General features: G+C 45.0%; 1 protein-coding gene across 1 annotated transcript; it reads left to right on the forward strand.

The window, feature by feature from the left end:
- The first annotated feature begins 16,493 nt into the window (after positions 1-16,493).
- Positions 16,494-30,612, forward strand: LOC143995776 (uncharacterized). The gene is made up of 3 exons (XM_077490489.1): positions 16,494-24,402; positions 27,266-27,342; positions 28,246-30,612. The coding sequence occupies exons 1-3, from the start codon at positions 17,094-17,096 to the stop codon at positions 28,351-28,353; spliced, it is 7,494 nt and encodes a 2,497-aa protein (XP_077346615.1). The 5' UTR covers positions 16,494-17,093; the 3' UTR covers positions 28,354-30,612.
- Positions 30,613-51,928: the final 21,316 nt, after the last annotated feature.

Consider the following 51,928-nt stretch of genomic DNA (forward strand, 5'->3'; position numbering starts at 1 on the left):
GCTGAAAGTGGTTAAAGCATGGAAGTGCTCGTCCACCACAGGAGAGAGGTAGCTGCAAGGTCGCTTTAGCCACCCTGGGGGTCAAGCCAGCCCAGATGAAGGCGTTCATGAGCTGATCTAGTTTTTGGAAAAAGGAATTAGGAATGGGGACCGGGGTGTTTCTAAATACATACAGAAATTTGGGGAGAAATGTCATTTTGAGGAGGTTGGTCCTCCCCACCGGTGTCAAGGGTAGGGTTTTCCAAGCCAGACATCTACGTGTGAGTTATTGAAGGATCGGATACACGTTATCTGTCAGATAGGAGGAGAGATCTGTCTGTATTTCAATGCCTAGTTATCTAAATTTTGTAACAGATGTTAGGGGTATGTGAGGTGGGGGTAGAAGAGGCGGTAGGGATAGCGGGAAAAGTATGTATTTGGTCCAGTTAATATGGACCCCTGAGAAGGACCCGTACAGGTCAATCACCCGCAGGGCCGCCTCAAGGGAGGTTGAGGCGTCAAGGAGATAGCGGACATCATCATCCGCATTTATAAGAGATCTTCTCCATCAGCGAGCCCACCGATATCCCCTTTGCCGCCGCAGAGGGCCTAATGAGGAGGGCTAGTGGTTTGATGGCCAGAGCAAATAGTCCCGGGGACAGCGGGCAGCCCTGTCTAGTGCCTCTGTGTAGATAGAAGGGGGAGAGAGGGGACCATTTGTTCTGACTCTAGCTGGCGGGTTTTTGTACATCAACTTTATCCATGAAATAAATTTAGGACCAAAGCTAAACTTCTCTAGGACTTGCCAAAGAAACTCCCACTCAACCAAGTCTAAAGCCTTTTCGGCATCTAAAGAGGCCACAACCTCCCCTCGAGACCCCGTGGCTACCGCATGGGATATGTTTGTGTACAGCCGACGTAAATTTATGTCCGTGCCTTTGCCTGGCATGACGCCCGTTTGGTCTCCATGAACCAGGGAAAGGATGACCGAGTTAAGACGGTTTGCCAAAATCTTGGTAATTATCTTGGCATCAACATTAAGCCCTTGTACACACGGTCGGACATTCCGATGGACAATGTCCGATACGACCGTGTTGTCGGATAATCCGACTGTGTGTGGGCTCCATCGGACTGTTTCCGTCGGAATATCCGACGGACCAAGTTTTCCAGCTGGGCTATAAAATTTTCCGACAACATGATCCGATCGGACTTTGTCCGATCATGTGTAGAGAATTCCGATCGGACAAAGTGCCACGCATGCTCAGATCAAATTCCTAGACCAAAGCTATTGGCTACTAGCGTGAACGTAGTCCCGTCCTAACGAAATAACGTCATCACGTTAAGTGCGATCGGATTTTCTGACAACTTTGTCCGTGGTTGTCGGAATGTCCGACCGTGTGTACAAGGGCTTAGAAGTGAGATTGGATGGTAAGCAACACAGAGCTCAGGGTCTTTGTTCGGCTTGGGGATCACCACTATCACCGCCTCTGACATGGATGGTGGGAGGCAATGCTCCTCTAGCAGAGGCAGTAGGAGTTCATTGAGTTCACTATTGGCCTTATAGAATTCTGCCGGTCTCCCGTCTGGGCCCGGGGTCTTTGCAGGTTGGAGTGAAGCAATTGCTAGCTGTACCTCTTTAAGGGTGATTGGGTCATCTAATCTAGTACGCTCCTCATCCGAGAGGGTAGGGAACTCGATCTGGGCCAGGAAGTCCTGCAAAGAAGGCTGGTGTAAAGTCCGCTCTGGACGTGTAGAGTTGTTCATAGTAGTGTTCAAATCTGATTAATATTGGGTCAGATTGTATGTGTCCCTGGTCACCCTTAATATTAGTAATGTGAGCTATGGTGGAGCGTTCCCTAGCCAGCCACGCCAATAGTCTGCCTGATCTTTCCCCTTGTTCAAATATCCTCCGTGACTGTGACAACAGGAGCTTCCGTGTTGCGGTAGCTCTGGGCATTGAAATTTCTTTATGTAGTGTTTGCATGGCTGCGTATGTCCCTGCATCTTTAGTGGTCACATAACTAGCTTCCAGAGCTTGGGCCTGTCTCTCAGCCTCCTCCAATGCAAGCCTTTTGTTCTTCCTAACCTTACTAATAATTGTGCGGTATTGTCCGCGTGTGTAGGCCTTATAGGCATCCCATACCATCGGTGGGGGGGGGGGGGGGGTACCCCTGTTGTGGGACCAGTAGGTACCCATCTCCCTCACAATCTCAGGGGAAACACGCTCATCAGCATAGCTCCCAACTGTCCCTGATTTTGAGGGACTGTCCCTGATTTGGAGCAATGTCCCTCTGTCCCTCTTTCCTCCTTATTTGTCCCTCATTTTGGTCTGATCTATATAGAAGTATATAAAATGTACTTTTTATCCATCAAAAAGTGTTTTCCAGCGCTAAACCTCTCATCTGATTTCTAAATTGCTGCATTTGTAAATTCCAAAAGCCAATATAAAGGAATAGTAGCGGTAAAAAAAGCACTTGTGGGTTTAATCCATCTTGTATTTTTTGTACAATTCTCCTTTAAGGGGGCGTGGCGAGGGGTGTGTCCTATGCTTGCATACTTTTGCTGATAGGTGTCCCTCATTCCCATCTCAGAAAGTTGGGAGGTGTGTCATCAGTTATCCAGAAACCCGAGAGCCGCCATGGGCTAATGCCAGCTGGTGAGTCTGCGGTAAGTTGTAATAGCAGGAGGGCGTGATCCGAGATACCACGGGGCACAATTTTGACCTCCTGGGTGTGGGTGAGTAGGGGGCCACTGGCATAGAACAAATCTATCCTGGAGAAGGAGGCATATGTGGCCGATATGTGACAGGTATACTGCCTTTCCCTGGGGTACCGTCACCTCCACACATCGCTGAGGCCAAAGTCATCTGCCCATCGCAGTCATCTGCCCATCGGGACAGAGGGGAGTCAGAGGCCAAGTCAGGGTTAAGTTTATCTAAGCTAGGATTTGGGGGCATATTAAAGCCCCCCCCCCCCCAGTAGAATAGCAGCTGGATATTGAGCCAATATTGGGGTTAGTTTATGGAGGATATTAAGGGAGGGTGGGTTGTATCTCCCAACAATTCCAACAATAACCATATCAAGCCTGTCACACATTGCTTGGAGAGCAACATATCTCCTCTGGGTCTAAATGTAGATCAAGGAGAGTAAAAGGGGAGAGACTTGTGGATCAGGACACGACTCCTCTAGACTAGGTGGAATGTGTGGACTGGTAGCAGTGGCGTCGCTAGGGGGTGGCTTTTGGGGCTATAGCCTCGAATCTGGGGCCCATAGCCCCGAATCTGGGGCCCATAGCCCCGAATCTCTGCAGGGGTCCCCAAGGGGAGGGGAGGCTCTCTAGGGACCCTGATGTAAGTATGGGGGCTCTCTTGGGACCCTGATGCTAAGGGCGAGGCTCTCTGGGGACCCTGATTTTAAGGTGGAGGCTCTCTGGGGACCCTGATGCAAGGGGGAGGCTCTCTGGGGACCCTGATGCAAGGGGGAGGCTCTGGGGATCCTGATGTAAAGGGGGGCTCTCTGGGGACCCTCATGCAAGGGGGGCTCTCTGGGGACCCTGATTTTAAGGGAGACGCTCTCTGAGGACCCTGATTTTAAGGGGGATTCTCTCTGGGGACCCTGATACAAGGGGGAGGCTCTCTGGGGACCCTGATGCAAGGGGGAGGCTCTCTGGGGACCCTGATGTAAGGAGGAGACTCTGGAGACCCTCATGTAAGGGGCGCTCTCTGGGGACCCTGATGTAAGTGGGGGGCTGCCTGGGTATACACACACACACACACTCACGTATATTACTGTATATATAAATGTGTATGACCGCCCAAGCGTATGACTTTCTTTACTACACTGCTATGGGCTCTATCCCCAGATCTATTATTGTAGCCCTAGCAGCGCCCATGACTGGTAGTAAGAACCCACGTGTGGCTTTTTAATAACCAGCGACCTGCTCCCTGTTAAATGCATCTCCTGCAATATACAGATGCCGGGGCTTTATTTTTTTAATGTAGTCGAATACAAGGGATCGTTTTATCTCGGAGTTCAAACCACAAATGTTTCCAAGACCGAAGATCGAAAGTATAAATACCCACCATAGTATAGCAACAGACATAGCGCCGGTCGTTCTAACACATGCACAGTTATATGATTGACCCACTCCCTCTAGTGGAAGGAAATCAGCATTACACGCCTTAAGATCAGACAAAAAAAATCTGAAAAAAAGAGGAAACAAAAAAAAAAAACTGTAAAAAAACATGGAGTATGAACATTTACTCCAGTATTGTCCCCAACCCCCCCCCCCCATCTCACCCTGCACCACCCCCCAAACTGTGGGGTTCCTTCCTCCCAAAACACTTCGTGACAACTGCCCATGGGGCACGTGACCGGTGGAGCACCGGAGCGTCACAGTTTGTACTCAGAGAGTCCAGTTATAAAAAATTTAGGATAAACGATCCCTGCAGATCAATGGTTGGCCCGGAGTGTTCCGGGGGTAGTACCCTTAAACGTAAACTAGTTGCCAACTTGAAACTGCATCCCCTCCTGTCAGTAATGCTTGTAAGAGCGGGGAGATCACTCCAGCACAGGGCCGCACGCAGGACCCCAATCAACAACGTCTCATACTCACAGTAAAAGCTCCTATGAAAGGTCAGGGCCGGTGATGTTTAATCACTTGCCGACCATCGGCCGTAGTTTTTTACTGCAGCAGAATGGCACAGCTGGGCGAAACAACGTTATGTAACCTTGCTTCGCCCTGTGGCGCACCCACTGCTCGCCCCCTGGAGCCGATGCGAGTGCACGGCGGTCATGACCACCACCAGGCTCCAATGATTGCTGGTGACCAGTGGCGTTACTAGGGGGTGGCTATTGGGGCTATAGTCCAGAATCTGGGGCCCATAGCCCCCAGTCTCTGCAGGTGTCCCCAAGGAGAGGGGGGCCTCTAGGGACCCTGATGCAAGGAGGAAGCTCTCTGGGGACCCTGATTTTAAGGGGGAGGCTCTCTGGGGACCCTAATGTAAGGAGGGCTCTCTGGGGAACCTGGTGTAAGGGGGGCTCTCTGGGGACCCTGATGTAAGGGGGGGGGGCTCTCTGGGGACCCTGATTTTAAGGGGGAGGCTCTCTGGGGACCCTGATTTTAAGGGGGAGGCTCTCTGGGGACCCTAATGTAAGGGGGGCTCTCTGGGGACCCTGATGTAAGGAGGGGCTCTCTGGGGATATATACACACACATGTATATTACTGTATATACAGGTATATGCCCGCCCAAGCGTATGACTTTCTTTACTATGCTGCTATGGGCTCTAGGCCCAGATCTTTTATAGACCTAGCAACGCCCCTGCTGGTGACACACAGAGAATCGGGTTCTGTGCGTGTAAACACAGAGATCTCGGTTCTCTGACGGGAGAAGAGACAGATTGTCTGTTCCTACAAAGTATGAACAGCGATCTGTCATCTCCGCTACACAGTCCCCCCCCCCCCCCTTCAGTTGGAACACAGAGAGGGAACACAGATAACCGTACTATTGTAGACAGGGGCGAACTGACAACTCATGGGGCCCACGGGCAATAGGAGATTATGGGGCCCCCGGGCAATAGAAGATTATGGGGACCCTGGGCAATAGAAGATTATGGGGCCACACAGTATACACACACACACACATACAGTATACACACACAAACACATACTGTCCCTGGTTTTATTGAGGCTGGCCACCTAGTGGCATGGGGCCCTCGGGCAGTGCCCAAGTGCCCCAATGGTCAGTCCGCCCCTGATTGTAGAGTTATGTAATGTCTACTATTACTACTGTATGTAGCTTCTGTTTATTTACCCCTCAAAGTGCACCACCTTCCCATGAGGGGCATAACCTGTAGGATACCAACTTGTTACATAACATTATCTAGATATATTGCAACTATGTAAATTTATGACCTTGTACCTGTTTAAAACCAATAACAATTTTAAATGGGAAAAAAAACAAAAAACAAAGTAACAAAAATAAAAATAGTTTAACGGACAAAATAAATTGCATAAATCAGGGTAAGCTACAGATGGCTGTAAATGGATCAAAATTTGAAATTTCGATCGTTCTATGGGTAGGCTTGTTATACTGAAGTTGATTTTTTTGCTGCCTGTTCACTCCCGGTGGCTTTAGCTGCCGGAGGTGATCATTGTATTCTGCAGGTGGGAAAGCTCCCTGCGCTCCCCCGCTGGCAGAACACAATAGCGCTGTGGGAGGGATTTCCCCATCAACACCGACTGAAGCAAGCAATTTTCTTTGTTGAAGGAAAGAAGATTACATAACGTATGGTCTGTGTAATCATTAAAAAGGGACTTACTGTAAGTAGGAACGATTAAAAAAAAAAAAAAAAAGACTTTTTAACCACTTCAGCCTCGGAAGATTTGGCTGCTCAATGACCCACGACTGGACTGACGGGGGTCCCGACTGGCACACGAGCGCAGTGGCGGCGGCGTGCATGCGATGGCAGGGTGGCATATAGAAATGGACGTACCTGTACGCCAATATGCCTGCCCGTGCCATTCTGCTGACGTTCATCGGCGTGCGCCGGTCGGGAACTGGTTAATAATAATAAAAACTTTTTCTTCTTATTATTATTAATTCATTACGTTCCATTAGTTTAGATGCGGCATTCGTTATTTTGGATAATTTGTAACTTTTGATAAATTAGTATTCGTTCCGTTCACCAAAAGCCAAATTTTAAAGGAAATTGGCCCTCTGAACAGCGATTTTTTTGGCTGTCTGTGGCCAGTGGTCTGGACCTCACCTCCTAAATCGGAGTCAGAGGACGCACACCTGAAAAGGGAAGTCATTAGAACTATTTCTTCTCTCCTGCCCTTTTCTTCTCCCTTCCTTACCATTACCCTACTCTCCCTCCACTCCTATCCTCTTCTCACTCTTTTCTTTTTTCTTCATTGCTCACCACTACCTCATCACTCTTCTCCATCCACTTCTCTTCTCACTTTTTGCTCCTCTTTTTTTCTTTCCTGTTATCTTTTCTTTCCCCTGATGTCACCACTACCATACTCTACTCTACCCTCCTCTTCTCATTCTTCTTTCTCTCCTCTTTTTTTTTTCCTTCTCCCTTCCTCACCTCTACTCTACTCATCCTTTAACTCCTCTCCTCTTCTCTCTCACACATCTCTCCTCTTATTTTCATCTCCCTTTCTCATTAATACTCTTCTTTCCCCTCCACTTCTGTCCTCTTCTCATTTGTCTTTCTCCTTTCACACTCATTTATCATCTTCTTTCTCTCTTCTTATCTTTTTTTTTTTCTTTCCTCCTCCTCACTACAACCCTGCACTTTTCTTTTTCACTCTCTCGCCTCCCTTCTGTTTTGTTCTCTCCTCTACCTAAGCCCTTGTACACACGGTCGGACATTCTGACGGAAAATGTCTGATCGGACCGTGTTGTCGGATAATCTGACTGTGTGTGGGCTCCATCAGACTGTTTCCATCGGAATATCCGACCGACAAAGTTTTAGAGCTTGGGCTATAAAATTTTCCGACAACATGATCAAAGTCCGATCGTTTGTAGAGAATTCCGATCAGACAAAGTGCCACGCATGCTCAGATCAAATTCCTAGACCGAAGCTATTGGCTACTAGCCTGAACGTAGTCCCATCGTAACGAAATAACGTCATCACGTTCTGAAAGATCGGATTTTCTGTCAACTTTGTCCTACTGTGTGTATGCAACACAAGTTTCGGACAAAATCCGTCGGACAAAATCCGACGGATTTTGTTGTCGGAATGTCCGACCCGCGTGTACAAGGGCTTACTTTTACCTCCACTCCTCTTCTCGCTCTTCTCTCACCTCTTCCTCACTCTTATCTTTTTCTCTTCCTCTCCTCATCATACCCCTCCCCCCCCCCAACTCCCATCCTCACCACCTAACTATTCTTCTCTTTCTATGTGACTCTTCTTTCTCTTGTCCAATCTCTTTCTTCTCTCTTGCCACTATCCAAAATGTCTCTCCACTCCTCTACTTTTCTTTCAGTTTTTTTTCTCTCTCCTTGTTCTCGTCTTCTCTTTCTCTTGTCATCAACTACAAATGAATGGGGGGAGGGGCAACTACATGGCAAATGGGGTTCAGTGCAGAAAAATGTAAAATAATGCATTTGGGTGGTAAAAATCTGAATGCAATCTATAGACTGGGGGGGGGGGGGAGAACCTCTGGGGGGATCTAGGATGGAGAAGGACCTGGGGGTCCTAGTAGATGATGGGCTCAGCAATGCCAAGCTGCTGCTAACAAAGAAAACAGAATATTGGCATTAAAAAGAAGATCAACTCCAGAGATAAAACGATAATTCTCCCCTCTACAAGACTCTGGTCCGGCCGCACCTGGAGTATACTGTCCAGTTCTGGGCACCAGTCCTCAGGAAGGATGTACTGGAAATGGAGCGACTACAAAGAAGGGCAACAAAGCTGATAAAGGGTCTGGAGGATATTAGATATGAGGAAAGGTTGTGAGCTCTGAACTTATTCTCTCTGGAGAAGAGACGCCTGAGAGGGGATATGATTTCATTATATAAATACCGGACTGGTGACCCCACAATATATAAATACCGGACTGGTGACCCCACAATATATAATACCGCACTGGTGACCCCACAATAGGGATGAAACGTTTTCACGGAAGGGAGTTTAAGAAGACTCGTGGCCACTCATTAAAATTAGAAGAAAAGAGGTTTAACCTTAAACTATGTAGAGGGTTCTTCACTGTAAGAGCGGCAAGGATGTGGAATTCCCTTCCACAGACGGTGGTCTCAGCGGGGAGCTATTAAACTATTAGATAAGCACTTGAACGACCACAACATACAGGATATAAAATACTGACATATAATCACACACATGGTTTTGACTTGTTTCTTTTTTCAACTTCACCTATTATGTAACTCACACAATAAGTGTTATGGAAATGAAAAATTATTCTGGCTACCTCATGTTCTTTACACAGGGTTATACATTTTTTTCTTGTGAAAGCAGTAAAGTTGGTGCTGGATAATAATGTAGGAATTTGTGGTGGCATCTTTTCCATGCCAAAGTATTTGCACAGTTTTCTTGCGCATGTGCCTAAATGGATCTGAAATAAAATTGCCTCACTAGAAATGATTTGTTCAGGTATACAGTTCATACAGGGCAATGTGAAAGAACTTTGTTCGAAATCTATGCCAAAAATAAATAGAAATCCCATGTACATAAATATCACAGGCTCCTCCCATGTACATAAATATCACAGGCTCCTCCCATGTACATAAGTATCACAGGCTCCTCCCATGTACATAAGTACCACAGGCTCCTCCCATGTACATAAGTATCACAGGCTCCTCCCATGTACATAAGTATCACAGGTTCCTCCCATGTACATAAGTATCACAGGCTCCTCCCATGTACATAATTATCACAGGCTCCTTCCATGTACATAAGTATCACAGGCTCCTCCCATGTACATAATTATCACAGGCTCCTCCCATGTACATAAGTATCACAGGCTCCTCCCATGTACATAAGTATCACAGGCTCCTCCCACATACATAAGTATCACAGGCTCCTCCCATGTACATAAGTATCACAGGCTCCTCCCATGTACATAAGTATCACAGGCTCCTCCCACAGACATAAGTATCACAGGTTCCTCCCACATACATAAGTATCACAGACTCCTCCCATGTACATAAGTATCACAGGCCTCTCCCATGTACATAAGTATTACAGGCTCGTCCCATGTACATAAGTATCACAGGCTCCTCCCATGTACATAAGTATCACAGGCTCCTCCCACAGACATAAGTATCACAGGTTCCTCCCACATACATAAGTATCACAGACTCCTCCCATGTACATAAGTATCACAGGCCTCTCCCATGTACATAAGTATTACAGGCTCGTCCCATGTACATAAGTATCACAGGCTCCTCCCATGTACATAAGTATCACAGGTTCCTCCCATGTACATAAGTATCACAGGCCCCTCCCATGTACATAAGTATCACAGGCCCCTCCCATGTACATAAGTATCACAGGCTCCTCCCATGTACATAAGTATCACAGGCTCCTCCCATGGACATAAGTATCACAGGCTCCTCCCCTGTACAGAAGCATCACAGGCTCCTCCCATGTACATAAGTATCACAGGCTCCTCCCATGTACAGAAGCATCACAGGCTCCTCCCATGTACATAAGTATCACAGGCTCCTCCCATGTACATAAGTATCACAGGCTCCTCCCATGTACATAAGTATCACAGGCTCCTCCCATGTACAGAAGCATCACAGGCTCCTCCCATGGACATAAGTATCACAGGCTCCTCCCATGTACATAAGTATCACAGGCTCCTCCCATGTACATAAGTATCACAGGCTCCTCCCATGTACATAAGTATCACAGGCTCCTCCCATGTACAGAAGCATCACAGGCTCCTCCCATGGACATAAGTATCACAGGCTCCTCCCATGTACATAAGTATCACAGGCTCCTCCCATGTACATAAGTATCACAGGCTCCTCCCATGGACATAAGTATCACAGGCTCCTCCCATGTACATAAGTATCACAGGCTCCTCCCATGTACAGAAGCATCACAGGCTCCTCCCATGGACATAAGTATCACAGGCTCCTCCCATGTACATAAGTATCACAGGCTCCTCCCATGTACATAAGTATCACAGGCTCCTCCCATGTACATAAGTATCACAGGCTCCTCCCATGTACATAAGTATCACAGGCTCCTCCCATGTACAGAAGCATCACAGGCTCCTCCCATGGACATAAGTATCACAGGCTCCTCCCATGGACATAAGTATCACAGGCTCCTCCCATGTACAGAAGTATCACAGGCTCCTCCCATGGACATAATTATCACAGGCTCCTCCCATGGACATAATTATCACAGGCTCCTCCCATGTACAGAAGTATCACAGGCTCCTCTCATGTACAGAAGTATCACAGGCTCCTCCCATGTACAGAAGTATCACAGGCTCCTCCCATGTACAGAAGCATCACAGGCTCCTCCCATGGACATAAGTATCACAGGCTCCTCCCATGTACATAAGTATCACAGGCTCCTCCCATGTACAGAAGAATCACAGGCTCCTCCCATGTACAGAAGAATCACAGGCTCCTCCCATGTACAGAAGAATCACAGGCTCCTCCCATGTACAGAAGAATCACAGGCTCCTCCCATGTACATAAGTATCACAGGCTCCTCCCATGTACAGAAGTATCACAGGCTCCTCCCATGTACAGAAGAATCACAGGCTCCTCCCATGTACAGAAGAATCACAGGCTCCTCCCATGTACAGAAGAATCACAGGCTCCTCCCATGTACAGAAGAATCACAGGCTCCTCCCATGTACATAAGTATCACAGGCTCCTCCCATGTACAGAAGAATCACAGGCTCCTCCCATGTACAGAAGAATCACAGGCTCCTCCCATGTACATAAGTATCACAGGCTCCTCCCATGTACAGAAGTATCACAGCCTTTGCTCAATACTTTGGTGAAGCTCCTTTGGCACCAATTACAGCCTCCAGTCTTTTTGGGTATGATGTGTAATATGGGGGACGTCTAGCCCATTGGTAGATGCGATTTTAGTGAGTTCACAGCCAACAGCAACTTCAGGTTTTAGGGTGTGGTAGGCCACTTTTATTAAAAGTAACAAAAATGAAAGTTTATACATGCATGGGTTGCCCACACAGGGGTTCTTCTCCAGAAAAAATGCAACAAAACAAAAATGCCAAGCCACCTGGCTCTCAAAGCTCACTCAGCCTTGGTCACAGTACAAAGCTGTGCAGGCCCACTCCTGGCCTCTAGGGAGGCGCTCTCCTAACACTCCAGGCTTTCACACTCCTCCAAGGTTCACAGTCCCCTCTGGTCCCCAGGACTCTCCCTCCCAGTTGTCTCAGCTATGGTCTCCTGGACTCTCTCAGTCCTCTGACCTGGCTGGAACCTCTCCCACATGGAGTACCATCTCAAGGATATTGCCGAGGTTCTGAAACGGTAGCACATGCTCAGATCTGCCTTTATAACGAGTGTGTGCACCGCGACACACACAACCCGCAGAATTTCTGGAAAACCTGGACACAGGACTGAAGACTCTACCCAACCCAATGCTCTTTGGAGTCTTGAAGTCTCCAACCCCGACCCAGGCTTACCAAACCCAGGAAAAATGTCAAATATCATTTTCTTTGCTCACAAAGCTTCTGCTGGAGCTTCTCAAACTCGCTCTTTGAGAGTCCTCCTGTGTCCATTTTACACTCATTTTCACAGAGACGGGGCCTCTCACTCACAGATGGTACAAGCTCGGCACACCTATTTGTGGGCAGTTTCTTCCATTCTTCTTTGCAGGACCTCTCAAGCTCCATCAGGTTGGATCGGGAGGGTCGGTGCCATTTTGCCATTTTCAGATCTCTCCAGAGATGTTCAATTGGGTTCTAGTCTGGGCTCTGGCTGGGCCACTCAAGGACATTCATTGTCCCGTAGCCAATCCTTTGTTATCTTGGCTGTGTGCTTAGGGTTGTTGTCCTATTGGAAGATGAACTGAAGTCCGAGGTCCAGAGCGCTCTAGGGCAGGTTTTCATCATTCATCATTGTCATCATTGTCTCAGTACATTGCTGTATTCATCTTTCCCTTGATCCTGACTAGTCTCCTAGTTCCTGCTGTTCTTCTAGAACAGGGATATGCAATTAGCGGACCTCTAGCTGTTGCAGAACTACAAGTCCCATGAGGGATAGCAAGACTCTGACAGCCACAAGCATGACACCCAGAGGCAGAGGCATGATGGGACTTGTAGTTTTGCAACAGCTGGAGGTCCACTAATTGCATATCCCTGTTCTAGAAGGTTCAACTCTCTATACAGAGAAATGATGGTGCCCTGTCAGAGTGACCATCCGGTTCCTGGACACTTCCCTGACTTAGGCCCTTCCCCCCGATCGCTCAGTTTGATTGGATGGCCCAGTCTGGGAAGGGCCCTGGTGGTTCCAAACTTCTTCTACTTATAGATGATGGAGGCCACTGTGCTCATTGGGAACTTCAATGCTGCAGATATTTTTCTGTACCCTTGTGAAAACAAACAGTGCACTACCAACCACAAACAACAAGTAATATATACAATAAATGGGAAATACCAGAGTCGTCAACAAAAGCCAGGCCGAGGTCATACACCGGGGAATCAGTAGATGGGTAAGGAAGGGGAACCAGCAGGAGAGGGAGAGGACGGATGGATGGGCTGCAGAGCAGGGATCTTAGGTAACAGGAGACAAGAGGGACAGGTCCAGGATGGGCTCAGGATCAGGAGGGAACAGGTCAGGTAGATACAGGCTCAAAGTCCAAGTTCAGGCAACAAGGTCAGGGCACCAAGGCAAGCATGTGAGGGCTTGCTGGGTATTTATAAGACTACCAATGATTACCCTCACGTAACAGCTGAGTGCAAAGGTGCTGTCTGCTCCACACTGCCGGAGTACACCTGCTGGTGGGCACCGGTACTACAGCCCAAGGATCCAACAGTGCCACCAGGAGGTAGGTCCTCTTATTACAGGCCCTGGGTGTTAGAAGACACCCACTGGTGGACACTGGTACTGCAATCCAAGAGACCAACAGCGCCACCAACGGGTGGACCTTTTCATGACAGTACCCCCCCCCCCCAGGAGCGGCCTCCGGATGCTCCAACTAGGTGAAATTGTCCAAAGTTAATGGCCTCAAACTGCACAACGGATGAGGGCACGCTGGGTCAAGCTGGGTACCGGTACTTCAAGCTGGGCAGCGGATCCTTCAAACCGGAGAGCGGGCACATCAGGGCAGACAGCGGGCACATCAGGGCAGACAGCGGGCACATCAGGGCAGACAGCGGGCTCCGGGTCGTCGAGCTGGGCAGCAATCACCGGGTCGACGACCCGGAGATTTCTGCCCAGCTCGACGACCCGGTGATTGCTGCCCAGCTCGACGACACGGTGATTGCTGCCCAGCTCGACGACCCGGTGATTGCTGCCCAGACGACCCGGTGATTGCTGCCCAGCTCGACGACCTTTTAAAATTCAACATCTAAACAGTCCGTCGGATTTCTAATTATTGTATTTCACCTTATAAGCTCCGTTTCCTGTTAAAACTAACAGTGAAATGCAAAACTCCAGTGGGTGTAACAAGATGTCCACCTGCCCCCTTCTTGGTGTATTGTTACTGTGGAGGAGTGTGGGGTGTAGCAAGATGGCGGCGACGGAACGTCATTTCCGTTACCAATTCTGACGGGTCACCATATCTAACAGAACACCGGCGGCCGACGTTGGAGGTTTCACTTCCTGGTGTCCCCAAGGCTTGCTTGCGAGGAGGAGCTCCTACCCATCCCCACCGCGTCCTGTTTCTGTATTGTGAACCTCTCTATGTAAGTATCCATACAGCCATGAATATATTATAATTTACTAATTATTGGTCCTGCTTACATTTTGTATTGCAGTATGCCTATTATGTGACTATGCTTATATTTCAGAAAGAAACAAAGTAATTTAACACACAATCTCCCCTGATGAAGGAAAGTACATTAATAATTCCGAAACATGTTGGGATACTGTATATGCAAGAAATCCCTATGGACTGACCACAGCGTGAGTCTGGCAGTGCTCGGGCAGACTTGCTCTCATTGGATTTGATTATATACAATATCTCACAAAAGTAAGTCACATTTTTGAAAATATTTTCTTCTCTCTTTTCATGTGACAGCACTGAAGAAATGACACTTGTCTACAATGTAAAGTAGTGAGTGTACAGCTTGTATAACAGTGTAAATTTCCTGTCCCCTCAAAATAACGCAACACACAGCCATTAATGTCTAAACCGCTGGCAACAAAAAAATCTCCAAATTGGCACAATTAGCCATATTCAGTCCCCGGCGTCATGTGACTCATAAATGTTACAAGGTCTCAGGTGTAAATGGGGAGCAGGTGTGTTAAATTTGGTGTTATCGCTCTCACTCTCTCATACTGGTCACTGGAAGTTCAACATGGCACCTCATAGCAAAGAACTCTCTGAGGACCTGAAAAAAGAATTGTTCCTCTACATAAAGATGGTCTAGGCTATAAGAATATTACCAAGACCCTGAAACTGAGCTGCAGCACGGTGGCCAAGACCATACAGCGGTTTAACAGGACAGGTTCCCCTCAGAACAGGCCTCGCCATGGTCCACCAAAGAAGTTGAGGTCACGTGATCAGCGTCATATCCAGAGGTTGTCTTTGGGAAATAGACGTATGAGTGCTGCCAAAATTGCTGCAGAAGTTATAGGGGTGGGGGGGTCAGCCTGTCAGTGCTCAGACCATACGCCGCACACTGCATCAAATTGGTCTGCATGGCTGTCGTCCCAGAAGGAAGCCTCTTCTAAAGATGCACAAGAAAGACCACAAACAGTTTTTTGAAGACAAGCAGACTAAGGAGATGGATTACTGGAACCATGTCCTGTGGTCTGATGAGACCAAGATAAACGTATTTGGTGTCAGATGGTGACAAGCGTGTGTGGGGGCAACCGGGAGAGGAGGACAAAGACAAGTGTGTCTTGTCTACAGTCAGGCATGGTGGGGGGAGGTGTCATGGTCTGGGGCTGCATGAGTGATGCCGGCACTGGGGGGCTACAGATCATTGAGGGGACCATGAATGCCAACATGTACTGTGACATACTGAAGCAGAGCATGATCCCCTCCCTTCAGAGACTGGACCGCAGGGCAGTATTCCAACATGATAACCACCCCAAGCACACCTCTAAGGCAACCACTGCCTTGCTAAAGAAGCTGTGGGTAAAGGTGATGGACTGGCCAAGCATGTCTGCAGACCTAAACCCCATTGATCATCTGTGGGACCTCCTCAAACGGAAGGTGGAGGAGCGCAAGGTCTCCAACATCCACCAGCTCCGTGATGTCATCATGGAGGAGGGGAAGAGGACTCCAGTGACAACCTGTGAAGCTCTGGTGACCTCCATGCCCAAGAGGGTGAAGGCAGTGATGGAAAATAATGGCGGCCACACAAAATATTGACGCTTTGGGCCCAATTTGGACATTTTCACTTAGGGGTGAACTGACTTTTGTTGCCAGCGGTTTAGACATTAATGGCTGTGTGTTGAGTTATTTTGAGGGGACAGGAAATTTACACTGTTATACAAGCTGTACACTCACTACTTTACATTGTAGACAAGTGTCATTTCTCCAGTGTTGTCACATGAAAAGATAGAAGAAAATATTTACAAAAACGTGAGGGGTGTACTCACTTTTGTGATATACTGTATGTAACATGTACATTTTGCTTCATTTTGTATACATTATGTATTTTATACCATGTTGCCTATTAGCCTATGTTTACAATGTTATCCTGTGTTGTACTTAATAAAAGTGGCACAATGCCACATTGCCTTTTACCAATACAATTACTTCTACCTGACTTCTGCCTTAAAAGACCAAGGGGATTGCCCCATTTGCACTTTGATGCATGCTCTCTCTATTAATCATTTATTGCTTACCTATTTTCTTTAGCAACAACTGAGACCACACCAAAGACTTTAATATCAGTTACTGAGCCCTCAACTTTACCTAAAACTGAGACTGCAACTTCAAAAACAACTGAATCCACAACTTTACCTGCTACTAAGTCCACAAATTTACCCACAACAGGGTCCACGACTTTAGCCACAACTGAGTCTGCAACATTTACCACTACTGGGTTCTCAAATTCACATGAAACCGCAAGTGCAACCACACATGAGTCTACACCTGGGTTCATAACTCTACCCACAAAACAATCCTCAACTTTACTCAGCACTGAGTCCAAAATAACACCCCAAACCAAGTCTGCAACTTTACGTAAAGCTAAACCCACAACTATCTTCAAAATTGAGTCTACAAGTTTCACCACAACTGAGTCTTCAACTTTAAGCACAAGTGAGCCCACAAATGTAAGCCCAACTGAGTCTGAAAGTTTTACCACAACTAAGTCCACAACTCTACCCACAACTGGGTTTGCAACTTTAACTCCTACCGAGTTCTCAACTTTACTCAAAATAGAGTCCATTGCTTTAACCACAACTCAGTCCCCAACTGTCCCTACAACTGCATCTGAAATTTTAAATACAACTGAGTCTGAAATGTTACTTACAACTGAGGCTAACACTTTACATACAACTGATTCAGAAACTTTACTTACAACTGAATCTGAATCTTTACTTACAACTGAGGCTGAAACTTTACTTACAACTGAGGCTGAATCTTTACTTACAACTGAGGCTGAAACTTTACTTACAACTGAGGCTGAAACTTTACTTACAACTGAATCTGAATCTTTACTTACAACTGAGGCTGAAACTTTACTTACAACTGAGGCTGAAACTTTACTTACAACTGAGGCTAACACTTTACTTACAACTGAATCTGAAACTTTACTTACAACTGAATCTGAAACTTTAACTGCAACTGAGTCCGAAACTTTACTTACAACTGAATCTGAATCTTTACTTACAACTGAGGCTAAACCTTTATTTACAACTGAGGCTGAAACTTTACTTACAACTGAGGCTGAAACTTTACTTACAACTGAGGCTAACACTTTACTTACAACTGAATGTGAAACTTTACTTACAACTGAATGTGAAACTTTAACTGCAACTGAGTCCGAAACTTTACTTACAACTGAATCTGAATCTTTACTTACAACCCAGGCTGAAACTTTACTTACAACTGAGGCTGAAACTTTACTTACAACTGAAGCTAACACTTTACTTACAACTGAATCTGAAACTTTATTTACAACTGAATCTGAAACGTTAACTGCAACTGAGTCCGTAACTTTAGTTACAACTAAATCTGAAATTTTAACTACAACTGAATCTGAAATTTTAACTACAACTGAGTCCGAAACTTTTCTTACAACTGAGGTTGAAACTTTACTTACAACTGAGGCTGAAACATTACTTACAACTGAGGCTGAAACATTACTTACAAATGAGGCTGAAACTTTACTTACAACTGAATCTGAAACTTTACTTACAACTGAGGCTGAAACTTTACTTACAACTGAATCTGAAACTGTACTTACAACTGAGGCTGAAACATTACTTACAACTGAGGCTGAAACATTACTTACGACTGAGGCTGAAACTTTATTTACAACTGAATCTGAAACTTTACTTACAACTGAGGCTGAAACATTACTTACAACTGAATCTGAAACTGTACTTACAACTGAGGCTGAAACATTACTTACAACTGAGGCTGAAACATTACTTACGACTGAGGCTGAAACTTTATTTACAACTGAATCTGAAACTTTACTTACAACTGAGGCTGAAACATTACTTACAACTGAGTCTGAAACTTTCTTTACAACTGAGTCTGAAACTTTCCTTACAACTGAGTCTGAAACTTTCCTTACAACTGATTCTGAAACTTCATCTACAACTGAGCCTGAAATGTTACTTACAACTGAGCCTGAAACTTTACTTACAACTGAGCCTGAAACTTTAACTGCAACTGAATCAGAAATTTTAACCTCAATTGAGTCTGAAACCATCCTCACAACAGAGTCTGAAACTTTAACCACAACTGAATCGGAAACTTTAACCTCAACTGAATCTGAAGCTTTACCTACAACTGAGTCTCAAACTTTACTTACAACTGATGCTGAAACTTTACTTACAACTGAGTCTCAAACTTTAACTCCAACTGAGTTTGAAACTATCCTCACAACTGAGTCTGAAACTCTAACCACAACTGAGTCTGAAACTTTACTCACAACTGGGTTAGAACCTTTAACCACAACTCAGTCTGAAACTATCCCTACAACTGAGACTGCAACATTTACCACCCCTGAGCCCACAGCTATCTTCACAACAACTGAATTTGAAACTTTACCCACAAATGAGTTTTCAACTATCCCTTTAATTGAGTCTGCAACTTTAACCACAACTGAGTCTGAAACTTTAACCATTACTGAGTTCTCAACTTTACTCACAACACAGTCTGCAACTTTAACTACAGTTGAGTCTGCAACTATCCCTACCACTGAGTCCATAACTTTAAACACATCAGAGTCCTCAACTTTAAACACAACTGAGTCCTCAACTTTAAACACAACTGCGTCTGTAACGTCTACTACAACTGAGTCTGCAAATTTAATGACCACTGAATCCACAGCTAGCCTCAAAACTGAGTCTGCAAGTTTCACTACAGCTGAGTCTTCAACTTTAACTACAACTGAGTCCACAACTTTACCCACAACTCTACCCACAGCTGAGCTTGCACCTTTAACCACTATTCAGTCCTCAACTTTACGCACAACTGAGTCTGCAAGTTCTACCACAACTGAATCCACAACTAGCCTCAAAACTGAGTCTGCAAGTGTCACCACAGCTGAGTCTTCAATTTTAACCACACACGAGTCTGCAAGTTCAACCACAACTAAGTCCACAATTTTACCCACAACCAAGTCTTCAACTTTAACCACAATTGAATCTGCAACGGTACCTGCTACTGGGTCCCCAACTTTAACCACTACCAAGTCTTCAACTTTAACCCCTACTCAGCTCTCAACTGTACTCACAGCTGAGTCTGCAAGTTCAATCAGAACTGGGTCCACAACTTTACCCATAGTCAATTCTTCAACTTTAACCACAATTGAGTCTGCAACATTAACTGCTACTGGGCCCCCAACTTTAACCACTACCAAGTCTTCAACTTTAAGCCCTACTCAGCTCTCAACTTTACTCACAGCTGAGTCTGCAAGTTCAATCACAACTGGGTCCACAACTTTACCCATAATCAATTCTTCAACTTTATCCACAATTGAGTCTACAAAATTAACTGCTACTGGACTCTCAACTTTAAGCACTACTATTGAATCCCCAACTTTCACCACAACCGAGTCCACAACTTTAGCCTCTCCAGAGTCTGCAAATTTAACCACTACTCAGCTCATAACTTTACATGCAACTGAATCTGCAAATTCACCCACCATTGAATCCACAACTTTACCCGCAACTCTACCCACAAATGTGCTTACAACTTTAACCACTATTCAGTCCTCAACTTTACGCACAACTGAGTCTGCAAGTTCTACCACAACTGAGTCTGCAAATATAACCACAACTGAATCCACAACTAGCCTCAAAACTGAGTCTGCAAGTGTCACCACAGCTGAGTCTTCAATTTTAACCACACGTGAGCCTGCAAGTTCAACCACAACTAAGTCCACAATTTTACCCACAATCAAGTCTTCAACTTTAACCACAATTGAATCTGCAACTGAACCTGCTACTGGGCCCCCAACTTTAACCACTACCAGGTCTTCAACTTTAACCACTACTCAGCTCTCAACTTTACTCACAACTGAGTCTGCAAGTTCATTCACAACTGAGTCCACAACTTTACCCATAATCAATTCTTCAAGTTTAACCACAATTGAGTCTGCAACATTAACTTCTACTGGGCTCTCAACTTTAACCACTACTAAGTCCACAGCTATAACCACTACTAAGTCTGTACCTTTAACAGCTTCTAAGTCCACAGCTTTAACATCAACTGTGTCTGCAAGTTCAAACAATGGTGGTTTTGTGACTTTCACCACAAATGAGTTCACAGTTATTCCCACAAATGGGTCCACAACGTTAACCTCTGCTCAATCCTCATTTTTATTCCCAACTGGGGCTTCAAGTTCAACCACAAATTATTCCACAACTTTAACTACAATTAAGTCACAAACATTAACTGCTGTTGGATCCCCAACTTTCACCACAACCGAGTCCACAACTTTAGCCTCTCAAGAGTCTGCAAATTTAACCACTACTCAGCTCTCAACTTTACGTGCAACTGAATATGCAAATTCATCCACCGTTGAGTCCACAAGTTTAACCACAATTGAGGCTGAAACTTTAAACACAACTGGATCCACAACTTTACCCACAACTGAGCTTGCAACTTTAACCCCTATTCAGTCCTCAACCTTACTCACAACTGAGTATACAAATTTAACCATAACTGGATCAACAACTAGCCTCAAAGCGGAGTCTGCAAGTTTCACCACAGCTGGGTCTTCAGTTTTAACCACAAGTGAACCTGCACCTTTAACCTCCATTGCATCTGCAAGTTCAACATTAACCACAAGTGAGCCTGCACCTTTAACCTCAATTGCATCTGCAAGTTCAATCACAACTTTACTTACAACCGGGCCATCATTGTTAACTACTACTGGGCCCCCAATTTTATCCACGACTTTAGCCACTACTGAGTCCACATCCTTAACTTTAACCACAAGTGGTTCTGCAACTTTAACCCCAAATAAGTCTGAAAGTTCAACCACAAATAAAACTACAACATTATCCAAATCTGGAAACACAATTCTACCCACAATCAAGTCTTCAGCTGTAACCACAATTGAGTCCACCACGCTAAGCGCTACTGGGCCCCCAACTTTAACAACAACCTTAGCTGCTACTGAATACACAAATTTAACCACAACTGAGTCCACAACTTTAGCCACAACCAAGTCTTCAACTTTAACCCCTTCTCAGCTCCAAACTTTACTCACAACTGAGTCTGCAAGTTCAACCACAACTAAGTCCATGACATTATCCACGACAGGGTCCCCAACTGTATCCACAATCGAGTCTTCAACTTTTACCACAATTAAATCTGCAACGTTAACTGTTACTATGCCTCCAACTTTAACCACAGCTTTAGCTGCTACTGAGTCCACAGCTTTAACCACTACTGAGTCTTCAATGTTAACAGCATCTAGGTCCACAGCTTTAACCTCAATTGTGTCTGCAATTTCAAACACGGCTGGGTTGACGACTTTCGCCACAAATGAACATTTAATTATCCCCACAAATGGGTCCACAACATTAACTTCTGCTGAGTCATCATCTTTACACACAACTGGGACTGCAAGTTCATTGACAGTTGATTCCACAACTTTAACTACAATTGAGTCCCCAACGTTAACTACTACTGGATCCCTAACTTTAACAACAGCTGAGGCCACAACTTTATCCGCTACTAAGTCTGCAATTTTAACCACTACTCGGCTCTCAACTTTACTCACAACTGCAAATTCATCCACAAATTTAACCACAACTGCATTCACAGTCATCTCCACAACTTTACCCACAATTGAGTCCACAACTTTAACCACTATTAAGCCTCCAACTTTACACACAAATGAGTCCACAAGTTCAACTACAACTGAATCTGCAAATGTAATCACAACTGAATCCACAACAAGCCTCAAAACTGAGTCTGCAAGTTCAACCACAACTTTATCCACAACTGGGTCTACAACAATCATGTCTTCGGCTTTACCCACAATTCAATCTACAAAGGAAACTGCTACTGGGCCGCCAACTTTAACCATAACTGAGTATTCAACATTAACAGCTTCTAAGTCTGCAGCTTTACCCTCAACGGTGTCTGCAAGTTCAAACAAAACTGGGTTTGCAACTTTCACCACAAATGAGTTCACAATTATCCCCACAAATGGGTCCACATTAACCACTGCTGAGTCATCATCTTTACTCACAACTGGTGCTGCAAGCTCAACCACAATTGATTCCACAACTTTAACTCCAACATTAACTGCTACCGGATCCCCAGCTTTAACCACAACTTTAGCAGCTGCTGCCTCTGCAACTTTACCCACTACTCAGCTCTTAAGATTACCCACAACTGAGTCCACAACAGTACCTACAACTGAGTCTATAAGTTCAACCACAATTAAGTATGAAAATGTAAACACAACTGAATACATAACTGGCCTCAAAACTTTAACCCCAGTTGAGTCTGCAAATTCAACCACAACTAAGCCCATAGCATTATCCACAATTGGGTCCACAACTTTACCCACAATCAAGTCTTCGACTTTAACCTCAATTGAATCCACAAAATTAACTTCTACTGGGCTCCCACCTTTAACTAAAACTTTAACCACAACTGAGTCCACAACTTTAGCTGCTAACAAGTCTTTAACTTTAACCACTACTCAGCTCTCAACTTTACTCACAACTGAGTCTGCAAGTTCAACCACAACCGGGTCCACAACTTTACCCACAATCAAGTATTTAACCACAATTGGGTCTGCAACATTAACTGTTACTGGGCCCCCAACTTTAACCACTACTTTAGCCGCTACTGAGTTCACAGCTTTAACCACTACTGAGTCTGCAACTTTAATAGCTTCTAAGTCTGCAAGTTCAAACGTAACCGGGTTTGCGACTTTCACCACAACTGGGTTTACAATTAACCCCACAAATGGGTCCACAACATTACCCACTACTGAATCCTCATCTTTAATTGCAAATGGGACTGCCAGTTCAACCAAAACTGATTCCAGAACTTTAACAGCCACTGAGTCCATAACTTCAACAGCTACTGAGTCCACAGCTTTGACCACAACTTTAACTTCTACTGGGTCCAAAACTTTTACTGCTACTGAATCTACAGCTTTACCAACAACTGGTTCTGCAGCTTCAAACACAACTGCATTTGCAACTTTCATGACTAATGAGTTTACAATTATTCCCACAACTGAGTCTTCAACATTAACCACTGCTAAGTCCTCATCATTGTTTGCAACTGAGACCATAAGTTCAGCTTTAACCCCAGCCATAACTTTAGCTGCTACTGAGTCAACAACTTTAACTGCTACTGAGTCCACATCTTTATCCACAAATGAGTCTGCAACTTTAACCACAACTGAGTCCACAGCTTTACCACTAGCTGAGTCTGCAACTTTAACTGATACTGAATCTTCAACTGTAACCAATACTGAGTCCACAGCTTTACCCACAACCGAGTCTTCAACTTTAACACCTACCGAGTCCACAGCTTTACCCACAACTGAGTCTTCAACTTTAACACCTACTGAGTCCACAGCTTTACCCACAACTGAGTCTTCAACTTTAACACCTACTGAGTCCACAGCTTTACCCATAACTGAGTCTTCAACTTTAACACCTACTGAGTCCACAGCTTTACCCACAACTGAGTCTGAAACTTTAATTGCTGAGTCCACAACGTTAACCGATACGGAATCTTCCACTTTAACGCCTACTGAGTCCACAGCTTTACCCACAACCGAGTCCTCAACTTTAACGCCTACTGAGTCCACAGCTTTAGCCACAACTGAGTCTTCAACTTTAACACCTACTGAGTCCACAGCTTTACCCACAACTGAGTCTGAAACTTTAACACCTACTGAGTCCACAGCTTTACCCATAACTGAGTCTTCAACTTTAACACCTACTGAGTCCAAAGCTTTACCCACAACTGAGTCTGAAACTTTAATTGCTGAGTCCCCAACGTTAACCGATACGGAATCTTCCACTTTAACCACTACCGAGTCCACAACTTTACACACAACTGAGTCTTCATCTTTAACGCCTACTGAGTCCACAGCTTTACATACAAGTGAGTCTGCAACTTTAGCAGCTACTGAGTCCGCAACTTTAAAGTGGTTCTAATGGTAGAAGTTTTCTTTTACCGTAATGTATTCTCTCCATTAAGATAAAAAAAATCCTGTGTGCATCTCCCCCCCAGCTCCCCTTTATACTTAACAGTGGTGGCTGGTGGTATATTTTTTGGGGGGGTATAACCCCTTGCTTGGTTGGCAGGCCGCCACTGATACTTACCTGAGCCTGATTTCGATCTAACACTGTGCCGAAGAGCAGCGGCTCTCTTGGCTCTGTAGGAAAGATGATCCGCACTCTGGTTGTTGCTCTTAAAATTTTTTACATTTTATTGAAAAGCAATAGTGCACAAATGCAGATAAAAACAATTGACGTGTTTGAGCCCATAAGGCCTTAGTCATAACTAAGGCCTTATAGGCTGAAACCCGTCAACTGTTTTTATCTGCGTTTGTGCACTATGGCTTTTCATTACAATTAAGATTTTTTAAGAGCAGCAACCAGAGTGTGGATCATCTTTCCTACATTACTCTACTCAGCCAACGTGTTTGGATCGAGCACCCAGGACCTCTGCTATCTATATGTTGTATGGGTAGTAGCAATGACTTTTCTGTTTACCTCTTGGCTCTCTCTCCTTTCACTGGAGATGGCAGCAGGGGGAGCCATTGGTATATGGAGCCAAGCGGACAGGTAACAGGATGCGTAGCCAAACAAGTCAGGTCAGCGACAGACGGTCAGGTACAGGCATGGACAGCAGGCAGGGGAATGGTCAGGGTACAGGCAGAAGTCTGTAACACTGGAGCAGGTAGATGAGCAAGACGCAAGCAAAATCCAAGCAGAAGGTGCCGCCCCCCCAAGCTATTCACCAAAAAAAGCTCACTTTAACCACTTCAGCCCTGGAAGAATTGACCCCCTTCCTGACCAGAGCACTTTTTGCGATTCGGCACTGTGTCGCTTTAACTGAGAATTGCGTGGTCGCAAGACATTGCACCCAAACAAAATTGACGTCCACCCACAATGCTGTATCTTAAAGGGGACGTACATGTATGCCCATTTGCACAGCCATGCCATTGTGCCAACATATATCGTCGTGCACTGGTCAGCAATCGGTTGAGTGTCCGGGCGCCGGACACACAGCGGTCTATAGGAAGCTTCCCAGCTGGCAATCATCAGCCTGCAATCATCTCAGCTTGCAATCATCTGATTGCAAGCTGGGAAGCTGAATTGCCCGTGTTTAGGGCATGTTCAGTGTAGCCTATATCTACAGTGCATTCTGTAGTGTACTGTTTCTAAAATACTTCAGTCAGTGTACACAGTATCTAATACAGTGGAGCTGTTGTACAGTTGCTAATACAATTCTGGTGGTGTACACAGTATTTAATACAGTGCAGTGTGGTGTTGCAAAACAAAAAATACATCATGTCCGGAAGGCCACCAAGGAGAGGCAGACACTCACAGGCCACTAAAAAAGGGCAAGCAGGCTCTGTGTCTACAGTCAACAGTGCTGGTCCTGGACATGGTGCATGCTCTGCAGGTGGCCGTGGGGCACGCTTGTCCTTTTTTGCTGCTGCTGGTCGTGTTATTGAGCCAGACCATGCAGAAGAGTTGGTGGAGTGGATAACAAAGCCATCCTCATCCTCCTCATCCTCTGTCACCCAGGCTCAGAGTAGTTTTCCTTCCTATGCAGCTGCCAGAGCGGCCTATTCCACCGACTCCTTGTCCACAGTCACTCTTTCCGTAGCCCCACCATCATGCACGGAGGAGTCCCCAGAATTATTCGACTACAGTGTCGGTTACATGCTGCTGGAGGACGTGCAGTGATTTGAAGGCTCCGATGTTGGTTCCCAGGTTGAGGAAAGGAGTAACGTGAGCCCAGAGAGAGGGGTTGCCACAGATGGAGAAGAAACGGGCAGTCATGTTTCACAGCAGGGCCCGTTCCTGCGCCCAACAAGAGTATCTGTGAGGGGTTACAGTGTTGTGGCACCACCACCACCACCCAAGGCCCAATTTTTCTGCCCCTGTTTAACTGGGGCATGTTATTACAATTCTTGATATAATATTTCACAGCAGGGCCCGTTCCTGCGCCCAACAAGAGCATCTGTGAGGGGTTACAGTGTTCTGTTATCACCAACACCTAAGGCCCAATTTTCTACAGAGTATATAGGGCAGGCCATATAGTATATATATATATATATATATATATATATATATATATATATATATATATATACTCCTGTTCAGCGTATATAGTGCTTGGCGGACAATCACGCCATTTTTTGAAAAACTGGGGTGCGGGGGTTCCCCTAATATTCATACCAGACCTAATGAGCCTAGTATGGATTTTGGGGGGACATCCACGCCAATTTTTTTGTGGTATTTTTGGTATTTTTATAAATTCATTACAGCCGCAAGCAGTTTTACATGAAAATATTTCCTTTTAGAAATGTAATTTTGCTGTGGTACTGTTATAAACATGGGAAAGATGCACTACTTTACAGGCATACTAAGGATACCAACTGGGCACCATATTTAAAGGAATATTTCATTTTTATTGTTTCACTTTAAGCATTTTCACTGCTCCCGAAAAAATGGCAGTTTTTAAAAACTTTTTTGTTGCATTGATACATGTCCCCTGGGGCAGGACCCCGGTCCCCAACACTTTTTATGGCAATAACTTGCATATAAGCCTTTAAAATGAGCACGGTGTTCGCCTGTTCAAACTAATGTTTTGCCTGTTTGCATGTTCTGCTGCAAACTGAACCAGGGGGGTGTTCGGCTCATTCCTAATGGTGATCTATAGACGGTTGGGTAGTCTGCTATAAACATTGTATTTTTGCTATTATCACTGTATGTCCTTTATTTTACAGGCTCTGTTGCAGTGAAGGCCTACATGCGGAGTTCAAGCCCTGCAGATGAAAATATAATGAACGCATTTGTACAACAGGTAATTTGGCTTAAAACAGATCCTAAGATATCAATCTGCCTCCATTACAATATTTCTGAACATCTTAAACAGGGCTTGGTATCTGGCGGTCAAAAAAATTCTCAGCTCAATTACTAGCCAGCCTGCAATAAACCGAATTGTCCTGTCTAACAGAAACAACATCACGGTGTGCTGCAGCCCTAACTCTATAATTTTAAAGTCTCCAAAGTTGAAGCACATATAGAATAATGGATAGATTAAGGGCAGGTATGCCTGAAGGGAGCCCACCCTTCCTTAAAGGTACAGGGACAACCAAGCACAATGGCAGCGAAGGTATCCAGTGCATCTCCTCACCAATTCACAACAGTACAAACAAATGACAACCACCCCAACCTTTAACTAGCCTTTACAGCAAGGAGCACATTGAAGGCCAACGCATTTCAAAAAAACATTTGTTTGTATACATGGTATCTGGAGGCACTGGTTTAGGCCTGTCCCCATCATCTCGCATAACTGCCTGCAAATTACTTTCCTATCTTCTACCATGTGTGTCCAGCCTTTCCATTCAGCTGCTATTCTCTAATCATAGACAACTCTTGTATCTCAAGGTCCTCTGTGATTATTAAAGGACAGCTCAGAAGAAGAAAGCTGGCCATAGGCTAATCGAAAAGTCAGCCGGTTCAGCAGGGACCAGCCAAATTTTAGTCAGTGTGTAGCCATCCCCATTAAAACAGGAGTTGAATAGAGCAACATGAGAAGCGGGAAGGTAGGTCATAATATCAGAGGAGATGGGCTATCAGGAGAATCTGTTATTTTGTCCTAAGTAGGTGAAGTATGAATTTACTTGTTATTATAGTACTTGTACTCTTAATTGATTCAGCATTTGTATGCCTTTGATGTTTACAGGAATTATTTATTTTGCAGACATGTTTAAATCTCTTCAACGAGTTTCAGACTGCAGACTTCACCCTGACCTATGGAAAGGACAGGATCTCTGTGCATTGCTCTTCAGTCCTTCTTCCCAGCTCATAGGAATCCTAAAAGAGTACATTTTCATATGATCCTAAGGAGTATTTCATTCATTCAACTATAGGGTTCGGGTTTTCTGCGGCTCATGGTGAATCCCGCGCATACCTATATTTGGTAGAAATAGATAACCCAGCTTTCTTTTTAATTAATTAAACTAACAGTAGGGAGAGCTGACAATTCTGTCGAGGGAGAGCTACTGTTTTTCTTCTTATTAGCTTTAAATGTTGGCATTGGTGCATGCTCCCATGGCGGTGCCTGCAGTTGTTTGACAAAAGGTTTCTTATTGGCCTTACAAATGGCCAGAAATTAAAGCGGAGTTCCATCTAAAAATTTAACTTTCTGCTTTAAGTGCAGATGACCCCCTGACATGTCGCATTTGGTATGTCTTTTTTGGGGGGATGAGCGGGTACCCTGTTTTTATGGGCACCCAGCTCCCACTTCCTCCCCTGGCTCCGTGGCGCCGGAAGGAAGTTCACCTCTCCCCCTCCCTCCCTGCAATCTTCTGGGACACGTCACAGGTCCCAGAAAATTGCCCGGCCATTCACAGCGTGCAGCATGGCTCGTGCATGCGCAGTGCATGCCAGTCTGTGAAGTCACAGCTAGGTTCCCACAGTTAGAATGCCAGAGCCTCAGAGAGGAGGGGGAGAGGAGCAAGGCTTCCTGCACCCGCATCGCTGGATTGTGGGACAGGTGAGTGTCTGATTATTAAAAGTCAGTAGCTACACTTTTTGTAGCTGCTGACTTTTAAATGGGTGGAATTTCTGCTTTAATAACAGCAGTGCTGATTCTGACCTCCCTAGGGCCCTAAGCAAAATTCTGCTAAAACCATTTGCCATTTCCACACAGTCACACCTGACACTTCAGTGCTCCCAATACAATCCTCCCTCCTTTAATCAAAACAGTCAAAGTATTAGTGTCCCCAGAGGGCCCCCCTCTGACATTAGTGTCCCCAGAGGCCCCCCTCTTACATTAGAGTCCCCAGAGGCCCCCCTCTTACATTAGTGTCCCCAGAGGCCCCCCTCTTACATTAGTGTCCCCAGAGGCCCCCTCTTACATTAGTGTCCCCAGAGGCCCCCTCTTACATTAGTGTCCCCAGAGGCCCCCTCTTACATTAGTGTCCCCAGTGGACCCCTCTTACATTAGTGTCCCCCGAGGCCCCCTCTTACATTAGTGTCCCCAGAGGCCCCCCTCTTACATTAGTGTCCCCAGAGGCCCCCCTCTTACATTAGTGTCCCCAGAAAGCCCCCTCTTACATCAGTGTCCCCAGAGGGCCCCTTCCTTACATTAGTGTCCCCAAACAGCTGACCCCCCTTACAGAGGTTCTTCTGTACCTGGCTGGTGGAGGTGGAAGGTGGCGATCGGCAGCTCTATGGTGTCCACAGGCAAGGGGATATCCCTGGTGCTAGTAATTCTATCTCTGAATTTATACAGCGGAGAGGGGGGGGGCCTCTGACCCGGGCATCAGCAACAGTGTTCAAGCAGAGTGAAAGTGAATCGGATACCTGCCTGGGTCAGAGGCCCCTCCCTTCTCATCTACACTATATATACACCCGCCATCCACACAGGCACCATAGAGCTGCCAAATTCCGCCTTCCACCTCTTCCCACCTTTCCCCACTGCACTCTAAATGGCCAGCCAGAGGTGCAGGGGGGGGATGCTGGATCTTGGGGGCCCCCCACAGTGGTATAATGGAAAGGCCCAGTCGCAAATGCGACTGCAGCGACCCCTCTGAATAACAGGCCTTGTACACTACAGACTTCAATGGTGTTCACAACAAAGTTTCAATCTTTGAACTTCAAGCAAGATTCGTAAAACTCGTACATCTTCATTGAATGGGGATATCTCGTTGTATTCCTTGGTTTATCTAGATAACTTAAGGCACATTTTTGGAGATACGTGTACTAAAAATCAACAGATAAAGCACTGGAAAGCATGGCCGGGTTCCACAACTTGTGCTGTACTTCACTGCTAATCTCAGGGGCCTGGAGTCAATAAGATAAGCAGGATCAACTATTACTGTCTACCTCTAAGTTTTTTCCCTTTAAGGATCTAAATAGCTTTACAGAGAAGCAACTGGAATCTGAACCCTAAACAAGTCTACCTTATGCTAAAGACTATGCTGTATAAATAAGTGCAAAAGTAATTAATTATATATTGAGAAACTACAGTAAATGATGAACGTAAAAATGTTCTACACACCATTCAAGGATGGGTGTGTAATTGTCAAATAGTTTATCAATAAATGGTTCGAAGAGCATATTACCATTGTATCCAGTATGACTGTTGTATAAACCAGAAAACAATGAACGTATTATAAGTTGCATAAACATGTTTATCATAGGTTTTGCAGTGATGGAATAAGTTGATGAATAGTGGGCATGTCTGCATGAAGTAAATTGACTTAAAGTAAAACTTCAGCCAAAACTATTTTTTTTTATCTTTACAAAAGTATGTAAAAGAATTAGAGCTTCTTCGATTTTCTGCAAATTGTGTCCCCTTTAAGGATATTAGCCTTTGCATTTAGTAGTCTCAAAGGGATGAAAGGAGTATTGTGGAGAATTTCTATGTATATATACACTGGTATTAAAAAGTAAGTACAGCCCAAGGAAATTTTTTGGCTTTTTCAACATTTAAACATAATTTCAGAAAAAGAAATTATACTTTAACAAATGACACATAATATTGACATGGCGTATTTCTTTCTCACTGTCTAAATGAATAGAAAGGAGAATTCATCGGGTGGAAAAATTAAGAGCTCTACATTTATCACCACTTCAAATCCATGAAAATTAGAATTGGCTATTCCAGATTAAGTATCAATGATTAAGGGTGCCCACACTGAACCTTGGGTTCACCACTAAAAACACTGAACCTTGGGGCACACCTCTAATAACACTCAACCATAAGGTACACCACAAACAACATTGAACCTTGGGATACACCACTAATATTACTGAATCTTGGTGTACAACACCACCACTAATAACACTGAACCTTGAGGCACACCACTAAGTAACACTGAACCTTGGGGTACACCATTAATAACACTGAACCTTGAGGCACACCCCTAATAACACTGAACCTTGGGGTAGACCACTAATACCACTGTGTCTTGGGATACACCAATAATATTACTGAACCTTGGTGTACACCACTAATAATACTGGACCTTGGGGTACACTACTAATAACATTAAACCTTGGTACACCACTAATAACACTGCGCATTGAGATGCACTACTAATAACACTGGACCTCGGGGGGGGGGGCACCACTAATAACACTGAACCTTGAGGGACACCCCTAATAACACTGAACCTTGGGGTAGACCACTAATAACACTGTGCCTTGGGAAACACCACTAATAACACTGGACCTTGGGGTACACCACTAATACCACTGTGCCTTGGGATACACCAATAATATTACTGAACCTTGGTGTACACCACTAATAATACTGGACCTTGGGGTACACTACTAATAACATTGAACCTTGGGGTACACCACTAATAACACTGTGCATTGAGATGCACTACTAATAACACTGGACCTCGGGGGGGTGGGCACCACTAATAACACTGAACCTTGAGGGACACCCCTAATAACACTGAACCTTGGGGTAGACCACTAATAACACTGTGCCTTGGGAAACACCACTAATAACAATGGACCTTGGGGTACACCACTAATACCACTGTGCCTTGGGATACACCAATAATATTAATGAACCTTGGTGTACATCACTAATAATACTGGACCTTGGGGTACACCACTAATAACATTGAACCTTGGAGTACACCACTAATAACACTGTGCATTGAGATGCACTACTAATAACACTGGACCTGGGGGGGGGGGGCACCACTAATAACACTGGACCTTGGGATACACCACTAATACCACTGTACCTTGGGATAAACCACAGATAACACTGAGTCTTGGTGTACACCACTGATAACACTGGACCTTGGAATATACCACTGATAATACTGTACCTTGGGATATGCTACTAAGAACACCGAACCTTGGAGTACACCACTAATAACACTGTGCATTGAGATGCACTACTAATAATACTGGACCTGGGGGGGGGGCACCACTAATAACACTGGACCTTGGGATACACCACTAATACCACTGTGCCTTGGGATACACCAATAATATTACTGAACCTTGGTGTACACCACTAATAACACTGTGCCTTGATATGCACTACTAATAACACTAGACCTTGGGGGGGGGGCACCACTAATAACACTGGACCTTGGGGGGGGGGGCACCACTAATAACACTGGACCTTGGTGTACACCACTTATAACACTGGATCTTGGGATACACCACAAATAACACTGAACCTTGGAGTATACCCCTAATAACACTAAACATTGGAGTATACCACTAATAACACTGGACCTTGGAATAAACCCCTGATAATACTGTACCTTGGGATACGCTACTAATAACACTGAACCTTGGGGTACATCACTGATAACACTGAACCTTGGGGTACACCACTGATAACACTGAACCTTGGGGTACATCACTGATAACACTGAACCTTGGAATATACCACTGATAATACTGTACCTTGGGATACACTACTAATAACACTGAACCATGGGGTACATCACTGATAACACTGAACCTTGGAATATACCCCTGATAATACTGTACCTTGGGATACACTACTAATAACACTGGACCTTGGGGTACATCACTTATAACACTGAACCTTGGGGTACACCACTAATAACACTGGACCATTGGATACACCGCTATCAACACTGGACCTTGCCGTACACAGCTAATAACAGTGGACCTTGGTGTACACCACTATTAACAATGAACCTTGGTGTACACCACTAATACCTAAACTGAACATAGTAGCAGTTTCCTTTGTTTTCTTCAACACCTAACCGGTCTTTCTGTCCATGGAATCTTTTAGAGCAGCAGTTGCCCATTGCCCGCTGATGGACTTCAGCTTCCTTCCTCTTGGACCTCCAGACAACTGTACATCTCTTAAATACAGTGTCTCCTGACTCCCATGGTGTCCCTAACCTTTCATAATTGCCCACAGTGCCCCTCAAACCACCAGTGTCCCAATGCACCCTTAGAACACTACACTACCTCACAACCTCCCAAAGTGTAACCCAACCTCCCACAGTGCTCAAAGCCTACTGCGGAGCCTCCAGCCCCCCATAATGCTTCCAATCTCCAATAGTGTCCTACAGTCCCTGCCAACTGCCCACGGTGCCTCCTAGCCCCTGTAGTGGCGTTTAGTCTCCCACAGTGCCCTTGCAAAGACCTCAGCCCTCTCCAGAACCCTCACCCCTACCAGGTCTGCTGCAGAGTTCCCTAATCCCCCTTATGAACTCTCATCTCACCCTTCCTCAACAATAGCAGCCAGTTCCTCCATTCAGAGCCTTTCAGCATTTCAGTACACACTTTATGTGACGGTACCGCTTTGGCACACCGACTAGGTGCTTCTGTTTCTTTTATTGTGTGAATAGAACATTCATTTTTACTGTTGGGGCAAAACCAAACCACAAGATAGAAAAATGGAGGAAAACACAGACCTGAAAATTTACACGAAGATCTTGGCTACCCGTCTGGCCCGATATATTCAGAATGTGATCCACCTAGACCAAGTGGGATTTATTTCCATGAGGGAAGCCAGGGACAGCACATCTAAAGTCCTGAAACTATTACACGTAGTACACACCGGAGATATCCCCTGCGTTTTCTTGAACACCGACGCAGAAAAGGCGTTCGATAGAGTCAATTGGGAATTTATGATCTCCGTTCTGAGGCCGCGTACACACGCGGGGACTGTTCGCCCAACTTTGTCCGTCTAAGGCCGCGTACACACGCGCGGACTGTTCGCCCAACTTTGTCCGCTGAACAGTGTTTGGGCGGACAGTCCGCTCGTGTGTGGGCTTTCAGCGGACAGTTTCAGCGGACAGTTTGACGAACAAGGTTTTTCGGAAATTCCGTAAAACTGTCCGCTGAAACCTTGTTTGAGCGAACAGTCCGCCCGTGTGTAGGCTTGTTCGTCAAACTAAGTTCCGCGCATGCTCAGAAAGGATTTACACGCCGAAAGTTATAATGCAGTGTATAGGACGTCGTATTTTTCGTCCCGTCGTACGTGCCGTTCACGTCATCGCGCACGGTTTCAGCAAACTGTTCGTTCGTCGTGTGTGGCCATGTCCGTCCATGCTAATTTTGAGCGGACTGTTTGCCGAAACTGTTTGACGGACAAAGTTGGGCGAACAGTCCCCGCGTGTGTACGCGGCCAAACAGTTTCGGCAAACAGTCCGCTCAAAATTAGCATGGACGGACATGGCCACACACGACGAACGAACAGTTTGCTGAAACCGTGCGCGATGACGTGAACGGCACGTACGACGGGACGAAAAATACGACGTCCTATACACTGCATTATAACTTTCGGCGTGTAAATCCTTTCTGAGCATGCGCGGAACTTAGTTTGACGAACAAGCCTACACACGGGCGGACTGTTCGCTCAAACAAGGTTTCAGCGGACAGTTTTACGGAATTTCCGAAAAACCTTGTTCGTCAAACTGTCCGCTGAAACTGTCCGCTGAAAGCCCACACACGAGCGGACTGTCCGCCCAAACACTGTTCAGCGGACAAAGTTGGGCGAACAGTCCGCGCGTGTGTACGCGGCCTTAGCCATATAGGCCTGGGGGGAGGTGATGATCAACAGAGTAACTAACATATGCTCGAACCCAAATGCGCGGGTGAAGGCAAATGGAGTGCTCTCCGACCCCTTTCCGATTAGAAATGGCACAAGACAGGGCTGCCCCTTATCCCCCCTGTTATTCGCTCTCTCCCTAGAGCCCTTTCTGGTGACTATTAGACTTAACCAGGATATCCAGGGTATACAGGTCGGGAAGACACAACATAAGATCTCCGCATACGCGGATGACCTTCTCTTCTCTCTGTTAAATCCGGCGGTATCTCTCCCTAATCTGCTTAAACAATTTGAGGTATTTGGACGCCTATCTAACCTAAAGATTAACTTCCTGAAGTCGGAAGCAATGGGTATAGCCATCCCATCCAACATGATACAGACGCTCCGAGCAAACTTTCGCTTTACGTGGACATCAACAGCGTTAACCTATTTGGGCACAAAACTATCTACTGATCTATCCCACATCTACGAATTAAATTTCCCCCCTTTGCTCACGCAAACTAAGATTTTACTGAGCAAATGGCAAACGAACTTGCACTCCTGGTTTGGGAGATGCAACTTGTTAAAGATGTGCATCCTCCCGAAATATCTCTACTTATTCCAGGCGCTGCCAGTCAACATACCGACAGTGTTTTTTCAGCGGGTCCAGGCACTGTTTATGCGCTTTGTCTGGGCCGGTAAGAAAGCCCGTATCCCGCGATCACAGTTGACGTTACCAAAATAATACGGAGGGCCCGCGATCCCGGATGTGAAGAGATACTACCTGGCAGTACATCTGGGAAGGGTCATTGACTGGCAGCGCCATGGTAATCTAAAACTGTGGGCGCAGATCGAGCAGGAACAATCCCCTATCCCTTTAAATAGAGCACTATGGTGTTGGGAAGATTTGCCGCGATCCTTAAAATCACACCCTTTAATAGGGAACTCACTGAGAAAATGTAGGCAGGTAGTGCTGAACATACATCAGACGTCCACGACCTCACCCCTAATGCCAATTTTAGGCAACGCTAAATTCCCCTCGGGCATGACGTCCATACACTTCCAGACCCTACGGGAGTCTGATACTACCGCCGCATCCAATTTTGTCATAGGAAATGGATGGCCATCCATTTCAGAACTGACAGACTCTGTAGGTCCTTTTCGCATGTCATTTTGGCCAGCAGCACAATTGCATCACTTCCTCCACTCCTTACATGGACCACATCAATACTGTAGACCCCTCACTACATTTGAGGATTACTGCTCGGGCAGGGAGCCACTGACTCTGACCCTCTCTGGGGCATACACCCTTCTTAATACCCCCCCTAGTCCAACCTGAACTGACTTGCATAGAGAAACGGGGCGTGGATCTCCACCGTACTTTTGATGCAGAGCAGACACAAAAGATGATCCACCTGTCTCTCAAATCTTCCATTTGCACAAAGACACAGGAAACGAACTATAAGGTTTTGATGAGATGGTACTTAACTCCCAGCAGACTCCGTGCCATGTTCCCGGAGACCTCAGATCGGTGCTGGCGATGTGGCACGGATACGGGGACAATTCTCCATATTTTTTTGGCCTGTCCCAAGCTGTTAACATTTTGGAACTCTGTACGCACTATATCTCAGGATTTCACGGAGCTCGTGATCCCTGACGATCCCACCTTTTTCCTGCTACACGTCTCTACCATGCCGATCAAAACCTATAAAAAATCTATACTGCGACACTTGGTGAACGCAGCCTGCATTCCCCTCTTGTGGAAACAGCAAAACCCACCTATGGTGGCATTATGGCTGAGAAAAGTTGAAGAAATAAATAAAATGGAAGATTTGATTCTGACAGCGGCAGACAAACATGAGACATATCTTCAGACCTGGACCCGCTGGAACATATTCAAATATTTAGCCGAGGGGAGATCCTTATTCGACACCTGCATACCTAATAGTGTATAATACCCGGTGGTTCTACTAATAACCCTAGAGAGTCTGCGACAAACCTCTAAAGGCAGGTCTACCTGCCCCCCTCCCCCTCCCCCCAATTCCTTTCTCTACTTATTGCCTTACCCTCTCTCTCTTCTGACTATCTCTACTCTTTGTTCTCTGGTGATTCCTGATCACTCATTTGATATTATACATTGGTGATATACGGCTGTGGTAGCTTTCATATTTACAGACAATGATTGCCACAGCAGCTACTCTTACTAGGCATCTGTGAATTACCCTGAACTCTCAGGCAATCATTAATATTTGCTATATGTTCAGGGCAGGACTTAGGGTGGTGGGGGCCCCTGGGCTTGAGTCACTTTCAGGCCCTACCTTCTATATATTACCTTATTTATCAGTGCATAACACGCACTGGCGTATAACATGCACCCCAAGTTTAGGAGGGAATTTTAAGGAAAAAAAACCTTTAGGAGGGAAGTTTAAGGAAAAAACTTACATTTAAATGCTCATCAATGCAGCCTTATCAGTGTCCATCTGCAGCCCTGTCCAGTGTCCATCTGCAGCCTTGCCCATCCATCTGCAGCCTCGTCCAGTGTCATTTGCAGCCTTGTCAGTGTAGCCTTGTCAGTTGCAGCCTTGTCATTCCAGTCTTGAAGTTTAAACATGACGCCCCCGAGATACAGAGTCCTCTGTATCTCAGTGGCTCTCGGGTCCTCTCGGTGGTTCTCGGGTCCTCTTGAAGTCCCAAGCAGAGCCGAGAGTAGCAGAGTGTACTCGGGTCGGCTCACAGTCATGCCCAGTCCCTGTGTTATGTCCATCATAGGGCGTGACTGTGAGCGGAGCGGAGCCGAGTACACCTGGCTAAGTATCTCGGTGGGGCCCCCTATTGGGCTGGGCCCATGGGCTTGAGCCCAGTCAAGCCCAATGGTAAGTCCAGCCCTGTATATGTTGGATTTTGTCTTCCACCTGTGCTGCGCACCGGGTGTCACCACTTTCTGTTGCCTATCTGTTATGGAAGCCAGACTGTTCTCCTTCTGTTGTATATACCGATAAAATCAATAAAACCATATTTGCAAAAAAAAATTTTTTAAAAATGGGGGAAATGTAAGCTCCCGCTTACTTGGCCAGACGTATCCTTTACACCCAAGTCCTTGTGGCCTATTGTATCAGATAAACAAATATGAAACGTTCCTCTCGATACATAAACATGCTCAAACAATCCATACAATACACAATATATCAATATAAGCAAAGTGAAATAAACTTTAAATCTTATGATAAATGTGGAAACAAATCCAATATGGATTCACACTCAATACCACGTGAAAATAAAACTACACAAATTTAATAGGAAATGTGCAAGTCCAATAAAAGTCCCAGATACTATGCGAATCCTATTGGGCCTTTTCGTGAATAATAGTGACTCAACAGTTCCGTAATGCCCTCCGCACACTTCACCCAAGTGTACTCAAGGATGTGTCCTCTCCTCCTAGGTTGGACCTTCCCAATAAAAAAGAGGTCTAATATTGTTTTAAGAGGTGGATTTCACAGCTCCCACAGGGAATTAGAAGCTCATATAGAAACACAGAAAAGGTTTCATAGTGTGTGTTGCCTATTTAAAAAATAAATAAAAATTAAATACTGTAATTCACTCACTTGTGCACAACAAATACAGACATTTTTACAGACAAGTCTCCGTGGGGCAAATGTTATCAGACAGACAGGTCCTCAGTTCCACCCTAGGCCCTGATGAGTTTACTTCCTCTTTCATTCCCTGTAAAGGTCAAGCATAATGGACTACTATGCATCGCATCGCATCGCATATCATAGTAGTCCATTATGTGTCACTTACCTGACACAGGAGCCAGCGAAGTCACCGCTGTCCCCTGTAGTTCCGAGCGTCCATCTTCTTGGTGGGTCTCCGTGGATCTCGCTGCTCCGGGGCTGTGAATCGCCGGAGCAGCGATGACGTCACTCCCGCGCATGCGCACGGGAGCTGAGACTCGCGGCATTGCCGTCATCGACGATGCCCCGCTCAGTGCGCCTGCGCGCCGCTGTCTACGGCACATGCACCGTAGATAGCGGTGCCCGTCTTCGGGCAAATATCTCCTAAACCATATAGGTTTGGGAGATATTTCTTGGACCTACAGGTAAGCCTTAATCTAGGCTTACCTGTAGGTCAAAGTGGTTTGTAAGGGTTTACAACCACTTTAAAGGCTGCAATGCTCATCCCCAGGTGCTAACATCATAAACATTTTCCACTTATTTGTTTTTTTCCTTTTTTTCTTAACATATTTTTTTTACCACTTCTTATCCTTTCTTTCTTTTTTTTTCAAAAAAATTCTTTATTGGATAATAAGAAAGAAATACGGATTCATCAATACAAAGTGGATGTAATCCGATTACAGAGATATATAACCAGGACATGTTGAACAAACCAACTACAAGCTAATAGTCTAGTCCGAGATTAATCCAGCATTGAGGATAATATCATTTATTTGTGGGATAAGTGAGGAAAGTATTCAAATATTAGTGTGGGGGGTGGGGGGGGGGGCTGTATTTTACATCTCAGGGAGATGTGGTGGGGGGGGGGGGGGATAATAACGCCATTACCAAGATCTCCTATGATATCTATTTTGTAGTGGTTTCCTATCAATTGTGATGGATGGAATTTTGGGTTGTTATGGTCTCTTTTGTAGTTGTATGTTCGCACTTTCAAGCGTGCGTCCAGCGCCCCATAAAAATTTGGCCCAGTCAAGAAGCTAGATGGGGGGGCCTTATCCTTTCTTAACCACTTCAGCCCCGGACCATTTTGCTGGCCAAACACCAGACCACTTTTTGCGTTTTGGCACTGTGTCGCTTTAACTGACAATTGCGCGGTCGTGCGACGTGGCTCCCAAACAAAATTGACGTCCTTTTTTTCCCCACAAATAGAGCTTTCTTTTGGTGGTAATTGATCACCCCTGCGGTTTTTATTTTTTGTGCTGTAAACAAAAATAAAGCCAAAATTTTGAAAAAAACGCATTATTTTTTACTTTTTGCTATAATAAATATCCCCCAAAAATATATAAAAAAACATTTTTTTCCCTCAGTTTAGGCCGATACGTATTCTTCTACATATTTTTGGTAAAAAAATCGCAATAAGCGATTATTGATTGGTTTGCGCAAAAGTTATAGCGTTTACAAAATAGGGGATAGTTTTATGACATTTTTATTAATTATTTTTTTTTTTACTAGTAATGGCGGCGATCAGCGATTTTTATTGTGACTGCGACATTACGGCGGACACATCGGACATTTTTGACACATTTTTGGGACCATTGTCATTTATACAGCAATCACTGCTATACAAATGCACTGATTCCTGTCTAAATGACACTGGCAGTGAAGGGGTTAACCAGGGGGTGGCAGTGTAGGGGTTAAGTGTTCCTAGGGGCGTGTTACTAACTGTGGGGGGCTGGACTTTCTTTTAGTGAACACTGATCTCTGCTCCAATCACACGGAGCAGAGATCAGCGTCACTTGTTGCTAGGTAGAACTGGGAGATGCTGTTTACAATGGCATCTCTCCATTTAGCCGCCCCGTGAGACGATCGCGGGTATGCCCGTGGCGATCGAGTCCGCGGGACCCGCGATCGGACTCACGGGGGTCCCGACTGCCATGCGAGTGTGCCGGCGCTTGCGATGGCAGGGCGGCATTTAAAATTGGACGTACCTGTACGCCAATATGCTTGCCCGTGCCATTCTGCCGACGTACATCAGCGTGCGCCGATCGGGAAGTGGTTAAATCTCAATGTGGTTGATCTCCTGCAGTCTCCTTCTCTACAAGCACACCAGCAATAGCTGCATGATATTCTTAATAGTATTCTTGACTAGAGAGCTTTTCAAGAAAATTGGAGATATCAAGGGAAAGTTTTGTGCAAAGATGGGCGCGATACTAGACAAAAAGGGCAAGGACCTGACAGAAGCAGAAGAGATGAAGAGATGGCAAGAATACACAGAAGAAGTGCACAAGAAACATCTGAATGTCCCATATAACCACAATGATGCAGTCATTGACCTTGAACCGGATATCCTGGAGAGTGAAGTCAAGCGGGTCTTAGAAAGCATTGCCAATAACAAAGCTAGCGGAAGTGATGGTATCCCAGCTGCAGTTATTTAAAATCCTAAAGGATGATGCTGTCATAGTGCTGCACTCAATATTCTAACAAATTTGGAAAACTCAACAATGGACTGGAAGAGGTCCGTTTACATTTCGATACCAAAGAAGGACAGTCCTAAGAAAGTTCAAACCACCGTACGATCGCACTCATCTCACACGCTAGCGTGGCTATGCTGAAAATTCTACAAGATAGGCTTCAGCAACATGTTGACCGAAAGCTACCACTAAGTACAAGCTGGATTTCCAAGAGGCAAAGGAACTAGAGATCAAATTGCTAACCGCTGGATCATGAAGAAAGCAAAGGAGTTCCAGAAAAATGTCTACTTCTGCTTTATTGACGACAGTAAAGCCTTTGATTGTGTGGAGCACAAGAAAATGTGGCAAATACTGAAAGAAATGGGAATACCAGACCACCTCAGCTGTCTTCTGAAAAACCTGTATCCAAGTCAAGAAGCAACAGTCAGAACAGGATATGGAACAACTGGTTGAAAATTGGGAAAGGAGTGCAGCAAGGATGTATATTGTTACTCTACTTATTTAACTTACACTATATTTCCAAAAGTATTGGGACCCCTGCCTTTACGCATGCATGAACTTTAATGGCGATGTTCAGTGGCTTGGTTCTCAGTGCAGAGACGGTGGGGGACAGATGTAGCATTGGTCTGATGCTGCATCCACCTAGGTAAGTATAAATAAAATAAAAAACACTTATCTTTTAAGAAAACTAAGATCATGGCAACTGGTCCCATCACTCTTTGGCAAATAGAAGGAGAAGAAATGGAAAAGGTGACAGATTTTATCTTCTTAGGCTCCAAGATCATGGCAGACGGTGACTGTAACCATGAAACTAGGAGAAGCTTGCTTCTGAGGGAAAAGCAATGGCAAACCTAGACAACATTATAAAAAGCAGAGACATCACCCTACCGACAAAGTGCTGCATAGTCAAAGCTATGGTATTCCCAGTAGTAACCCATGGCTGTGAAAGTTGGACCATAAGGAAGGCTGAACTATGGTGTTGCAGAAGACTCTTGAAAGTCCCTTGGACGGCAAGAAGATAAAACCAGTCAATCTTTAAGGAAATCAACCCTGAATATTTACTGAAAAGAAAAAGATCCTCAAACTCAAAAACGTTTGCCACCTAATGCAAAAGAGAGGACTCTTCGTAAAAGACCCTGACGCTGGGAAACCTGGAAGGAAAAAGGAGAAGAAAAATGACTGAAAACAAGATGGATAGATAGCATCATCAAAACAATGAACCTGAAGTTAAGCAAGCTCCGGGAGGCAGTGGAGGACACAAAAGCCTGGCGCACTATGGTTCATGAGGTCACAAAGAGTCGGACATGACTAAAAGACTAGAGAGAGGGATTCTTGATAGTTGAAAACAGTGGACCATGGCTTTGTAATATGTGTTGAAACAGCCACATGTATTCTCCATCGGAAGGCCAAATGACAATGCAAGAGAACACTAATGGCGCGTACACAGAACCCGACTTTCCATCAGAAAAGGTCTGACGGTCTTCCTGACGGACTTTCGACTGAGTTACGATGGACTTCTGAACGAATGGACTGACAAAAGTCTGTTCGAAAGTCCGTTTGTTTTGAACGTCATGACGTACGATGGGACTAGAAAAGGAAGTTCAATAGCCAGTAGCCAATAGCTGCCCTTGCGTCGTATTTGGTCCGTCGGACCAGCACACACACACGAACGTTTATTCTGATAGAAATTGAGTCCGTTGGACAGATTTAAAACATGTTCTATTTCTAGGTCCGTCTGAATTTTTTTAAAGAAAAACGATCGGACTATCCCACACACGATCGGACTATCCAACGGAATGATTCCATCAGACCTATTCTGCCGCAAAGTCCGGTCATGTATACGGGGCATTAGAAGACCGGAACAGAGCGTTGTTACCCTATAACAGGAAATTCAAATACAAAGTCCTTCATGGCAGGATCACCACAGATTATTTTATTGAATTTATAATGTTTGATAAATATTTTTCTAATATTGACGCCGTGATCCCCATCATTTTCCCAGGGTTCTGGAGCATAGACCAACAGATGCTCCGCGTGTGCCGCCCAACCTCTCTCCTTCTCTCTTTCCTACTTTTGGTTCTCCCATCTGCTCCCCTTACTGCCTCTTTTTCTCCCGCTTTCTCCTTTCCCTACTTCCAATAAACCCTTTTGGTGGCATGTGTGAATACTATATATTGTTTGGCTAACTTGATCTCTCCGACAGCATGGAGTATCAACCCTCTTCTGCAATTATCAGCTGTTTGGGCCTTAGCCTATTATTGTCAATACCAATGAAGCAAGCAATACCTTAAGTGAGCTCATGTTCTTTGTTAGTAGTTCAAGTGGTTGTAAACCCTTACAACACACTCCTACAGGTAAGCCTAGATTAAGACTTACCTGTAGGTCCAAGAAATATCTCCTAAACCTATACGGTTTAGGAGATATTTGCCCGAAGACGGGCACCGCTGTCTACGGCGCATGCGCCGTAGACAGCGGCGCGCAGGCGCACTGAGCGCGGCATCTTCAACGACGGAGATGCCGCGCGTGTCGGCTCCCATGCGTATGCGCGGGAGTGACGTCATCGCGGCTTCGCCGAATGAGAGCGGCGGAGCTGCGAGACCCCACCAAGAAGATGGATGCGCCGGACTACGAGGGACAGCGGTGACTTCGCAGGCTCCTGTGTCAGGTAAGTGACACATAATGGACTACTATGCGATGCGATGCGATGCATAGTAGTCCATTATGCTTTACCTTTGCAGGGAATGAAAGAGGAAGTAAACTCATCAGGGTTTACTTCCTCTTTAACACTTTTTTGATATACCTGTGTACAGCTTCTGTACAAAAGCGTACTCTGTTCTTAATTGTCATTACACGCTAAACTCATACTGTTTCTGTATACAACTTACTTGATACCAATAAAATGATTTGAAAATAAATATTTTCTAATATTGACAATTAAGTAAATCAAATATGAGCTTTTTAGTCGTTGAGCTTGCTGTAAATGTTTTTACGGATTAGCTAAACCTGCAAGTGTGAACACCCAGGCCAGGGGAATCCATTATTAGTACTAGCTCAGATACAGGGACAAAACTGATTCATTTATCATCATAGCTTTGGTACACAAAGCAACATTTACATCAGCAGCTGTCAGAATGCTCAGTGTACACAGGATGACATATTTGCTTTTTATGTATAAAGGTCAGGAGCATGCTAGAAGCAGCAGGTGGTCATGGTCATCTCACTGGAGAAGGTTAGGGCTCAGGTAGACGGGTGTTTTTGTACAACGCTCTCCTGATTTGCCTGCAACGCAACTGCATTAAATAGGACTGACTGAGCCCAAAAAACAGGAAGTAGATCAGGTCAAATGCAGCTTCGGGACGGTCATCCGCACTTCACCATTGGAGTAAAAGGGAGTATCCAAAGTCAATACTGGAGTCCGAACATAATCTGTAGAGTTTATTTATTAAAAATCAAGTAGAAAGTTTAGGCTTATCAAACCTTACCCATAGCTGATGAGGTATTTTTCCTCCTAGTGACTGCTAAATAGTAGTAGTTGGTCACATTCAGCTGCACTTGTTCTGTAATGTTGAAGACAGCCTATCCAAGCCATTTCTTCAGTTCTAATGAGTGTAGGAACAAACCCCAACATTTATATCCACATAGGTAGGAAAGACACCTTGATCATAATAAGCCACTTCTTCGGTTCTAATGACCGATATGAAGATACCCCAACATTTATATCCACACAGGTAGCACCAATACCTTCATCCAATCACCATGGAAAGGACTTGATCTGTAAAGCTGAAGATGTTTCGTAGGTTCTCCAAGTCAATTTTGTCAATTTGAATGAGTGTCAGGAACATATTTCAGCATTTATGAGGTGAGTTCAGTGAATCATCCGCTTTATCTCAACGGCAACATGGGCCAGGTGCACGCGCATGCCTATCCAGAGACACGTCGACAAGTGCTGCCTAGTGTGGAGTACACATGACCACCAGGGTAAATGTTGGAAGAAAACATGGTCTAATGTCATATTTCTGGTATTTCATTCCCTGGTTGATACAGGCAGATGGCCCCAGGTTGGAATGTAACCAGGTACACATCAGAGCTTTGTAACATATCAGAATCTGCATCTGAAGGCTAGCAAGGCTGTAACTTGGGCTTGGCTCCGGACCATCTATTGCTATAAAGCAATCTTCAAAGGACCATAGCTGACAAGATGATTGATGAATGTCCTGTTACAGAAGAGGTCAAAGGGCCAGCTAAGATTAAAAATTTACCTAGGATACAGAGACAAACGCTTCCCCCAGTTGACAATACAGCATGCTTCCTGGAGAATGGACAGATATTAGAAGGACTACCTCTTGGCAATACCTCATTGGACAGGAGGGTGGTGGGGGTGGTTACGAATGGGTCTGGATGGATGTGTAAAAAGGGCACACAGGAAGCGGTTTGTTCCCTTATCACCCCTGGCTTGTGCCTGAGCCACATGGCTCTCTCTCTTTTAACATCTGAGCCAAGCCCAATGATACAAAGCCTCACGGGGGGCCTTCTGATAAGTATCTTTGATATTCTTGTATTATATTTTCTGATTATATCTTTTGTAACATTGTAATCTCATGTTAGCGTTTCCTATTTTCTTGGGAAATAAATAAGACTTTGTTTGATTAAGCCGTGTGCTTGATTTCATAGCGAACCTTCTAGAATAGTTATATCAACAGTAACATGTGTTCATAGAGTAGCTAACTAGGGGAATAGACAAGTTAATACATAGGTACAATAATATTTATTGCACCAAATTACTTCAGTAAACCTTCTGCAGGCAGTTAAACATAGTTAGTGTGAGAGGTAGGGTCACAGTGCAATGGAGCAATGAGTGAACACCAAGTTCTGCTGCAAATTGGGGAAAACAAAAACGGAGACGCAAGATATATTGGTGCAAGTAGAAGCCGTGAGCATTTAATTACCATGTGTGACCAGGATACATCCTTTCTGTAAACCACCGTGACACGGGATGAGACCCGGTGCTATCAGTTTTATCCGGAATCCAAGTGCAATCGATGGAATGATGTTCACCATCTTCCCTGCGACACAAAAAGATTTGCCTTCAAAAGTCCAAGATCAAGGCAATGTTGATCGCCTTCTTCAACAACGATGGCATCATCCATTAGGAATCAGTTTCTGAGGGTCAAACTGTGAACATCGCATTTTACGAAGTTCGCGGTTTTGAAATGGTAAATATACTGCCGTGTTCGTCTAGAGTTGCACAGGATTGGGCAGTCTAAACCAATGTAGCACCAAAACACATCCCTGGGAATTACAGACCAGTTAGCCTAACATCAATAGTATGTAAACTCTTGGAGGGGATGATAAGGGACTATATACAAGATTTTAGTAACATTAGCAGTAATCAGCATGGATTCATGAATAATCGTTCTTGCCAAATCAATCTATTAACCTTCTATGAGGAGGTGAGTTGCCATATAGATAAAGGAAGGCCCATAGACGTGGTGTATCTATATAAAGGAAGGCCCGTAGACATGGTGTATCTATATAAAGGAAGGCCCGTAGACGTGGTGTATCTATATAAAGGAAGGCCCGTAGACATGGTGTATCTAGATAAAGGAAGGCCCATAGACGTGGTGTATCTAGATAGAGGAAGGCCTGTAGACGTGGTGTATCTAGATAAAGGAAGGCCCGTAGACGTGGTGTATCTAGATAAAGATAGGCCCGTAGACGTGGTGTATCTAGATAAAGGAAGGCCCGTAGACATGGTGTATCTAGATAAAGGAAGGCCCGTAGACGTGGTGTATCTAGATAAAGGAAGGCCTGTAGACGTGGTGTATCTAGATAAAGGAAGGCCCATAGACGTGGTGTATCTAGATAAAGGAAGGCCCGTAGACGTGGTGTATCTAGATAAAGATAGGCCCATAGACGTGGTGTATCTAGATAAAGGAAGGCCTGTAGACATGGTGTATCTGGATAAAGGAAGGCCCGTAGACGTGGTGTATCTGGATAAAGGAAAGCCCGTAGACGTGGTGTATCTAGATAAAGGAAGGCCCTTAGACGTGGTGTATCTGGATAAAGGAAGGCCCGTAGACGTGGTGTATCTAGATAAAGGAAGGCCCGTAGACGTGGTGTATCTAGATAAAGGAAGGCCTGTAGACGTGGTGTATCTGGATTTTGCAAAAGCATTTGACACAGTTCCCCATAAACGTTTACTGTACAAAATAAGGTCCGTTGGCATGGACCATAGGGTGAGTAGATGGATTGAAAACTGGCTACAAGGGTGAGTTTAGAGGGTGGTGATAAATGGGGAGTAGTGGGGTCCCCCAGAGCTCTGTGCTGGGACCAATCCTATTTAATTTGTTCATAAACGACCTGGAGGATGGGGATGGGGGAAACAGTTCAGTCTCTGTATTTGCGGACGATAATAAGCTAAGCAGGGCAATAACTTCTCCGCAGGATGTGGAAACCTTGCAAAAAGATCTGAACAAATGAATGGGGGGAGGGGCAACTACATGACAAATGAGGTTCAATGTAGAAAAATGTAAAATAATGCATTTGGTTGGCAAAAATCTGAATGCAATCTATAGACTGGGGGGAGAACCTCTGGGGGGATCTAGGATGGAGAAGGACCTGGGGGTCCTAGTAGATGATAGGCTGAGCAATGCCAAGCTGCTGCTAACAAAGCAAACAGAATATTGGCATTAAAAAGGGGATCAACTCCAGAGATAAAACGATAATTCTCCCCTCTACAAGACTCTGGTCCGGCCGCACCTGGAGTATACTGTCCAGTTCTGGGCACCAGTCCTCAGGAAGGATGTACTGGAAATGGAGCAACTACAAAGATGGACAACAAAGCTGATAAAGGGTCTGGAGGATATTAGTTATGAGGAAAGGTTGTGAGCTCTGAACTTATTCTCTCTGGAGAAGAGACGCCTGAGAGGGGATATGATTTCAATATATAAATGCCGGACTGGTGACCCCACAATATATAAATACCAGACTGGTGACCCCTCAATATATAAATACCATACTGGTGACCCCACAATATATAAACACCACACTGGTGACCCCACAATATATAAATACCGGACTGGTGACCCCACAATAGGGAGAAAACTTTTTCACAGAAGGGAGTTTAACAGGACTCGTGGCCACTCATTAAAATTAGAAGAAAAGAGGTTTAACCTTAAACTATGTAGAGGGTTCTTTACTGTAAGAGCGGCAAGCATGTGGAATTTCCTTCCACAGGCACTGGGAGACCTTGTAAAACTAAAGCCGCGTACACACGGGCGGACTGTATGGCCTACTTAGTCCGTCATACAATCCGACGGACAGTCCGTCATACTTTCGAATGAACGGACTTGACCACACACACCACTTTTTGAGCGGACTAATACGGCGTACTAAGTCCGCCATACTATCCGCCCTACTTTTGAAATGAACGGACTCGCCCACACACGCGGAGGAAAGTCCGCTCATTTCGAGCGCGTCTCCAGGTAGGCGGGGCCCGCGAAGGAGACGTCGCTGACCCCGCCGCCTGGTATGGACTTAAAGGGGAGCCCCAACGCCGAAAAAAATTGGCGTGGGGGTCCCCCCCAAGTCCACAACAGACCCTTGTCCGAGCACGCTACCCGGCCGGCCAGGAAAGGGGGGCGAGCGAGCGCCCCCCCTCCTAAACCGTACCAGGCCGCGTGCCCTCAACATGGGGGGGTGCCTTGCGGAAGGGGGGGCCGCGCGGCCCCCCCCACCCCAAAGCACCTTGTCCCCATGTTGATGAGGACAAAGGCCTCTTCCCGACAACCCTGGCCGTTGGTTGTCGGGGTCTGCGGGCGGGGGGCTTATCGGAATCCGGGAGCCCCCTTTAATAAGGGGGCCCCCGGATACCGGCCCCCCACCCTATGTGAATGAGTATGGGGTACAATGTACCCCTACCCATTCACCTGTAAAATAAAAGTACAAAAAAAAACACAACACACGAGATAAAATACTTTATTGCACAGCTCCGGGGTCTTCCGTCTTCGGGGGTCTTCTCGCCGGACTCCTCCGCTATCTTCTTGTAGCTCTTTTGCTAGCGGAGGAGTCCGGCTTTCTTCCTCGCCGCCGGCCTCTTCTCCCGACTTCGGGGGTCTTGTCCCCCTTTTTGGTTCTTCTGCCACATGGGGACTATGACATCGTAAGGGGGCGGGGTCACCATGTGACACCAACCCATGTGACATAAAGCCATGTGACACCGGCCCTTGTCCCTATATAAGTGGCCGCGCAGTGCGTCCCTGGCATTCCGGCCGGAGAGATCGTCGAGGCAACATTTCCTAGAGAAGAAGAAGAAGAAGAAGAACGGGCGGCGGCGGCGACAGAAGACCGGGCCACCGCCTGTAAAAGAGCTATAAGAAGGCGCGGTGGCCCGGCAGAAGAACCGAAGAGGGGGACAAGACCCCCGAAGTCGGGAGAAGAGGCCGGCGGCGAGGAAGAAAGGACTCCTCCGCTAGCAAAAGAGCTACAAGAAGATAGCGGAGGAGTCCGGCGAGAAGACCCCCGAAGACGGAAGACCCCCGGAGCTGTGCAATAAAGTATTTTATCTCGTGTGTTGTGTTTTTTTTTGTACTTTTATTTTACAGGTGAATGGGTAGGGGTACATTGTACCTCATACTCATTCACATAGGGTGGGGGGCCGGTATCCGGGGGCCCCCTTATTAAAGGGGGCTCCCGGATTCCGATAAGCCCCCCGCCCGCAGACCCCGACAACCAACGGCCAGGGTTGTCGGGAAGAGGCCCTTGTCCTCATCAACATGGGGACAAGGTGCTTTGGGGTGGGGGGGGCCGCGCGGCCCCCCCTTCCGCAAGGCACCCCCCCATGTTGAGGGCACGCGGCCTGGTACGGCTCAGGAGGGGGGGCGCTCGCTCGCCCCCCTTTCCTGGCCGGCCGGGTAGCGTGCTCGGACAAGGGTCTGTTGTGGACTTGGGGGGGACCCCACGCCGATTTTTTTCGGCGTTGGGGTTCCCCTTTAAGTCCATGCCAGGCGGCGGAGCCAGCGACGTCTCCTTCGCGGGCCCCGCCTACCTGGAAACCCGCTCGAAATGAGCGGACTTTTCTCCGGGCGGGAAAAGTCCGCTCATTTCAAAAGTACGGCGGACTGGCATACACACGGGCGGATTGTCCGCCGAAATGCGAGTACGACGGACAGTATTTCAAACATTCCAAAATACTTAGTACGCCGGACTGCGCGCTGAAAAAGTCAGCTGAAGCCCACACACGAGCGGACTGTCCGCTGAAATGTGTTTCGGCGGACTAAGTAGGCCATACAGTCCGCCCGTGTGTACGCGGCATAACGAGTCAGATGACACCGGGGAGGGGAAATGGTTAATTGGGCCCAATTTGGACATTTTCTCTTAGGGGTGTACTGACTTTTGTTGCCAGCGGTTTAGACATTAATGGCTGTGTGTTGAGTTATTTTGAGGGGACAGGAAATTTACACTGTTATACAAGCTGTACACTCACTACTTTACATTGTAGACAAGTGTCATTTCTTCAGTGTTGTCACATGAAAAGATTTACACACATGTGACTGAGGGGTGTACTTACTTTTTGAAAAAGAGCTTCAATTGCGTGACCTAGGTGAGGTTTAGTGAGATAATATAAATAAATAAATCGTAAAATATTATCAACAAATCAATAAATAATATAAGTGACAAATAGTGTCGTTCATCCCCTAAGGGAAAAAAAAAAATCAAAGCTTCTTTATTAAAAAGCCCAGACATGGCCAACAACCAAAGGGGTACGTAAAAAAACACAGCAACACTGCAGCATACAATTTTTTTTTATTTTTTTTCCATTAAAAAAGGTAAAAAAAAGCGGTGTATCAATATAAACTTCTATATGTTCAGTTGCTCATGCAGACTGTACCGTATGTTGGGTCCTTGGCTCCACCCGACGCGTTTCTCTTTACAAAGCATCTACTGGGAAAGGAGACCTGCATGTACTTAGTTTTGTCAGATACTGTATATGTGTGTGTATATATATATATATATATATATATATATAGACAGAGGGAGAGAGAGAGAGATCTATCTATCTATTATATATATATATATATATATATATATATTTTTTTATTATATATATAATTTATTTTTTATATATATATATATATATATATATATATATATATATTTATTTAGGGCTTAAATATATAAATAAATACATAAATATAAATATATATATACATATATATATATATATATATATATATATATATATGTATATATTTTTATATATATAAAAAAAAAATGTACAATACTATATCAATGAAAATTAAAAAAAAAAAAAAAATATATATATATATATATATATATATATATATATATATTATACATATACATTTATAACTGAAATGAAAAGCTTTCCTTCCTCCATGCGCCATAATTGCGTTTCATTCATAGACACTGAAAATGCAGCGACACAAGGGACATTAATATTGGATGATGGGAATAAAATGAAAAGAAATTTTTAAATATATAAATATATATATATATATATATATATATATATATATATATATATATAATTAATAAATATAAATATATATATATATATATATATATATATATATATATATATATATATATATATATCTATCTATATATATATATATATATATATATATATATATATATATATATATATATATATATATATATAGATAGATAGATAGATAGATAGATAGATAGATAGATATAGAGATAGCTATATATAAATAA

The sequence above is a fragment of the Lithobates pipiens genome, unplaced genomic scaffold, assembly GCF_037356315.1.
Source record: "Lithobates pipiens isolate NorthernLeopardFrog02 unplaced genomic scaffold, aLitPip1_a1.2 Scaffold_19, whole genome shotgun sequence".
Taxonomy (NCBI): Eukaryota; Metazoa; Chordata; class Amphibia; order Anura; family Ranidae; genus Lithobates; species Lithobates pipiens.

Excerpts from the sequence above, each read along its gene's own strand:
- LOC143995776 (XM_077490489.1), top strand. The coding sequence starts at position 17,094 with ATGTTACTTACAACTGAGGCTAACACTTTACATACAACTGATTCAGAA. Across the intron at positions 24,403-27,265 it reads GTCCACAGCTTTACATACAA|GCTCTGTTGCAGTGAAGGCC; the intron begins GTGAGTCTGCAA and ends TTTATTTTACAG. Across the intron at positions 27,343-28,245 it reads TGAACGCATTTGTACAACAG|ACATGTTTAAATCTCTTCAA; the intron begins GTAATTTGGCTT and ends TTTATTTTGCAG.